This window comes from Medicago truncatula, chromosome 6, assembly GCF_003473485.1.
Source record: "Medicago truncatula cultivar Jemalong A17 chromosome 6, MtrunA17r5.0-ANR, whole genome shotgun sequence".
NCBI classification, from domain to species: domain Eukaryota; kingdom Viridiplantae; phylum Streptophyta; class Magnoliopsida; order Fabales; family Fabaceae; genus Medicago; species Medicago truncatula.
In genome coordinates, this window is record NC_053047.1 from 38,736,837 (window position 1) to 38,808,925 (window position 72,089).

The 72,089-nt window shown below is 33.0% G+C and overlaps 4 protein-coding genes and 1 long non-coding RNA gene across 7 annotated transcripts; 2 read left to right on the forward strand and 3 right to left on the reverse strand.

Annotated features, from left to right (window-relative positions):
• Positions 1 to 1,814: 1,814 nt before the first annotated feature.
• Positions 1,815 to 3,058, reverse strand: LOC11427433 (uncharacterized). Its single transcript, XM_003620393.4, has one exon. It carries the CDS (start codon positions 2,666 to 2,668, stop codon positions 1,940 to 1,942), a length of 729 nt encoding a protein of 242 aa, XP_003620441.1. The 5' UTR covers positions 2,669 to 3,058; the 3' UTR covers positions 1,815 to 1,939.
• A 3,923-nt stretch (positions 3,059 to 6,981) lies between these two features.
• Positions 6,982 to 14,104, reverse strand: LOC11423551 (AMSH-like ubiquitin thioesterase 1). Of its 2 annotated transcripts, none has more exons than XM_024786678.2 (14): positions 13,753 to 14,104; positions 11,955 to 12,019; positions 11,502 to 11,577; positions 11,237 to 11,416; positions 11,056 to 11,153; positions 10,169 to 10,274; positions 10,041 to 10,087; positions 9,611 to 9,941; positions 9,323 to 9,412; positions 9,169 to 9,231; positions 9,005 to 9,079; positions 8,707 to 8,769; positions 8,312 to 8,364; positions 6,982 to 7,364 (listed from the first exon to the last, which is right to left on the reverse strand). In XM_024786678.2, the coding sequence occupies exons 1-14, from the start codon at positions 13,873 to 13,875 to the stop codon at positions 7,190 to 7,192; spliced, it is 1,545 nt and encodes a 514-aa protein (XP_024642446.1). In that variant the 5' UTR covers positions 13,876 to 14,104; the 3' UTR covers positions 6,982 to 7,189. The 2 variants fall into 2 exon arrangements, with proteins under 2 accessions (XP_024642446.1, XP_003620442.1); XM_003620394.4 differs by having other exon boundaries at positions 11,056 to 11,150; positions 13,753 to 14,102.
• A 10,987-nt stretch (positions 14,105 to 25,091) lies between these two features.
• Positions 25,092 to 29,576, forward strand: LOC11432160 (putative receptor-like protein kinase At4g00960). The gene is made up of 5 exons (XM_003620396.4): positions 25,092 to 25,385; positions 27,525 to 27,735; positions 27,852 to 28,083; positions 28,169 to 28,319; positions 29,057 to 29,576. Exons 1-5 carry the CDS (start codon positions 25,185 to 25,187, stop codon positions 29,414 to 29,416), a joined length of 1,155 nt encoding a protein of 384 aa, XP_003620444.1. The 5' UTR covers positions 25,092 to 25,184; the 3' UTR covers positions 29,417 to 29,576.
• Positions 29,577 to 29,597: 21 nt separating this feature from the next.
• Positions 29,598 to 45,522, reverse strand: LOC120575883 (uncharacterized). 2 transcript variants are annotated; one of them, XR_005642119.1, is made up of 3 exons: positions 45,297 to 45,522; positions 42,568 to 43,870; positions 29,598 to 30,167 (listed from the first exon to the last, which is right to left on the reverse strand). XR_005642119.1 is itself a non-coding variant. In XM_039826712.1 (2 exons), the coding sequence occupies exon 2, from the start codon at positions 43,748 to 43,750 to the stop codon at positions 43,190 to 43,192; it is 561 nt and encodes a 186-aa protein (XP_039682646.1). In that variant the 5' UTR covers positions 43,751 to 43,870; positions 45,297 to 45,522; the 3' UTR covers positions 42,426 to 43,189. The 2 variants fall into 2 exon arrangements, 1 of the variants encoding a protein (XP_039682646.1); XM_039826712.1 differs by lacking the exon at positions 29,598 to 30,167 and having other exon boundaries at positions 42,426 to 43,870.
• Positions 45,523 to 45,777: 255 nt separating this feature from the next.
• On the forward strand, positions 45,778 to 46,450 carry LOC25496841 (uncharacterized). Its single transcript, XR_003012728.2, has 2 exons — positions 45,778 to 45,988; positions 46,099 to 46,450. It is a non-coding gene; the product is annotated as an uncharacterized lncRNA (long non-coding RNA).
• The last annotated feature ends 25,639 nt before the right edge of the window (positions 46,451 to 72,089 follow it).

Consider the following 72,089-nt stretch of genomic DNA (forward strand, 5'->3'; position numbering starts at 1 on the left):
ACTAAATGTATTTTTATTCCTATAAAATTGAAAGAAAAAAAAATTGATTTGTATAATACATTTATTCGTCATAAATTCTTACATTTGTCGGTCATCGTAAGCTTAACTCATTGATAGAAGCAATGCATAAAATATGCAAGGCCTGAGACCGAACCCCGGCCACCACCAAAAAAATTTCTACGTTTGTCAAAACATAGTATGTGAGTAAAACAAAAATCAAAACAAAGCATGTTTCCGTTCAATATATATATACAATGAATAAGTTTCTTATTATACATATAATCTCCTATATTTATAATTCTTGTATAATTTCCTAAATTTAAAACAATCACTTTGTATACTTTTAGATACAAAAACGAATAAAATTTTCGTGGAGATAAAAATCAAATTTATTAATTTAATAGTGATAAAAAGTGTGTTTAATCCCATTATATATAAATTATATAAATGGTCCTTCAATTTTTTTTTTTATATAAATGGAAGAGGACATAAATTTATTTTTTTGAAATTGTAAACAATGGATTTTATTGATAGCAAGTCTTTCTTATAAAAGACATATAAGGGAATATCATAGCATAGGGATGAAGTTAACTAAACAAAAATCATATTCTCATTTGAAAAGTTTCCTTGTAACCACAAAAATTCACTTGTTTCTTTGATAAAAATAATAACAGAATATTCTTGACTTAGAAGTTACAACTAACAACAATAAAAAGATAGTACATAATTTCAAACACCGTGTGGAATTACCATCACAGATAATTAAAGTGAATTAGTGGAACTTAATCATTACTTAATTTATTTGACCTTGCTCATGTGAAACATAACATGTCAAAATTCAACAACTAAAGAAACAACAAAACAATCATGAAATAACAAATCAAACATGTCATGTACAATGCATCAATTGAAATCCTATATGTACCAATTGAATAAACCAAAGTATGTTCCATGATTAGGTGAGTTAATGGTATCACAATCAAATAACAAAATTTTCCATCAAGATTTTGTTTTGTTCTATGGAACATATAGTTATCATATATTTTTACAATTAAAGACAAAACGTTAGTTAAATAGATGGGACATTTTTCATAAACAAACCAATGCTAATCTTAACAAGCACCAAAAGGCACAAGGTTCCATAATTATGAGGAATCCCAAATATAATGCAAAATAGGACAAAACATTAAACATGGATTTCCATTTTGATGTCTCCTAAGACCATGGCATTCAGAAGCTCTATAAACCATTTCTTTTTAATCATTTTATTAATATAGCTGCTTAATTAACTTCATCAACCAATAATCTATTTGAATTGACTTATTTAAGCTTATTTACTAGCCTAAACACTTGTGAAACTATTTGTGAAAGTTTATGGAAAAAGCTTATGACCAATATCCATAACTTGATTTTAGTTTGCTTTCATAAGTTCTCCAAGATAGCTTTTGGAAATAACTTATAGCTTATATGAAAACAGTTTTTACATAGTTTTTATCTTTTGGTTATTAGAAATAGTTTTTACATAAATACTTATATGGTAAGCAATTATGCTCTATGCAGGACAAACACGGACATCAGACACAATACTGACACGTCAACATCAATAAAAATTTTAAGAAAATTACATAATTTAATGCAATCACAAGTGTCGTATCGTGTCAGCGTCGGACAGTGGAACACACATTCAATCAGAAGTGTTGGTGTAACAGAGATTATGCTATTAACACTTAGTTAAATTGTTTATCCAAACTGAGCCTATTACTATGCTAACTAACCTCTATGACATAATAACAAGCCAAGATGAATACATGAAATAATCAAAACAAACCAATCTAATTAACTTCATTGTTCAGAACAAAAAAATAAATATGATAACAAGAAAGATGAAACTATTACATTATAATATGTTATGATATGATTGTGATACATATGAACAAAATCACTTCTTATTCTTCTTAACCTTTCCAATACTTAAAAACGAACCAAACCTAAAGAAATTTGCACTTCCCTTTGAAACACAAGGAGTTGGTACATTTAGAACAGGACTAATCCAATGACCATTTCCATAAGATCCTCCATAACTCTTACCTGAATTAGATTTTTGCATAGGATACAAATTTATGTTAGACCATGATGATGATTTTGTTGTTGCTGATGATGTTTGCTTGTTTGAACTCATTTTTTTCGCCGAACCAGTTGAGTTACTTCTATACAAAGGAGGTAAAGAAAAACTCAAATTCTTCTTTGTATCACAATTGAGACTTTTGCTTCTACTAAATCCCCAAAAAGACTTGGAATGATGTTTTTTCTCATTATTAGTACTCACATTTAAAAGCTCTCGAACGGTTTCTGTTCCGGACTGAGCCAAGATCCACCTTGGATTACTTTCTTTCTTCATTTTGTCAACATTTGAAGCCGATGGACGCGGAGGAAATTTTGTATGATTAGATTTCACAAAAGGGGTGTGTTTTGGAAGGATCTTACCATTAGAGAAAAGTTCATCAGCTGAAGATGATTCAAACTCAAGAATGTTACTTGTGTTGAACTCAAAATCAGAATTTGAGTCTAACAATAATGTTTCTATGCAAGTAACATCTTTTTGAAGTTGAAACTCAGATAGATTATGAGAGAAAGAGAGACGCGGCGGAGTACTTGTTTCTGAGCACATAGTTACAAACAAAGAATCAAAATTCAAACTTGATTTTCAAGATTCAAGAACATGATATGATGAAAGCAAGGAAAAAATTCTAAGGTAAAGGCTTTTGGTTGAAAATATGAAGTTATTTTGGCAAAGGAAATAGAAAGAACATGTATGAATATTTATTCAAGTTTCAAGAAGATTTAAAGTTGTTTTTTCTTTAAAAAGAAACAAGATAGTGTTTTGAGTATTATTGGTTGAGAGTAGAAACAAAAGAGGAAAACAAAAGAATGTGTGATTTTTCAAAGAGAAAATGTTATTTATGTGCAAATTTTGAATTGGTAAAAAAAAAGTGTAAATAAAGTGAGTAAAGGTGGTTCTTGATTAGAGGAAATTAGTGACTGCAACCACAATCTAATTATGCTGAATTCAAGGAATAATGTGTGGAGATTGTCTATAAAAAAAATAGGTAGCCTACAAGACTTGCTCTATAAGATATAGAATTTTAAGATTATCATATCCTAACCACTGATTAAGCCCTTTGTTCTTTTCCTCTATCATATTATAATTATATATTGATAAGGTGAGAGTACATTTGTCTTATTTAATTATCATTTAAACAATAAAAAAACTAATCAAGTGGATGGAAAAGGGCTTGCATATACTTATTTCAAGACTACCTTGATCATTCATCAAATACTAATTTCGAAACTAATTTAGTTTCATAATGAAAATTAGCTTTGATTTTTTACTATATTGTATAACAAAAATATTTTTTTTCTAACCATTTTGATTATAGTGTGAAGTATCTATCAATTTTGTCGATAACTTATTTTTGCGAGAGAACCTGACAAGTCAACAAGAATATGATCATATGGATGATTTTATTTATTTTTATCTACTTTTAAAAAATTAGTTGAAAAGTCTAATTCACCTCATTTAATAGCATATTGATTAAGAGACTCTCTGAATAAAAAATAACGGCTTAAATGCACTTTTCACCCCATATGTTTTAAAAAGTTGCGATTTTGGCCCTCTTTAAAAAAATGGATATTTTGACCCCAAACTTTTGGCCCTCTTTTGATTAGCTGATTTTATGCCAATTTCTCAGTCTCTGATGGTGTAAACTGGCATGAGAATAGAAAGATGCTGATAAGTGGAGTCCAAACTATTGATAAGTGGATCCTTCTTTAGGGGGGCCAAAAGTTACACCATGCTAGTTTGGACTCCACTTATCAGCATACTTCTATCTCTATGCCAGTTTACATCATCAAAATCAGCTAATCTCCATCAAAATCAGCTAATCAAAAGAGGACCAAAATTAGGGCGTCAAAATATCCATTTTTTTTAAAAGGGGCTAAAATCGCAACTTTTTGAAATATAAGGGTGAAAAGTGTATTTAAGTCAAAAAATAAAATAGATAAATAATTAACAAAAAAGGCAACAACTCACTGAATAGCCCTACTTAGTTAGTTTTTTTTTCCTTCTTATTTCTCATTTCATCATTTTAATTTTTAATGCAACAAGTATTTTAATTATCTTTTGAAAGTAAAGAAAAATCTGCTTGATTTCTTGAAACATGGACTCAAGAAAGAAACAAAGTTTCATCAACCTGGATCTTATAATTATTATAAGGTAAATGTTAACCAATGCCCCCGGGCACTGATTAAAGAATTATAAGAGGAAATTTTGTCTTGAAAATTGTGTATTCTACTTTTTGAAAGTTAAAAAAGTGTTCTTTTTAATATAAAACTTGACTTTTCTTTCTATTTTTAGTTCCTTAACTAGTGCCCCAGAGACACTGGTTAACAAGACCCTTATTATAATTATTATTGTGAAACTGTTGCAATGAAAATAACTTCCTACCTACCAGCCAAATGTGTCATATTCAACAAGCACTAAGTGTTGAAAAAATGTTATATTTGATTAAGCATACTAATCTTCTTTAGATACGAATTTTTTAGCTATATTAATATACTGAATACCATGTTAAAGTATGTGTGTGTGTATGATCTTCAAGTATTCTGCAAATGTTTGTCACACATTGGATTGTACTTGGATGTTAAAACAAAATGAGCTCAATGAATGCTTAAAGAATAAGTTTAATTGACACGCTGCATTAACATGAAAATATTGAAGTCTTCTTAATCAATCTGACATCGACACTCCATGTTGAAGGTATGACCGAGTGTCTGACATGTGTCGTTGTCCAACACAGTTAAGACACGATTCTAACAAGTTGACACTTGCATTTGGCCAAACATGAAAAGGGACATACACAAAATTTAAATATTGTTTACGATGACGATCATCTAAGGTTTAAAAGGCCTTAAATTGATTAGATTCTTTTTTTAGCATTTTGATAGTAGATGAATGGGGGAGGTGAAAGAGATAGTTCAATAGTTTGGCATCTTGTTTTGTTTTATTTTATTGCACAGAAACAAAGTGCTCAAATTATATAATGGCGACTCTTATACTATCTTTTAACTTGACTCATGTTAAAATTGTAATAATACTTAACAAGATTTTGATACGATGATGAATATGTAAATCTTGATTCTCAATTTATCGGTGTTTACGTGTTTGTGTCGTGTATAATATGTTTCTGTACATATGTTTCATAGTTCCTAATTAAAGTTACAATATTAACATGTGTATATGCTTCATAGTTCGTAATTGAGGTTATGATATTTTGTATAAGATAATTTAATATTTGTGAGAAGAAAACCCTAGACAATTTGGATTTAGGCCCTGATGTGTATAACTTTCAGAGCATGGGATGTAGGGGTCACATTTAAGGATGGACCCAAAATTCTCAATAGATAACTATTGTTCCTTCTTTTAGCCAATACACATAACCCATTTTTGTCAGCTTGCCATGTGAGCAATTTCCCAACATGGAAAAATGAATAAACTCAAAACCTTGATGACAAAAAAGTCCTTAACTTCATATTTGAGATGCTCAATTCTTGCCACAACATGAGACCCTACCCATCAATTTTTGAAGGATCCCACAGTGCCATCTATCTTAATCCACAATTGGCATTACCATAAAAAGTTGTTTTGTTGCAATAAAAAGTGTAACCAAAAACATAACCTATATATTTGAAATATGTCATGAACTTTTGAGTGAGACCCATTACCTATCTTTGTTACATGATTGATATATAGTATGGAGACATGGCTGTGGTTGCTTTAGTGGACCCTAAATAAATGAAAATATATCACCAAGTTTCAGATAGACACTCAGATCGAATAACTCAATTATATAGGTGGTTTTGCCCTCTAAAGATGCCTTGTTTGTGGAATTCGGATTCGCCGCCGCATCCATGCTTTTAGAATATTGGTGAATGTTCAATTAAGATTGTTTAGATTAGTTCGACTTTTAAGAGTTATAATTCACATTAAATTTTTTTGAACCGTCTGATTTTAATCGAAAGATCATTGATATCTCGAATGCGGGGAATCCTTAGTTATCAATGTGAATTGGTTTTTATCATCAATTCCATGGATAATTTTGAGTGACAGAAATTTGAAATCTCCAAAATAGATACTATTGCAGCTACCAAAGTTGATTCACTATTTACCAATTTCTATGTAATTATGATGACTAGTTAGGATTAGATTTTGTTGGTACTTGAACGAAATTTAGGTAAGTGTTTCATTTTCAATGCTTTGTCAAGGACAACAAAAGCCTAGCATGTAAGAGAAGAGATTGACAACTGCTTGATGACATTGTCTCCCACCTTTGATTTAAGTATTGCCTATCATAAGAAAAACTGTCTATATTGGGAGAGACACTTGGAGCAATAATATAACAACTTTGTTTCGAAAAGAAATATGGTTATCTTTATCATTATACATACAGTAAATGATTGGGTGTAATGTGTAGTAAAAAGTATTTCTCACATATTTTAACAATAGCAACATATATTTTATCACACTTTTCTAAACACTTTATTTAGTTAAACTTTCAATAGATATCACTAATTTGTAAATAATTGCACAAAACTATGTAGATCGCATATAAATTTAGAGGAAACTATATATTTTAACAAATAAAAGAAAATGTGTTTCTCACATTTTTAAAAAACTAATGAAAAAAATAGTGTCAGATAGTTGAAAATGTTTTGTTGAACGAGTCATAACACAAGACAATATAAAATTAGACATAACAAATCCTAGAGAGAAAATTGGAATAATCCACATTGTAAAAAAATGGTAAAGATTAATAGGTTAATAAGATAGAATAGTTGAAAGCAAAGAACAATGATGAAAAGTCAAACTATAAAAGAAATTTAAAAGTAAATGATCAAACTTTGAATCCAATTCATTCTAGATTATTTAGTCAAAATAAGTTGTGATCCAAAGAAAGAAGAGCCATTCCAACAAGCAAAGATTTATTTACATTTACAAACACAGCCAAACATGATTTATGGACACAGCTGATTTAATGGAAAAATTCAAAACTATATATAGAAGAAAATAGAAATCATGGTTTATATATATATATACACACAATGAAAGGGTATGTAAACAAAACTTTTATGATCACCGAAGATCAATGACTTCAAATTTTAAATCTGGGTTCATGTAAACATCTGTACATGTGTTGTAAATAGGACCACCATCTGGAGGTTGATTATGTGGATGGAAGCCGCGTTGATCACATTGTTTAATAACAGACATTCCACCAGGGGTTGTCAGCCGGAAAATGCCATGGTTTCTGTTCATGTAAATTCACAAATGTAATTTCAAAGTAGATAGGGAAAATTTCACAAAGATAGCAATGAACGTAAATTTAATCTCGAGAGAGACGATAAAAAATATTGAATTTATTATGAAAGAATATCCGAAAGTCAGTTACTTCTTAGTATGTAAATGAGAGACTTTTCCTATTTCTATTTTTGTGGGGCAAGCATGGACCAGGATTGCCTGCAATCAGAAATCCCAATTATCACTGTAGTAAGCAAGTCCAAGTCATACTACTCGGACGGCTCCCATCATAAGTTCAGTAATGGGTCTCAACCGTATGATCTTTATCAACAACCTAAATCTTAACTAGTGACTGCTGACTGTAGGGGGTCCATTTCCAGCTAAGGGTAGTGAATATGCTGATGTAGGTGGAGGAATAATAAGAACTAACTTAGACTTAAGAGTTATGCTAAGATTTCTATGTGTGGTAATGTTATACATCATTTCTTAAAAGGCATCTCGCTCTCTTCCAAGTTATATTATGCCTTTTGTTGAGGTTCATAAACTTATTTAGAGTTAATCCTCATTCTAATCCTTAAGAAAAAATGTGGCACCTAATTAAGTCATTTAAAAAAAAAGTACACAAATAATCTCTCAGAAATACAAAATCCAGACATATTAACCCCACTGTTAGAGACTATTCTGGGTGTTAAAATTTTAGTTAGTGAATAATGTATTTTGGGTAAGTGATTTTGAGGGACTATTTGGGGACTTCTTTTTCCTAAGAAACTAAATTGAATTACATTTTTTATATCTGGAACTAAACTGGATTTTCACTCATTCATTAAGGGATCACATGTGTATAGAGCAAACTCATGATAAATTTTAAAAGTCGATCTCCCACCAACTTATTCTTTTATGGAGATGTTTTCCTTGTTATCAATTATTACCCATGCATAAAAAAATATGATCTCTTACCTTGACCTATCCGTTGGCGCCATGACTATTGCAACAGACTCTGGCAGCATAATCTAAAAATATAAACATTTGCGTAAGAAATATGAGAGAATAGAACCATCTTTGGTAGAAACAATGGAGGAATGAATGCTACCAAAAATAGCAATATGTCAGACAGTACGAGTTTGATTACAAACCCAAGGTAGAGTAATAAAAGGATAATGTTCTATATGAATTATATATAACATATTGCAATAATTTAAATTCATAAAATAGACAAAAAAAATAAATCTTCAAGTAACACAACATTGCCATCATTGGTAGTTCTTGAGGCCTCTCTTTCAACATTCCTTAAAAAACATAAATCCATCTCCAGATACTACGCAAGAACAAAAATGTAAACTTAATGTACTAACCTGATATGAGTAATGGGTGTGCAGATCAATTGATGACATGAAACAAGATTGAGTAGGATGTGTCTGGCAATTAAGAATAATATATTTCAGTGTTAGTGTTCACAACAACGTAAGATAAGTAAAAATAAGGAATTTAGATAAGCGCTATATTTACAATAAGCAAAACTAAAGTCACAAAATGAGAAAATTTATTCGACATCAAATCATTTTTCATATAAATTTTTTCAAAGTTATGAAATAGCAAGGAACAAATTTCATAATGACTAAGTTCCTCCAAGCACAAAATTTGAAAACTCACATGGATCCACCCAAGGGGGAAAAGTGATCTTTTATCCTGCACTTCAAATATTTCCTCTTCATGTGTAGTCTGACACTGTTCAAGAAGAATGATAAAATCAGTTCTATGTTTACAGAGTAGACAATACATATTCACTAAAAGTTTTATAATGAAAGAGTTCTTACAGAATCTGATGTTGACTCCTGCTTGGGGATTATTAGAGCAGTAATATAAAATTTTCTGTTTTTCTGCAAATCAGGTGCATTGTACAAAATAACAATCAATTTTCTACCTTTGTATATTGCTTTACTTAAAGACAAAAATGTGAACAACACTTACAAGCAAACCAGCAAGGACACCACAAGTCTCCAAATTTTTCTTAGTATTTGACTTGGCAAGTTTCATAAAATTCTCCATCAAAGCTGTTGACTGCGCATAGAAAGTAGAAAAAATTATTAGAAAAAGATGGAATGATGTCAAACTTTATTCAACATTCAATATTTCTAAAAATTGCAAGTATATTTGAAAAAAGTAAACACTAAACACGAACTTCATTATGCCTTCTGAGGATTGTTAACCTTAGAATAATAAAACTTCGTAGACAGCAAGAAAATGTTATAGACTCACAATGTGCAGTTGCAGGGGAGACTCGGCACGAACACAACTATCAGATGATGGAATCTCTGTCTTGCATCCTGCCTCATTAACGTGAGGCGATACTGCAGGAACCAAATCATGCACTTCAGCAAGTACGGGTGGAGGAGAAGGTTGTCTGATAAGTTCTACTTGAGCAGAGGTGTCTGTTTCTTCAAAAGAGATGAGAGAAGGAGATTCCTGAGCACGCTGGGGCTGGCTGTCTTCACTATCAGTAGGAATTGAATTTAAATCTAATTTATGGAGTTCTTCAATGCTATTATCTTTATTACTCGAAGATGCATCTTCCAAGGGACGTTGTAGGCTGTATGTTCACAGAGAAAACCCAGTAGGATGGACTAAGTTAATACATCAAATCAATAAATAAACCAGTTCACAGATACATGAAGGACTACAAACTTACCTTGGTAGTTCAACTGGAGACAGATCTATGTTAGTTGGATACCTGATCTACAGCCATATAGAAAAGTCAGGATGATCTTTGAATAGAAAATTAGAATACAATGGAAATATACAGATGCACTAGCATACCCCTGTACCAGTAGTAGGTGGCCGCCACTGCCCATTAAGCCCATTCGGACCAAAGATAGAATGTCTAGACAGAGTTTCTTGCTTTGGAGGTGGCAGAGTTAGAGATCTACAAAAGGTAAGTAAAAATGGAAGGGGCCCATTAGTCAAGCAATATTGATCAGAAAAATGCAAGACAGTTTGTGAAATGCCCCAGAAGACCAAGGCAGACTAGTTTTTCAATTTCGACGCAGTGCTACAAATGGTAAAATTAGGCATATCCCAAGCATTTTTTTAAATCCAAACTACCACTGAACTTTGTTATTGGGTTCCAGCTAGTTGGGTTCTTTAAGATTCTTTTTTTCCCAGTTTCTCATTTTTATCACATTCTTGAATTCTTGATTTGTGGTTACTAATCTTTTTACAGAGGTTGAATTTTTTCATCTTTTATGCTTTCTATAATTTTTTTGGTTGACATGACTTTTTCATAAAGTTTACCATCAAATTCAGCAAAAGGAAATCTCATCTTTTGTAGTGTATCAGCTATTATGTTCCACTACTCTGTAGTCTATACCATTACCATTGGACATAAAGATATATTGCACTTCAACCGGCTGGTATAACCTTGGAAAAGGAATGAAATGTTTTAACAGTTGAATCCTTGTTCACATGACTAGGTCAAAGTTTGTTTCTAAAAGTAACACAGTAATGTGCACAAAAAAGACCCTCTAGCATTATCAACTTTTAAATGCAGACATTTTCTCAATCAAAATTAGAAAATAACCGAACAGATGAAACATACTTTGATTTAACTTAATACCCGTGATGAAAAAAAAAACTGCAATAATACATGAAATACCTATCACCATAAAGGGGGCCAATTATAGATGAAACATGAGTGAAAAACTTACAGTCTTCGCACTTGCTCTTCCACAGGTCTAACATAAGTGAACTGTTGGCCACTTGATCCTTGGTAAACAAACTCCTTAGCAGTTTCTCTTACTGCCTGCTAAAATATATAAGGCAAAGTTACTAGAAAGAAGATTACTGGTGAGCTACAACCTTTGAAAGAAAATTTCCTGCATAGTTTACCTTTATTTGGCCATTACCAGGCAAAGTTTGCTTTTTCGCAGAAGAAAAATCCACTGAATTATTTGAATGAAAATTTCCCCGTCCATTTTGTTGGTGAGCATTTCTGCTGTTAAGCTCGTTGATCTTTTGCTGGACTAACGGTTTCAACTTCTCCAGCTCATTCAAAGAAATCAACAATCTCTACAGCAAACGCATGAAAAATTAGGTTGAACCCAAGATTTTATACAATAAAATTTTGACTAAATGATAAGAGTTGAAAGTCAACCTTTTTCAATGATTGTTTCTTGGTTGATGGAGATGACCTATACTCCCGGTGACGCGGTATTGTCTCAGATACCAAACTAAAACAAAACACAGAACACTCAATGCAGTGTGATTACACAAAAACAAATACAACAAAGTCCATCTCTTTTAAACAATCCAACCAAAGCCAGATACGTTATAGGGTTCTGCTTGGATAAGAAGCTTAATTAAATGTTTATAGCATAAGCGCTTATTGTATAAGTACTTATGTATAAACTATTTCTATAACATGATTAAAAAAAATGTAAGCCGTTTTCCTGAGCTACTTTGGAGAGCTTATGGACATGTCATAAGTTGTTTTCATAAGCTCTCACAAAAGAGTTTTGTACGTGCTTATGCTAGTAGATAAGCTCAAATAAGTCAATCCTAAACACACCCCAAGTCAAATAGTGATATACAGGCAACATTGCATTACCTAGAAAATCTTAAAAGCATGACATATAGGTCAATAATATTCCTCTCTGCACGAAAGATATCAGCCTGCAATGGTAAAAATCAATTGATGGAAACGAGGGTCAGACATAGCAACTAAACAGTTAATTCATCTTCAGAAGAAGTAAACATGACCAGGCAAACGTCTCCAAATATAAAAAGAAAAATTTAAAGCAGGACAATAAATGAATTAAATTCAGCAGTAGAAAAACATCTTGAAATCAAGAATACATTGATTAACCTCGTAGTTTTAAATTGTGGACTGCTATGACAAACATCGATCACATTGTCCACAATCATTTGCAAAACCAAATACTAAAACATAACTGTGTCCACAACAACACTAACAATTTAAAATCTCGATCATTGGCATATGCAAAGCTGAAATTAGATAGGGACATTCATGCAAGTCATATATCGTATAACTGACATTAAATACGTTAGAACAACAAACCCAATTCTAACGTAAATAGACAAATAAAGACACCCAATAAGACAAATGATCGATCTTATAATTCAGCTAATTGTGCGTACATTTCCACTACACTCATTGCGCTTACATCTCCACTTACTGCACCAGAGATTCCCACATATCCATGAATATGAGTCATACTCAACAAAATACTATCTAGAACAAACCATCAATTCAGTCCCTAAACTATCAGTTTCTTCAACAAAATCCCTACATTATATAAATACGCAAAATGGTCCCCAAAGTATATAAAATATGTCCATTTAGTCCATGATATTATGATCACAGAAACTAAATTGACAGATTTTCGTATACTTTAGAGACTAAATTGACAAATTTTGTATACTTTAGGGACTGCATATTATATTTATAGAGTTAGGCCTATATTTTAGAGAGAGTTGATTTAGGAACTAAATTGATGGCTTATTATATCAGTATTATCTAATGGTAAAATACTAAATACTATATATAGTAAATTTTGATCAGTTATTCTCCAACTGATATTAAATGTAGTGCACTTAAATGTCTCAAATCCATCAAAATCTAAATAAAACCCTATCTCTAACAAAACCTAAGGTTCCTTCAACCCCACTCTACAATAAACACCTATAACAAAACATCGATTTTTATAGACAAATGGAACCTAAATTACAACCCCAACTACCTAAATTTCAATACAAACCTTTAAAAACCAAAAAGTACCAAATAAAGGCAACATAAAATAAACTGAGTTTAATGATGACGCACTGTCGATGTAAATTAGTTTTACACTGATGTCCAATAAAAAACTCATCAAATTGCCAACAAGCCTACTTTATAACCGCTTTTGAGAAATAACTACACATACTTGATTTTTATTGAACACCAGTGTATTAAATTTGCTGAACTTACATAAGGGTTGAATGGATATGCATTGACAGTGTAAAATAACTTTACATTGCCACCCAATAAGAATCCATAGTATTTGCCATGTAAGCATATATATTGAAACCGTTTTTTAAAAATAACCGCCAAATTCTCAATTCTTATTGTACGCCAGTTTAAAGCTAGTTTACACAGACAATTCATAACCATTTTTCTCCTTACATAAAATGTCTCAAATCAATCAAAACCTTAACTCTCACAAAACCCAATGCTCCCTCACATTCCACTCTACAATAAACTAACAAAAGCATCGATTTTTATCAACAAATGAATCCCAATTACAACCCCAAGTAACTAAATTTCAATACAAAGCTTCAAAAAACTAAAATTCCAAAAATCCCAAATTGAATAAACATATAATAAAGTATATGAATGAATTATGAACCTGTCGAAGTATGTTATCGGCGATTCGATAATAGAATCGAAGAGAAATTCGATTATCAACATCAAGTTTCTGAGCACTCATAGCTATGTTGATTTCACCCGATGTAGAAGAAGAAGACCTCATTTTTAGGTTGAAATTGAAAAATTCTCGAAACGCAGCGTTTCAGTGTTTTTTTGTTGTTGAATTGAAATTCTTGAAACGAAGCGTTTAATGATGTTGTTGTTGTGATGAATTCGTTAATGGTGGTTTAGGGTTGGGGTTTGGGGATGAAGATGAGTGTGATTCAAGGAAAGGATTGGATTGGAATTTTGGGGTTTTGGTGAGGGTAAATGTGGAAATGTAGGTTAGGGTCTGTTTGGATGTTGTCATTATGTTGTAATGGATTGTGAAATGTGCTAATCATATTGGAACCTTTTTCTTTAACAATTTTATGGATAAAAAGTTGTGAGTAGATTTTGCACAAAAATAAGAAAAGGGAAATGATTCATCATACAAAATAAAATGACTTTTTTAGTAGATTGACGAAATGACAAAGCCATTATAAACTCACATATAAGTGGAAGTACTGGAGTTTGAATTCAGGTCATAGTATCGGCCTAACAATTTCGGCATATTGTCAGTTGAGTTAGGACTTGTGAATTTTTTTTTTAAATACAAAATAAAATGTTTGTTTGGTGTCACAAATGATTTTGTCAAAATAATTTCATAAAATAACTTTTTCGATTCAACAAAATCATGATATCATTTTAATTTTATCCACTCGATTTTTGTTTGACATCTGTTTTTTAATCGGGTTTCTACAAAGGACAAGCTAGTTCAAAGGTGTGTTTTAACAGATAATGACTAAGGTTGCGTTACAAATTGTGGTGTGCCAATGAGAACATAGATCACTTGTTTATTAATTGTGCTTTTTTGGTGGTATGTGGTCGCTTATTACTGATTGGCTGGGTTATTCAACAACTTTACATGGCTTACTTGTCAATCATCTTCATCAGTTTGGCGGTTTACGAGGATTTTCGAAGAAGACTCAGCTATCTCAATATTATTTGGCTTTTTGTTGTCTGGGTAATTTGGAAATAGCGTAATAAGCGAATTCTCCAAACGAAGGAGGAAAGGTTGCAAACGTTAACTGAAAGGGTGAAGCTTCAATCTTTCCGGTGGTTGAAATCGACATATGTTACCTTCGATTTTGACTACCAATTTTGGAGGTTGAAACCTTTATTTTGTCTAGATGCAATTTTGTAGTTTTTCTTCCAAACTTTGTGCCATTTTGGCTCTTGTGGTTTTTGACGATTTCCAATTATTTTGTTATGTTTTGACATTTCTTATGCTAAAGCGTCTGTTGTGGTTATAATATATATCTTTTTCGGCCTTTTCAACAAAAAAAAAAATCTATTTTTTCCAATCCACGGTAATACCTAAATTTGCACAAAGAAAAGTGATATTTTGAAGCCAAATACATAGATAGGTTACAATAAACTTTGTTATTTCATTGTTTTTGAATTGGCTAATAGCAAATAATCTATTCCGAGTTCCTTAACTCAAATTGATTGGGAGTATTTGACTTCCATAAAAAATTTAGACTTTGATTTTTAATTGAGTCTTGTCTAGATTTTACTTATCTTTCAATTGAATTTTGAATTATTATTATTTCTTTGTCTAGTTTTTAAAGGGTTCAAATATTAAAAAATATCAATTTTTATATCTATAAATATTCTTTAACTTTCACTATGTTTGGATTGATAGAATTAGAAGGATTACAATGGAATCAAATATATACTACAAAAATCTTAAGTTTGCCAAAACTATATAAAAAAATAAAAATAATTATGGTTATACTAACAAATATTTTAAGGACACTCGATAATGATTAAAAAAAATAAAATAAGGGTTAAATTTTACGTTGAAAAAAATTGTTTTTTTAATCTTTTTATAACTTGTTACTTTAAATTTCTTATCAAATATTCTTAAAACACTTACTACATTAGCATTTCTTAAACTTTATTTAGTTGTGGCCGCTTCAAATGTTTCACTTCACTTCAAATGATCAACCTCTGGAACGAATGAAATAAAACAAAATTACAAGAATGGTCACAAATGAAATCTCTCAAAATTACAGGAATTGTTTGGTTAGTGGCAAAATTGAAAACAATGAACACCTAATTGGTTAAAGACTACAAGACCATAGTTTATTCAAACAACTCTTAAAATTAGCAAAAACTTACTATAACCAAAACAAATAAAGAATTCAAACATATTAGAAAGTTACATATATTTTTTAAAAGACGAATATTAATAGTTAGATTAATATTTACTTTTTTGTTAGAATTTGAACTCAAAATCTTAAATTTTTTATCCTTTAGCTCAAACCAATAATTTAATCCCTCCTTTAACACTTAGCTGAATTCTCTCAACGCAAGCAAGATAACTTCTGCAAATACATTCTTAGAGAAACTTGTATTATTGTATTATTGAAACAATGTCTTTTTAATCTTACATACATATAACAAAATTACTTTTGATTACAATCAAAATCCATAAAAAAATAAAAAATACTAGTCAAAGTTTGGACACATTGTGATCGTTCATTCTTGTCAAAGAAATAGGTAGCTTATTTTTTTCCTAACATGCAACCTCCCACAACAAATTTTGGTTTGCTTTTTACCTTTATTTGGTCATTACTAGTCAAAGTTTGCTTTTCCATTGGAGAAAAATCCACTGAATTGTTGGTGACCATTTCTGCTGTTAAGCTCGTTGATCTTCTGCTGGACCAACGGTTTCAACTTCTCCAGTTCATTCCAAGAAATTATTACTTTCTACAACAACAAGTGCTTGAAAATTCAGGTTGAATCCAATCTTTATAAGTCACTTCTGTTAATATTTCAAATTAGTCTCAGTCTTTATCAAAAAAATTTGAATTAGGTCTCTAATCATGCGACAAAAACATAAAGTGACAAACATAAATGTAGTAATTTAATTGAGAAATTTTCGATAAAGAATGAGACTAATTTGAAATATCAATAAAGTAAAAGACTAATTTGATAATAACTTTTGCTCATTTTTTTTTATAATAACTTATAAAGACATGGACCAATTTAATGATTTACTCGATATTTAAATAACAAAACATTCTCATTCAAAGATGAGAGTTGAAAAGCTAACCTTTTTCAATTCATGTTTCTTGGTTTGTGGATAGTATCTATACTCCCGGTGATATGGGATTGTATCACATGCCAATTAGCAATTAGCAACTAATGAACCATGGATATGAGTTACAGCACTCAACAAAATGCTATCTAGAATAAACCATTGATTTAGTCCCTAAATTATCATTTTGTCTTCAATTTAATCCTACAACTAAATAAATACAATAAATAGTTTTAGACGTAGATAAAATCCGTCAATTTAGTTCATGATATTAAGATCATGGAACTAAATTGTCAGCTTTTCATACACTTTAGAGATAAATTGACTAATTTCATATACTTTAGGTACTATTTTGTTTTGTCTGTAAACGAAGTGGAGAGCACCACCAAAAAATCTGACACAACTGCCAGTTGCATGGTTTGAATTTGGGTGATGGTATTCAACCTATCAATATTGCATTGTCGGTTGAGCTAGACCTTGTTGACTACTTTTTTTTGAAGGAAGCCTTATTGACTACTTATTAAATTTATTTATTTTAGAGACTAAATTGATGAGAGATTGATAGATTAGGTATTAAATTGATGGCTAATACCAAATAGTAGTAAATACTAAATACTATATATAGTAAATTTGGATCATAACTATTCTCCAACTGATATTAAATTTGATGAACATAAATGTATCAAACCCATTAAACCTAAAGCCCCCTCACATACCATTCTACACTAAACACCTACTAAAACAAAACACCCGTTTTTTCAACAAACGATTACCCAATTACGATGTACCCAACTCAATACAAAGCTTCAAAAACTGAAAAGCTTCAAATAAAAGCAACATAAGGTAATCTAAGTTAAATGATGATGCATCGTTGAAGTAAATTAGTTTTACACCGACGTCCAATAAAAACTTACCAAATCGCCACATAAGCCTACTTGTTCTGGACCGGTTAAAGACCTGGGCTTAATTACTTAGGCCCAATAGCAAATCAAACCCAAATACTGCATTTGACAAATTACTCGCAACACACCCCTTCACTTTGAGGGGGGTACTCGGAGCAAAGGAGAATAGTTCAAACGTCTAGCAAAGTCTCTAAACCCACGTTCCCGTGAATATCTCACCGGCGGTTACACTTCTTACGATTTCGTAACCGTCGGTCACACGTGTGCCTTACAACGGCTCTGCATTCACCCACCTCTATAAATAGGAGGCTCCTCACAACCTCCAAGATAGAATTTCTCATACTCTCAAACCCCCATTCTGAACTCTACTGACTTGAGCGTCGGAGTGTATGCATGTACACACCCGCCATTCGGTCCAACGCTCACTGGAAGTATAAACAACCACCGTGAACCATCGCATTCAACTCAGCGTCGACAACCACCTTCTGGTCAGGTACGATCACTACTTATAACTGCTTTGAGAAATAAGTACACATATTTGATTCTTATTTGCCGTCATCGTATTAAATTCGATGAATTTACATAGGGGTTCAATGGATATGCCCCAACAGTGTAAAATAAATTTACATTGTCATCCAACAAGAATCTATCGTATTTGCCACGTAAGCATATATTGCAATCCTTTTTTTATTAAGTCTCAATTCTTATTGGATGTCAGTTTAAAGCTACTTTACATTGACAATGCATGACTATTTTTCTTCTTACGGGTTTCGATGAATATGCACAAACCATGTAAAATAAATTTACTTTGTCATCCATTAGAATCCATCGTATTTGCCATGTAACTTGTAAGCATGTATTGCAACCCTTTCTTTTTAAAAAAAATAACCCCCAAATTCTCAATTCTTATTGGTTGTCGTTTAAATCTAATTTACACCGCCAATACATGACATTTTTCTCCTTATAAACATATAATCATATATTGCAACCTTTTTCTTAAAAACAATCCACAAATTCTCAATTTTTATTGGATGTCACTTTAAAGTTAGTTTACACCGATAAAGCACGACGATTTTTCTTCTTACGAAAATCTCTCAAATTAATCAAAACCTAACCTTAACTCTCACAAAACCTAATGCTCCCTTACATTCCACTTTACAATAAACTAAGGCTTTGTTTGGGAGTTTGGAAGGGAACGGAGGGGAGGGTTTTAGGGGGTTGGAAATATATAGAAAAATGGACAAAAAATTTACATTTTTTGAAAGAACCATTTTTTAGAAAATGATAAACTATATACTTATTGATTAATATACTTTTAATTTTAAGAATATTATAACAACATAGATTAAATTTGAAAAATTCATATAAACTCTCCATAATCCCCAAAACCCTCCCTCAATACAATTTTTGAGTTCCCCCACATGAAGGGGATTTTTAATTATGAGTAAAAAATTAACATCTAAAGTCCTCTCCTCCCAATGTCTTCTATTTCTTCCACTCGCACCTTCCTTTTTTTCAAAACCCTCCCCTCACCTCCCCTCCAAACTCCCAAACAAAGCCTAAAGCATATATTTTTATCAACAAATGGATCCCAATTACAACCCCAAGTAACAAGCTTCAAAAAATGAAAATTCTAAAATTCCCAAAATGAATCAACATATAATAAAGTGAACGAATAATGAACCTGTTGAAGTATTTTATCAGCAATTCAATTATTAACTTCAAGTTTCTGAGCACTCATAGCTATGTTGGATTCACCCGATGTAGAAGAAGAGCTCGTTTTTAGGTTGAATACATAATTCAGCGTTTCAGGATTTTACCCAAACTAGGTCTTACATTAATTAGGTCAAATTTTAGATCATAAGCGTCCATGAATATCAGACCTAATGAAATTAGCACGAGACAATAGGAAGGTTTGTTACAAGACAAGTCATCAACGCTTTTTCTAAAAAGATTAATCAACAATATTGTTGAATTATCATAGAAAACAACAACATAACCCTTCTTAAAAAAAAAACATAAACTAAGAGCGTTTAGATGAGATGACACGAGTCTATTCTAACTTAATCAATGTTATAGAATCAAATCCAACATCTTAAAACTAGTTTGCCGCCCATTTGGGTCCCACATGGCTTGAGGGATTATTCAATGCGAGAATTTACCGTCCATTTAGATCCTACAAGGCTCGAGGGATTAGTCTCTGCAATTACGCACGCAGAGGATACGTGATTTAAACTAACAAAAAAAAACATACTCAAAAGTATCACATTCTTACAAACTAATCAAAACTAGTAGCAAAATTATGTTACAAGTTAAATAACAATTTCTATTCTATACGATTGAAATAAGCGGTGCATAAATCAAATAATACAATCGTCGTTCAAAAAACAATGTTTTGTGATCGTGTGAGATTGGGTTGGAGAAGCAATGACATAAAATTGAGTCTGAGGAGGTGAGGAGTGGTGTCTGAAGTGAACCATATGTTGAGGTTCAAAATAGGGTTTGACATGAAAATCTTTTGTTGATAATTTAATATGTTTTTACGAAGATGTATGATAAATTGTTGTTGTTTAATATGATGCCTATATGATGTTATTTCTGTTAATGAATTGTGAGACTATGAAGTCATAATGTGAAGTTGTTGTTGTTGTTGTTGTTGTTGTCGTCGTTGTTGTTGCATTGGTAGTGTCAATGCATAATCATTTTAAGCGAAGGGGGCTGTAGCCTGACATGTCAAATTATGACATTAGCGAAGGGAGCTTTATGCTCTGTTAATTTTAAGCGAAGAGGGCTTGATGCTCTGTTAACTTTAAGCGAAGGAGGTTGTAGCCTGTCAAGTCGAATCACGACATTAGCGAAGAGAGCTTGATGCTCTGATGATACCACATGCATATTGCATTTGTTGAGTCGTTGTTGTTGCATTGTTGAGTCGATATTGTTGCATTGTCGAGTCGTTGTTGTTGCATTGTCAGGTCATTGTTGTCGTGTTGCTGAGCGAAGTTTTGTTTGATGAATTGTTGTTGAAGTTATGTGAATCATTGTTGATGATGAATTGATGTTGTTTTATGTTGTTAAATTCTCTTACTTAACTCATTGTTTATTAGTATTGTTGATGATAAATTGTTGTTGTTTTATGTTGTTAAATTCTTTTATAGAATTATTGCTTATTATTATTGAATGTAAATTTTCACCCCTTCTGTTTGAATGTTGCCTCTACGTGGGTAACGTGCAGATAACCAAGAGTAACCGCTAATGTGAGTTGATTCCTTGTGTCGTCTTACGAGTCGCTCTGATACGCAACGAGATGAAGATTAATTGTATTTTATTTTCCATTGTTACGTATTCTTTTTATGAATTTATTGTTGAACCATTTTTAGATGGAATTAATTATGTTGATGACGTTGAGGCCTTTAGTGCCAAGTATTGTTTAGACGTTGAATATTTTCCGCTGCAACATTGTTTTAATTATTGAAAGCAGATGTTTTAAATAAAGAGTGGATTTTAACTCTATTTACATTTAATGATATTTTGAAGAACGAAATGTGACATCCTGTTTGCGGTGAACTCTGATTTATTTTATATTATTTATATGTTGGGAAACGGGGTGTTACACCGTGCATGAGGCGCCAAAATATGAAGGAATGAGACGGAGGTATACAACCCGTCCAGAAAACAGCAACCTAACGAAGGATGGGAGCAATCAGCCTTAGGAATGAAAAAGCATTCTTTGCGGAAAGTTTGCTATCGGAAGAATGTAACCAAACCAGCAAATCCGAAAGATGACTATTGGGCAACACCATGGTACCAATGCGTGCTGCCACTTGGGGCACATCAAGCAACTCTTGAGGAATGTTCCATTTTCCGTGCAAAATCTGCAACTGTGCCATCAAAACTATCATGGAAATGAGGCGCTACTTGCAACAAATCAAGCAACGGTTCACCGAGCCAATTATCCGACAAAAAAAAAAGAATATTTTCTCCCGTTCCAACAACCCAAAGTGAATTGGCAGCAACCGAACCAATATGTTCCTTTATACCATACCACACCGACGATTTTACATAGTGCTGAATAGGCTTGCCATTAGATAAATATCTCTTTCGAAGCAACTGAGACCACAGAGAATTTTCCAACATGAGCTTCCAAGCTAATTATAACATGAGAGACTCATTTATAATGCGCGTAGACTTAAGATCAAGACCACCCGATGCCCAAGATCGACACATAAATTTCCAAGAGACTGTACATATTTTACGAGTAAGAATATCCCCACTCCAAATAATTTTTTTGATCCAAGAGTCTATTTTTTTGAGAAGCTTGCGAGGCCACATATAAATATGAATGGAATATACCAACATGCCGAGGATGATGGATTTAACAAGCTGGACTCTCCCCATGATAGAGAGCATCGCTCATTTCCAAGTTGTCAACTTCACTTTAATCTTATCTGTGATAGCCTGGAAATAAATACATTTCGGTTTCCCCTTAAAAACCGGGCACCCAAGGTAATTGAATGGAATATTACCTTCGCTAAATCCAAGCAAATCCACAATCATTTGAGAGTGAGTGGTTGTCATAGCTCCCGAGTAAAATCTACTTTTATTGTTATTGATCAATTACCCCGAGACCGCTGCATAATTCTCAAAAATATGAAGCAAACAATGAATGTTTTGCTTAGTATCTGCACAAAAAATCATCACATCATCCGTATACAATATGTGAGTGGGAATGGAAACACCACAGGAGTATGACATAGGCACAATTTTTCCGACATTGCGAGCCAAAGAAATCGCCCTGCTAAGAACCTCCTCTGCAATGCAAAATAGAAGTGGGGAAAGAGGATCCCCCTGCCAGACACCCCTGGAGCAAGGAAAGAACCCCACTGCGTTGCCATTGACAAGAATCGAAAGACGGGCATATTGTAAGATAGTTAGAATCCAATCCGTGAAGACAGAAGCAAAACCAAACTGTTGCAAAACCGCAATTAGAAAATTCCAATCCAAAGTATCAAAGGCCTTTTTAATATCAACCTTAAGTGCTACATTTCCACCAAAATGCCTCTTATCAATAACATTAATCTCGGACGCCAAAATTACACATTCAGATATATAGCGATCCCGAATGAAGCCCCTCTGCTCAAGAGAAATAATCCTCATAGTAATTAAGGAAAATCTGTCAGCTAAAATTTTTGTGATAATTTTAAACTGAAAATTTGTCAAAGCTATAGGTCGGAAATCACCCATAACCTGCGCCCCTGACACCTTGGGAATCAAAACAATAAGGTTAGAATTAAGATTAGGAGCTAAAACACCTGTAATGAAAAAATCTTGAACAGATTGAATAACGTCAAATGCGACAATGTCCCAAAAAGTCTGGAAAAAATGTCCTCCGAAGCCATCAAGACCCGGCGCCCCGTCACCATTAAGCTCAAAGACTGCTGCCTTAATTTCTTCTCTCAAGGGAAGGCGCAACAAGGAATTGTTATCCTCCTCCGAGACCATAGAGGGAATAGTATTTGCCACCAAATTGCTTGGAACACAGCGGTTGTCGACACTGAAATAGGCACAATTTCTTAACAAAAGGTAGCATTGCAAAAGAAGCATTAACCTACTTAATTGACTTTCTCTTATAAAAATGGTGAAGTATTGTGTTTGACACTATATCAACATCGATACGTGTTCGATACATTTCGATGCATATTAAGAAAGTATTTGACTATTATTTTTTATTTTTTTTGGAAAAAAAATGTCTAATACATTTGCGATGCGACATGCTTATACTCCCTATACTAAAGGTGATCGCGGTGTAGTTTGATTTGGTTTTGAGCATAAAAATCATCTTAACCACCCGATATAAAAGAATACGAAGTTATTCAAAGCAAACCAAACCATCGCAAACCAATGTGGCTTGGATTACTTCAATTGGTGCGGTTTTTTAATATGAAATTCTTCTCAACTCAAATGAAATATGTGCAATTTCATACACCTTGTGATTTTCCATTCTTGAAACATTTTTAATCAAAGCTTTGACTATGGGGTAGATGAGAAGAAGAAATTCAAAAAATTAGATAGCTAATTTTTTTTTTAATTAGTAGCAGTTGTTCACTTAGAATTTTCTAACATGCCAAGCCAAAATTGCATGAGTAAGTCTAACAAGGCAATGCTTTTCTCTATACAAATAACACAACTTCCACAAGAAATTTTTTTGGACAAAAACTTCCGCAAGACTTGAACACTTTATTCTTTAATACGCTTTCTACCATGGACTAAATTTCTTCTGTTTATTGATTGAATTTAAATAAGTGCATTAAATATATGGATGTTACGTAAATTTTCTGGAATTTCATATAAATTTTAAACAATAAAGCTAACAAGGTTTAAGGATTTTGGTGTTGGCTTGAGACTTTAAAGTGTGTTTTTTTTTTCTTTCAAATTTTAGAATTGATTATCTTTAGTGTTAATTTCGATGAACTAATTTATCTTCTTAAATAAAAAAGTTTTCAGGATCTTACGCAAATATTTGAGGGACCAAAGTTCACTGAATTTATTTAGAGAATAAAAGTAGAATTTGAGATATTCATATAAATTAAAAACTTATTTAACACTTAATTAAAATGGTAACAAAGTTTAAAATAATACTTCTTTAATTTCAACAAAAAATTGATGTATCTATGTAATCTACAACTATGGATACATTCCATTAATTTTTGTTGACCGATAAGTCTTGTATGTAAAAAAGTGATGATATTTGTAAATCAGAATTTCTCTAAACAATCCATTCTTGATAAAGCTCATTAATCTAGGATAGGACTTCATTTAATTACAAAACTCTTCCGTAACATTGAATTTGAGTCGATTTATATCCTCTCGGATAGGGGTGGCAAAAGAAAACAAAAAAACTGAATCGAACTGCTGATTTGAACAAAAAAAACTGAACCATTACTAACAGTTCTGAAACTGAACGGAAACAGTTCGGTTCGATTCAAAACAGTTCCGGTTCAGTTCGGAATAGTTCCATTCATTTCGGTAACAAAAATTCAAAGGTATCGATCATAACAGTTCGGTTCTGTTTAGAACAGTTTGAAATATCAACAGTTCAGTTCAATTCAGTTATTTTAAATTTATCAAATAGTTTAGTTGGATTCAATTCAATTTTCATCCCAAACCGAAAGATACCCATATCTGATTTACGAATAAATGTTTTGGTAAAACTAATAATTTGACACGTAATCAACAAGTACCTTGTGAAAGTAGTAGTAGTAGTTGAAGACAAAGTAAACTATAAGTTGAGACATCATTTCAAAGTACAAACATGGACAACAAAAATCGTATTTCTTTGTCTTTCCTCCACCAAATCCGCGTTGACTTTTTTCTGTTGACTATATCATGTTCTTCTCCAGGCTATGTTTCTGCTTGCAGAAGAAGCATGGCACAGGCTCTGAAGATGGTGGAGATGATGATGAAGACACGGTGGATCCTGGTGACTCTGGTAATTTGTTGTTTGAGTTGAATACTCTTCAGCTTGCTACTAATTTCTTCTCTGAGCTTAATCAACTTGGTCGTGGTGGCTTTGGTCCTGTTTTTAAGGTTACATTTCTAATTTTTTCTTTTATTTTTTTTTGTTCTTTTAGAATCCAATAAAATTGATATATGAAAGGAATTTATTTATTTCCTTCAATGAATGATGGTTTCAGTTAAGGACTTTAGCACCAGACATTTATAGAAGGCGTGTCAAATGTTAGACACCAATAATTACATTGAATTATTATTTTTTCCAAATTAATATCGGTCTCAACGTGTCTGGCGTTCGAATCCTGGTTGTAACAATCTTGGTCAAACATTACTTACCTCGGGCTGAAATCCGGATTACCGAGAGGGTTAAGACAATAGCGTGTAAACAAAAGATAATCATATTGCTTGGAATCATTCTGATGGAACGTTTACTATTGCTTCAGCCTATGATTATTTTGTTACCAATTAGCCTTCCCTAACCAAATTGTTTTAAGATATTTTGGCAATGGAAAGGGCCTGAGAGAATCAAACTGTTGGTTTTGAAGTTTGGAAGAGGTATTTTAATGACAAATTCCGTTAGAAAAAAGTGTGGCATGACTGATGTTGAGACATGTCCTTTATGTAAGCAAGCCCCAGAAACCGAGCTTCATGTTTTCAGGGACTACGGGCAAGTTAAACACGTATGGTTGCATTTCCAGAAATTCACTGCAGGAAATGTTTTCTATTCAAATAACAATAGTGATTGGCTGTCCAAAAACTTGGTTTACAATGATGTAGCTGCAGGTCTGGGCCCCTGGACAGTTAATTCGCAGCCACTCTGGAGTCTGGACTGTGTTTGGTGTAATTGTAACTACGTTGTTTTCGCTAGTGGGAATCACTCCATTGGGGGTATTATTCACCAATCTAAGAATATGGTTAGGGACTTTTGAATGGAAAAGAATGAACTAGTGCCTATCAATATTCACGTTTCAAGTAGCAGAGTGATGAATGAAGCCTATTGTGAGGACTCCCCCTCTGTCCAGTCTGATAAAAATCAACTGTGATGCTGCAGATTCTCGGGTGGGGTTTGAAAGCAGCAGGCAGTGGTGATGCGAGGGACTCAAATGGTTGTTTTCTTTGGGCTTTTGCTGTTAAATTGATACCTAGTTCTGTGGTTAAAGCTGAACTGTGGGCTGTTCTTTAGAGTCTGCAGTTAGCCAAAGAGAAAGGATTAAAGCATTTGTTGTTAGAATCGGATTCTTTTTAGCAGTTAATACAATCAACTCAGGTTGTGTGCTGACCCAGACTTGCCACAGTTTGGACAGGAATATTGAAGAGTTGATGTGGATCTTGATTATGTTAAAATAAGCCATGTTGTGAGAGAGGCCAACCAAGTTGCAGATAGTCTAGCTAAGTTCGGGCTATCTTTCGAAGTTCATAGTAGAATATTTATGTCCATTCCTGTTTTTATTTTTAACTCTCATTTAGTTTTTATTTTATCGAGGATGTAGGGTTCCAATCTTCCGTTAAAGTGTTGTGGTAATTTAGGGATTCAGATTCCCTGCATTCATGGCAACATACATTCATGCTGTCTGCTGAGAGTTCCACATTGGATGAGATATGGTCTGAAAAACGTGTTTATAAGTGAGAAACATTTCCCACATTACAAGTCGTTTTGTGACATTGGGTTAGGCTCGACCCAAAATTCTAAGACAGTCAATAAATTTTATCTCTTAGATTCATCAATTGGGAACTCAGGAAGAGATGATGTGGAGTTATGAATGAAACCAATGGTTCAGATTCATTGATTGTGTGAATGTATGTTGTCTTGAATGTAGTAGATCCAAATTTGTAATTTAGGTCTAAGATTTTAATTGCGGTCATGGTTGCAGTCCTTGATATTGCAGAAAATTTTGACATATGCAACTCAGGTGATTGTAGAGACCTCAAAAATCTTTGCTCGAGACTGCAATTGCAGTTGAAGTTTGCGACAAAATCACGATTAGATGGCTTGCTAGTTGCTACTATGCAGTTGATCTTTTTAAACCGTCTATAGCACATTTGAGAACTGAATAATGCACAGGAGAAAATTAAGACATCTGAAGCTCACAAATCACAAATTTTCTTTTTGAAGAACCGAAGTTTATGTACTTTATGAAACAATTCTGAAACAAGGTTACTTTAGTTTACTTAACTCAAGCAAAAGTTCACTAAACTGTGCATGTTTTGCTGCAGGGTTTGATGCCAAATGGTGAAGAAGTAGCTATCAAAAAGCTGTCAATGGAATCTAGACAAGGAATTAGAGAATTTACCAACGAAGTTAGGCTATTGCTAAGAATTCAGCACAAGAATTTAGTCACTTTACTAGGTTGTTGTGCAGAAGGACCCGAGAAAATGCTTGTCTACGAGTATCTACCAAACAAAAGCCTTGACCACTTTCTATTTGGTATGAAAAACAATTTCTAGTACACATCGAGGAACGTGTCCGCAATTCTTTTTTGCCTATGTTTTCTGATTGTTTCTGAACAATGATTGACAAAGGTTATATATAACGATTTTCAGATAAAAAAAGGTCTTTGGATTGGATGACACGGTTTCGAATAGTTACCGGTATTGCAAGAGGACTTCTCTACCTGCATGAAGAGGCCCCGGAAAGAATTATTCACAGAGACATTAAGGCTAGTAACATATTGCTTGATGAGAAATTAAATCCAAAAATTTCAGACTTTGGTTTGGCAAGGCTGTTTCCTGGAGAGGACACTCACGTGCAAACGTTTAGGATTTCCGGTACACAGTGAGTAGCTTTGCTTTGTCATTGTTGTTTTTTTACTATTCTGATGTAGAAATCCTTATGCTTTTTTATGTTTGATGAATCTCAGTGGTTACATGGCTCCTGAATATGCATTGCGTGGATATCTTTCTGTAAAGACTGATGTTTTCAGTTATGGAGTCTTGGTGTTGGAAATAGTTAGCGGGAGAAAAAACCATGATCTGAAGCTTGATGCAGAAAAGGCAGATCTTCTAAGCTATGTAAGTTGTTCTCATGGAAGGCATGAAAGAAAATTTAGTATGTGCTAATTATTCTCATCAACTGAGATTCTTGTAATAAATTAATGATAAGCTGCTGCAAAATGTATATTTTCTAAACATAGATAAATTCCACCGTACTTGAAAATAGTTCGAAACTTTAACGACAACAGTTGTCACATTAAGGAAGCAGAAGTTCTCGACCCTCTTTGTGCTCACGGCTGAAACACTAACTTAATCAGCACATGTTACACAAAAATAAACAAATATGTATGCATCAAAATTCAACTCATTAATTTTTTCGTGATTTTGTTCAGTGCACACCAATCAAGTTATTGTCTCAGTCGTAAGAAAGAAGAGAACCGTAAGTTTCTACTTCCGAGGGGGCGCCGTTGATCGTTGTTAAGTTTTAGACTGTTTTCAAGTACTGATCCTCTGTGGACCACCTAACTAGGCGATCCAGCATACCATACAACCCGCCTCTAAATATATGCTTAGGATTAATAAAACAAGTACGTTCTGTGTCCAAATCATGATGCTATTTCTTGATGAACATGGTACACGTTTTGCATTGACATGTATCGGACACCAAACAACAAAACCAGCATTATACATGTGTATGTTAGATCCCTATTTGTTGACTTATATGGTCAAAGGGAATTTACATGAAACTTCTTACCATATTATGACAATTTCTTTCACATTTTTACAATGTTTCTTTTTTCATAACTTATTTGTAGGCATGGAAACTTTATCAAGGAGGGAAGATTATGGATTTAATAGACCAAAACATTGGTAAATACAATGGCGATGAGGCTGCAATGTGCATTCAACTAGGTTTATTATGCTGTCAAGCAAGTTTAGTAGAAAGACCTGACATGAATTCAGTTAATCTTATGCTATCAAGTGATTCCTTCACTTTGCCAAGACCAAGTAGACCAGGAGTTCAAGGTCGTGTCGGAAAATGGAATACAACCACAACTTCTGCTTTGTCCAATACTAATGGTAGTACTGCAACAAGAGCTTCAGGTGGTAGTAGTTTTGTAGAAGATTATTCTAGAAATTCTATCTCTACTTCTTCTTTTGATGAAGGTAGATAAATTTATTACTACATTCAGAGTGTAATCAGCTCTTCATATTTATTTAAAGGTATATTCTTTTTGTAAAATTATATTTTCTTCTAGTACGACATAAATAAATAGTTTGATCTATAACAAGCTTGTGGATAGATAAATATATTCTTTTCATAGTTATTAAACATCTCAATTTGCACTAAAATTACTCACATCAGATCTTATAACGTTTCACTGTCCTTTCCCTTATTTTTGTCACTGTCTATTTTTTTGACCGGATCAAATCCGACCCAATGCGTTCATGACTGGTTGCAAGATCGGACTGAGTTTTGTACGGCCCTAAAAAAAAGCCACTTCCATCCACACAAATTCAACACAAGTGTTTCTTTTGAAACATAATATGGATGCCTAATTACTCATTAGCTTGAATAAATAGATATTATTTTATTTAAATTTCTGTTGATTGAATATAACACGAGAAACTTTAGGATATTATTTAGTTGTTACTATAGTTTTACCTTCATGATCTTGTATCCATCAATTCGGTATGTAGTAAGCTTGAAAGTTGGTTGGGTTAGAGAATCTTGCGACACAAGGAAAGGGCTCAGAAAGATGGTGTTTACCTTGTGAATAGGTGCTATCTCCATTCTTGTTATGGAGATAGCGAGTATATGCGTTGATTTGAGATCGAACAATGGGTAGTGTATATGAATCTCTCTATCTATGCTGTTTGTTCTTCTTTACCTCACAAACCACCAAAACCTCCTTCTCTCTTCATCTGCAACAAAAATCGATCACCATACATCTAAATAAAACCACCATTTTTATCATTTGATTCTCCTCTACAAAACCTACCTGTTTATTTTTAGATTAAGGTAAGTGTGAATTTTGTGTCCAAATCTCTCCTTATAAAAAAAACTATTTCCACCTTTAAGATAATATTATCATTTTATTCATTTGAAAAATTAGGGTTTAATTATTTTACACTTGCATGACGTACGAGTTACAATGAAGTTCATTAATTATTCCAAATTCATAAGGTCCAAAATAAATACCATATAATAAATATTACATGACACTACAAATGCAGATAACTTGAGCTCCAAGTAATAAGCTTTAGTTTAGTTTCTTGCTCAATAAGCTACAGCAGCACCATAGTATGTTATGGTGTTCTTGCAATTAGCTATATATAGCTATTGAGGCAAAATCCCTAATTAATTTTAAAGATAATAAACCAATATGATTAAAGAATTAATGGACTTTGATTAATTCCTTGGTATTTAACTTGTGCTATTGAGTGTTTTACTAAGACAGGAACAAGGTTTGAATCATACCAAGAATCAAGAAATCAAAGGGCATTTGAATTCATGATCTAACACTGAGGTCAGAAAGTTAGATCAGAATGTTGCTCGAAGATCAGAATGTTCAGAAGCAAACAAGTTCAGAAGCAACCTAGTTCAGAAGGTTGTTCAGAAGCAACCTAGTTCAGAAGGTTGTTCAGAAGCAACCTAGTTCAGAAGGTAGTTCTTATACAAGCCAAGAATCTCAAGAACTGTGATCAAGGTCATGCAAGGCACATGTGACATAAATATATGTCCAGGAAAGTACATTTGCATGGATCAATCAAGCAATAAAGGCATATACAAGAGTTATGTCAAAGAAGGCATTCAATGTTCATTTAAGACTATGAACATTGATGTACTAGGAATATTTCACAAAGGAATATCATCCTAGATGTTATTATCACTGCTCTTCATTATTGTTTCACTATTAGGATTTGATTACATCAAATGATAGTCTTACAAATCAGCCTAAGTGAAACAGATGGAACATTCTGATGATCAGAATGTTCAAGCTCAGCTCATGCTTACTTTATGAACAGTATAGTAGGTGAAAAGCAAAAAGCAAAAGCAAAGCAAATCTGTCATCTTCAACAAGAGATAGACACGTCTGAGAGTTGGTACTGAACAAGGACAACACAATCTCTCAAAGCATGGGCATGAAGATGCAGAATCCCACTAAATCCTCCTGCACCGGTTCCAAGACAAAATCTGGGAAAGGAACATTCTGATGTATGAAGAAAAGTCCATACATTGGTTATTGTCCAGAAATTCATATGAAAAGCATATGCATAGCCCAGAACTTCATGTGTTCATTCATACATGATGAACCCAGATGAAGAACATGATGAACCCAGATGAAGATCATCATGAACACAACAACATTCTGATGTTCATCAGAGATCAGAATGTTTGCCCAGAATTTCAAGTTAAAGCTTGTGGGACCCAGGACACATGGCATAACACCATTGGACACCCTACAACGGCTATATGAGCCCAAAGACTCTATAAATAGAGGGCTTGGCCTTAGCAAAACTTGCACCATTGCAAAAGCATACAAGAAAACAACTCTGATTTTGTTTGAAGCTTTTGCAAACTGAAATTGATCAATCTCTAAGTCTTTCATCAACTTAGTGCAAATCAATACTCTTGTTATCTGTAGGATAACCTCTTCTTCTTCTTTCATTGTTTGTTTTACAAACACCCAACTTCCATACAAATTGTAACAAAGTCTCATCTACCTTTTAGAGGTCCTAAAGTGTTAGGTTGAGCAAAGGTTGTAAAAGTCTAAGTGGTTAACTTAGCAAGAAGGTGCAAGCCTGCTGAGGCTTAGAGAATACAGGAGTGTAATTGTTCAGGTGAACAAGATTGTAAGGTGCAGGACTTGAGAGGTTATCTCAAGCATCTTAGTGGAAACTCTCACAGGATTGTGGGGAGTGGACTAGCCCACATTGGGTGAACCACTATAACTCTTTGTGTGTTCTTTCTTTCTTCTCTATACTCTTTTATTTACAGTATACACAACACACACTTACACTTATACTTTATTAAGCAATTTTGTTTATGAACTTCAGAACATTCTGAAGTCAGAAAGTTAACATAATTCCAAGTAAACAACTTGAGAATCATTTTTAAGTTTCAGGATAATTTTTAAAGGGTCACAATTCAAACCCCCCCTTCCTTGTGACTATTTTATCTACTTCAATTGGTATCAGAGCTAGGCTCTAAGGGTTTGAACACTTAAACAAGTGTTAGAGAAAAGATTCAGGAAGTATGTCTAAAGTCAAGTACATAGCTGAAGGAGGATCTTCAAATAGACCACCACTCTTTGATGGATCAAACTACTACTTCTGGAAAGGCAAGATGGAACTCTTTCTCAGATCTCAAGACAATGATATGTGGGCAGTCATCACAAATGAAGACTTTGTTCCAACAACCAAAGAAGGAGCTGTCAAAGCAAAAAGTGCATGGTCAACAGATGAAAAAGCTCAGGTATTACTAAACTCTAAAGCTAGACTCTTTCTATCATGTGCACTAACCATGGAAGAAAGTGAAAGAGTTGATGAATGTACAAATGCTAAAGAAGTATGGGATACTCTGAAAATACATCATGAGGGTACATCTCATGTCAAAGAAACTAGAATTGACATTGGAGTCAGAAAATTTGAAGTCTTTGAAATGAGTGAAAATGAAACCATTGATGAGATGTATGCAAGATTTACTACAATAGTAAATGAAATGAGATCTCTTGGAAAGGCATATTCCACTCATGATAGAATTAGAAAAATTCTGAGATGTCTTCCAAGTATGTGGAGACCTATGGTCACTGCAATCACTCAGGCCAAAGATTTAAAATCTATGAACCTGGAAGATCTCATTGGTTCACTAAGAGCTCATGAAGTTGTACTTCAAGGAGACAAACCAGTGAAGAAGGTAAGAACACTTGCCTTGAAAGCATCTCAGCAAACCCCATCAGTTGCTGATGAAGATGTGCAAGAACCACAAGAATTAGAAGAAGTTCATGAAGAAGAAGCTGAAGATGAACTTGCACTAATCTCTAAAAGAATTCAAAGGATGATGTTGAGAAGAAATCAGATCAGAAAGAAGTTTCCAAAGACCAACATCAGCATCAAAACTGAAGCTGACAAAAGTCAAGTCACTTGCTATGGATGCAACAAAACTGGACATTTCAAAAATGAATGTCCTGACATAAAAAAGGTTCAGAGAAAACCTCCCTTCAAGAAGAAAGCAATGATCACATGGGATGACATGGAAGAATCAGATTCTCAAGAAGATGCAGATACAGACATGGGACTGATGGCTCAGTCAGATGATGAGGAAGAGGTCTTGCCTCAGGGTGCAAGAACAAAACCATGGTACCTGGATAGTGGTTGTTCTAGGCACATGACAGGTGACAGGGATTGTTTTCTAACTTTTGAAAAGAAGGATGGAGGACTAGTGACATTTGGAAACAATGACAAAGGTAAAATCAGAGGTAAAGGTACTATAGGTAATCTTAACTCTGCTAGAATAGAAAATGTTCAGTATGTGGAAGGTTTAAAACATAATCTACTTAGCATAAGTCAATTGTGTGATAGTGGATTTGAAGTTATCTTTAAACCTAACATATGTGAAGTCAGACAAACCTCCTCTAACAAATTGTTTTTCTCTGGTTCAAGAAGAAAGAACTTATATGTTTTAGAACTAAATGATATGCCTGCTGAATCTTGTTTTATGTCTCTTGAAAAAGACAAATGGATCTGGCACAAAAGGGCTGGTCATATAAGCATGAAAACCATTGCTAAACTTTCTCAACTTGATCTAGTTAGAGGTTTGCCTAAGATTAGCTTTGAAAAGGACAGAATCTGTGAAGCATGTGTTAAAGGTAAACAAGTAAAAAGTAGTTTTAAAACTATTGAGTTTATCTCAACTCAGAAACCTTTAGAGCTTCTTCACATTGATCTGTTTGGTCCTGTTCAAACTGCAAGTCTAACTGGCAAAAGATATGGATTTGTTATTGTTGATGATTTCTCCAGATTTACATGGGTGCTATTTTTAAAACATAAAGATGAATCTTTTGAAGCATTTCAAAACTTTTGCAAAAGAGTTCAAAATGAAAAAGGTTATAATATCATCACAGTTAGGAGTGATCATGGAGGAGAATTTGAAAATGCATCCTTCAAAACATTCTTTGATGAAAATGGTATTAAACATAATTTTTCTTGTGCAAGAACTCCACAACAAAATGGAGTTGTTGAAAGAAAAAATAGAACCTTGCAAGAAATGGCAAGAACAATGTTAAATGAATCAAATGTTGAAAATTACTTTTGGGCAGAAGCCATTAACACATCTTGTTACATTTTGAATAGAGTTTCTATAAGAAAGGTTCTTAACAAAACCCCATATGAACTCTGGAAAAATATTAAACCTAGCATATCTTACTTTCACATTTTTGGCTGCTATTGTTACATACTGAACAATAAAGAAAAATTGGGTAAGTTTGATCCTAAATCAGATAAAGCTATCTTTTTAGGATACTCTACAACTTCTAAAGGTTATAGAGTGTACAATCTAAAAACCCAGACAGTTGAAATTAGTATGCATATCATATTTGATGAATATGATGAACATTCTAAACCTAAAGAGAATGAAGACACTGAAGTACCAACACTTCAGAATGTTCCAGTTCAAAATACTGAGAACACAGTAGAGAAAGAAGATGATCAGAATGTTCAGGATCAATCTTTTCAAAGTCCACCTAGAAGCTGGAGAATGGTAGGGGATCATCCTACTGATCAAATCATTGGAAGCACAACTGATGGTGTAAGAACCAGATTGTCCTTTCAAGATAACAACATGGCAATGATTTCTCAAATGGAACCCAAGTCAATCAATGAAGCCATTATTGATGACTCTTGGATTAAGGCCATGAAGGAAGAACTTTCTCAGTTTGAAAGAAACAAAGTTTGGAACTTGGTTCCAAATAATCAAGATAAAACCATCATTGGAACAAGATGGGTTTTTAGAAACAAGCTTGATGAAGAAGGTAAAGTTGTCAGAAACAAAGCAAGGTTAGTTGCTCAAGGTTACAACCAACAAGAAGGTATTGACTATGATGAGACCTTTGCACCAGTTGCAAGGTTAGAAGCCATCAGAATTCTTCTTGCTTATGCTGCACATAAAAGCATTAAACTTTTTCAAATGGATGTGAAAAGTGCATTTTTAAATGGTTTTCTAAATGAAGAAGTTTATGTAAGTCAACCACCTGGATTCATAAACAAAGAAAAACCAAATCATGTTTTCAAATTAACAAAAGCTCTTTATGGTCTTAAACAAGCTCCTAGAGCTTGGTATGACAGACTTAGTACATTTTTAATTGAAAATGGTTTTTCAAGAGGAAAAATTGATACCACACTTTTTAGAAAAACACATAATACTGACTTGCTTATTGTTCAAGTATATGTGGATGACATCATTTTTGGTGCTACTAAAATAAAAATGTGTGAAGAATTTTCCAACCTTATGCAAAGTGAATTTGAGATGAGCATGATGGGTGAACTTGGTTTTTTCCTTGGTTTATAAATCAAACAACATTCAAATGGAATTTTCATAAGTCAAGAAAAGTATGTCAAAGACATTCTTAAGAAATATAAAATGAATGAGGCAAAAATCATGAGCACCCCTATGCATCCATCTTCAAGTTTAGATAAGGATGAGAGTGGAAAATCTATTTCTGAAAAAGAATATAGAGGCATGATAGGTTCATTATTATATTTGACTGCTAGCAGACCTGATATAGTGTTTGCAGTAGGATTATGTGCTAGATTTCAAACATGTGCAAAAGAATCTCACTTAACTGCAGTTAAAAGAATCTTTAGATATCTAGTAGGTACTACTGATCTTGGCCTTTGGTATAGAAAAGGTTCTAGTTTTGATCTTGTAGCCTATTGTGATGCTGATTATGCTGGAGACAAAGTTGAGAGGAAGAGCACAAGTGGATCCTGTCAATTCTTAGGACAAGCATTGATTGGATGGTCTTGCAGAAAGCAAAACACTATTGCACTCTCCACAACTGAAGCTGAGTATGTATCTGCAGCTAGCTGCTGCTCTCAAATTTTATGGGTAAGAAATCAGCTGGAAGATTACTCTCTAAGGTACACAAGTGTTCCTATTTATTGTGACAATACAAGTGCAATTAATCTTTCTAAGAATCCTATTCAGCATTCTAGGTCTAAACATATTGAAATAAAACATCATTTCATTAGAGACCATGTTCAGAAAAAGAATATTGCATTAAGCTTTGTTGATACTGAAAATCAATTGGCTGACATTTTCACAAAACCCCTTGTTGAGGATAGATTCAATTTTCTTAAAGAAAAATTGTTAATCATGAAAAATCCCAATAAAGATTGATTACTGATCACTAAGGGCCTTAAACTAAACCCCTTGATGTCATCTGATACAAATCAGATAGATCCATCTTTATCTCACTCTCATCAGAATGTTCCTGAGTTCAGAACGTTCATCAGGTCAGAATGTTCAAATGATCAGAATGTTCATTGCAATATTCATACGATCAGAACAGTCACAAGTATGTTCATCTGAGTTTATCCATTCATGATGTTCTTGAAACTTATTTTTTGTTCAGAACCCAAATTCTGGGTCAAACAATCTCATGCGTGAGATCTTGTTTTGACTTATTCAAAAAATCCCTCCATAATCTTAAGCATTTAATGCTTGGTTATAAGAAGTCATGTTTAAGGTTTAACCACCATGTAATGGCTTAACCATCAAATCATCCAAAATCCATTCATCTTCCCAAACGGCTACTTTTTCCTTTCTCTCTCCTAGGCGTTGCTTTTTGACAGTTTTTCATCCTTCCCAATGCTAACTGTCATCATATCACTACTATTCTTTTTCTCTTGCACGTTTTGTCTATATAATCAGTTACCAACTCTGATTATTTCACTTCCATCTCATCTCTCTCCTCGCAAAAAATTCAAACTGCTCTGTTCTTCATTTTCTGAAAAAATGGCTAGAACCAAAACTACCCCAAGACTTTCTGAAGAACATTGTCAACCACCACCATCCAACACCGCTGCTGATCAAACCTCTGATCAACAACTTTTGAGTGAAACCCCTGTACGCACCATTCTTCAGGACGTAATCATTCCTGCTTCTGAAAATCCCAAATCTTCCAAAACCAGATCCTCTAAGAAACCCATCATCAAACCCAGACCAATACCTACCAGACGATCAACAAGGATGAAGAAACCTTTGAAGAAACCAAAGGTATCTCACGTGAATCTAGATTCTGACGAAGAAAAAGAAGATTCAAGTGATGATGAAGACTCTGAGGATGAAACAGAGGAAGATCCAGAAGAAGAGGATGAAGACTCTGAACAAACTCTTTCTGACGCAATGAAATCAGTAAAAGCTTCCTCAAAAAGGGATAAGGAACTTACAAAGAAAATACTTCAAAGGAGGAAGGAGATTGCTGCTGAAGCTATGCCCTTATCTGAGGAAAAGACCTCTGAAGATGAAGAAGAAAGTGAAGAGGAAGAATCTGAAGAAAAGGCTGAAAAAGAAGAAGAGAAAGGCTCTTCTAAGAAGCATGGGAAAGGTAAAGATATTACCAAACTTGCTGCTACCTTAAAAGCATCTAGGGCTGAGAAAATTGCTCTCAGACCTATGAGCAGAACCAAGTATTTCAACCTTGAAAGTCTGGAAACCAAGGCATGGAATATGAAGGAGTTCACTGAACCTCAAGGATGGACCAACTTCATAACTCTTCAAGAACACACCTATGAAGACTTGGTCAGAGAGTTCTACACCAACCTATCAGTTCAGGAAAAGAAGAATGGAAATGAGAAGTTTCTCATATCATCAGTCAAAGGTGTAAAGATCAAGATGACTCAGGAATTTGTCTCTGAAGCATTCAAAATTTCAAATGAAGGTAATCAGCTATACTCTAGCTTCTGGTTTGATGAGTCTAGAGTTAACCGTAACAAACTCATAGTTAAATACACCAAAGAAAATCACACCTTTAACTCCACAAACCTGGAAGATACTCCCAAAATTCTTCACAACATGATTAGGCATTGTCTTTTACCTAGATGTGGATCTTTTGAACTTGTCTCTGACATAGATCTTTGTTTCATCTACCATCTCATGAAAAAGATTAAGTTAAATCTGTGTTTTATCATTATTCAACACATGATTGATTCATGCCTAGCCATAAAACAAACATCTGCTGGACTACCCTATGGAATGCATCTCACTTCCATTTTTCAAAAGGCAAAAGTGCCCCTTGAAGGAGAGAAACGCAAGCTGGATTTTATGACCTTTTCTTCCAAGACCTTAGGTCAACTCCATATTACTTCATCCAACATGCCAGCCTCCAAAACTTCTGGACCCTCTGGATCTGGTAAAAGAAATTCTGATCAGAATGTTCAGAAAGCTGTGAAGAAAAGAAGGGTTGAAGAGATTACAGATACCAAAACTCCCTCTCCACCAGCAGAAAATTTGTTCTCTGAAGTCTCCAAGCTTGCAAAGGAGATTGTTGAAGAAGGAAGCTCGCAGTTCAAAACCTTGATTGGAGAAGATGATGCTCAGAAGGTTGATGATGCATCTCTTCAAAAAGAAGCTGAGAAAGTCAATCAAGCTGAGGAAAGTGAAGAAATCCCTCAAGATGCTGCTTCCAATCCATATGATCAAAGAGTTGAAGAAAATACTGAGTTTGGTACTCAGAATGTTGATGGAGAAACTCAGGAAGTGGCTGAGCTCTTAGCTTCAAATATGAACATTGAAGAAGAAGCTCAAGATGTGGAGTTCTCAACTGGATTTGATCTCAATATTGAAGATATCAACACTGACTTCAATAGTGAAGTGTTTCAAGATGGACAAGAAACAACTCAGCAAGCTCAAGAAGGTCAGAATGTTGAAATTCCTGCTGTTCAGAATGTTCAGAAGGTTGAAACTTCTGCCCGTCAGAATGTTGCAGTAACTGAAGCCCAGAATGATGAAGATATTCATGTCATGGCTGATCAAGACAATCAAGAGCTTGATGATCAGCATGCCTCAAATGAACTTCCTCCAGATGGCCAGCTGTCAGTTGATCCCATGCCTTTGGCATCAGGATCTCTGCCCTCTGAGGAGGTACAGCTCATGGCCCAAAATGGTCAGAATGTTAACCCATCATCCTCCACCATGGATTCTGTTGCAGGTGCTACCAACTTCTTGGTCTCTGACCTTCCTACTCCACCTTTCATTCCTTCATCCACTCCACCACCACCACAAATGAAGACCACCACAAGAAGCAAACTTCCAAACATGGCTGCTTTATTTGACTCTCTCAACACCTTTGTGTCTGCAAACAGAGAGCAAGCTGAAGCCTCTGGTCCTGCTGAACCTGCTAAGCCTTCAAGAGCAGAGAAGATAGCCTCAAGGGCACTTAGAGTCTCCACCAAGACCCACAAAATTGCTTGTGTGCTGGCTGACTGGACTGTCAAAGTCCATGCTCCTGGTTTGGCCATTCCACCTCCAGTATTTGATGACCCCTCCATCTTTGAAGCAGAACCCTCTTCTGATTCTGGAGACTCCACTCCATGAATCTTTTCAGAAATCCTCCCTATCCTTTTTGCAGATGACAAAAGGGGGAGAAGCTTTAGGATTCAAAGTCTTTAAGTTTTTTTTAGTTATAGGCCCTAAGTAGGTCTAGGTGATCAATTGATATTGGAATTTATAAATTCCATCTTTTGCTTTTCTTGATCACATGCACTTTGATTTTCTTTTTTGTTTTTGAACCATCTTTTCATGTAATGTACTTCATGTTATATCAAATGAATGAATATTGAATTTGGTTCAATCTTGCATTTTTTATATTATGCAATATATTATGAAATTGAGGGGGAGCTTTTTAAAGTTCTTAAAAACTCTGCATAATGGATTATAAAAATGAGGGGGAGCATTAAAATAAACTTTTAAGCTCTGTTATTTTTCATATATATAATCAAAATCCTTAATCCTAAATCATAAGTTTATCATCTTCAAAAAGGGGGAGATTGTTGAGGCAAAATCCCTAATTAATTTTAAAGATAATAAACCAATATGATTAAAGAATTAATGGACTTTGATTAATTCCTTGGTATTTAACTTGTGCTATTGAGTGTTTTACTAAGACAGGAACAAGGTTTGAATCATACCAAGAATCAAGAAATCAAAGGGCATTTGAATTCATGATCTAACACTGAGGTCAGAAAGTTAGATCAGAATGTTGCTCGAAGATCAGAATGTTCAGAAGCAAACAAGTTCAGAAGCAACCTAGTTCAGAAGGTTGTTCAGAAGCAACCAGTTCAGAAGCAACCTAGTTCAGAAGGTTGTTCAGAAGCAACCTAGTTCAGAAGGTTGTTCTTATACAAGCCAAGAATCTCAAGAACTGTGATCAAGGTCATGCAAGGCACATGTGACATAAATATATGTCCAGGAAAGTACATTTGCATGGATCAATCAAGCAATAAAGGCATATACAAGAGTTATGTCAAAGAAGGCATTCAATGTTCATTTAAGACTATGAACATTGATGTACTAGGAATATTTCACAAAGGAATATCATCCTAGATGTTATTATCACTGCTCTTCATTATTGTTTCACTATTAGGATTTGATTACATCAAATGATAGTCTTACAAATCAGCCTAAGTGAAACAGATGGAACATTCTGATGATCAGAATGTTCAAGCTCAGCTCATGCTTACTTTATGAACAGTATAGTAGGTGAAAAGCAAAAAGCAAAAGCAAAGCAAATCTGTCATCTTCAACAAGAGATAGACACGTCTGAGAGTTGGTACTGAACAAGGACAACACAATCTCTCAAAGCATGGGCATGAAGATGCAGAATCCCACTAAATCCTCCTGCACCGGTTCCAAGACAAAATCTGGGAAAGGAACATTCTGATGTATGAAGAAAAGTCCATACATTGGTTATTGTCCAGAAATTCATATGAAAAGCATATGCATAGCCCAGAACTTCATGTGTTCATTCATACATGATGAACCCAGATGAAGAATATGATGAACCCAGATGAAGATCATCATGAACACAACAACATTCTGATGTTCATCAGAGATCAGAATGTTTGCCCAGAATTTCAAGTTAAAGCTTGTGGGACCCAGGACACATGGCATAACACCATTGGACACCCTACAACGGCTATATGAGCCCAAAGACTCTATAAATAGAGGGCTTGGCCTTAGCAAAACTTGCACCATTGCAAAAGCATACAAGAAAACAACTCTGATTTTGTTTGAAGCTTTTGCAAACTGAAATTGATCAATCTCTAAGTCTTTCATCAACTTAGTGCAAATCAATACTCTTGTTATCTGTAGGATAACCTCTTCTTCTTCTTTCATTGTTTGTTTTACAAACACCCAACTTCCATACAAATTGTAACAAAGTCTCATCTACCTTTTAGAGGTCCTAAAGTGTTAGGTTGAGCAAAGGTTGTAAAAGTCTAAGTGGTTAACTTAGCAAGAAGGTGCAAGCCTGCTGAGGCTTAGAGAATACAGGAGTGTAATTGTTCAGGTGAACAAGATTGTAAGGTGCAGGACTTGAGAGGTTATCTCAAGCATCTTAGTGGAAACTCTCACAGGATTGTGGGGAGTGGACTAGCCCACATTGGGTGAACCACTATAACTCTTTGTGTGTTCTTTCTTTCTTCTCTGTACTCTTTTATTTACAGTATACACAACACACACTTACACTTATACTTTATTAAGCAATTTTGTTTATGAACTTCAGAACATTCTGAAGTCAGAAAGTTAACATAATTCCAAGTAAACAACTTGAGAATCATTTTTAAGTTTCAGGATAATTTTTAAAGGGTCACAATTCAAACCCCCCCTTCCTTGTGACTATTTTATCTACTTCAATAGCTTTGTAATTACTTGAACTCTTAAGGAAAATCATTTCATTTTTCAGTTTCATAATAATAAATACCATATTAAAAATGATATATATATATATATATATATAGCAATGATATTTGTACATCCATTTATGAATGACAACTTTGGTGACAACTTTGTTTTTTTTATTGGTAAAAAACAATAGATAGAGAAAAATGAAGAGATAGGATAATAACATCATGTGAGTATGAGATAGAAAATTGTCAAAAATTATAACAAAAATGGTTGTACAAATATCATTTCTCAAATATGTGTGCGTGTGTGTGTGCACGCTCGCGCGCGCGTGCGTGCGCGTGTCTATACCATTACCGTTTAAATATTCTTATGAAAATATTTTTATTCAAGAGAGAAACAAGCAATAATTACCATTACCTTTTCCAGCTTTTCTTCTAACTCTTCATTTTTTTCTTTGAGCTTTAACAATTCTGCTTTAAACTCTCCTACCTCTTCATTTGTAAAAGGGGTAGGTTATGGAATTTCATTCTCAATTGAGGGCGTCAGTGCTCCTCTTTCCAAGTTCTCTCCCTCTGTGACCAATATGGTTCCATGCTTTTCTGACTCTTCTATGCTCCTCTATATCCTTGTTGTCTATTCCATGTACAATAAATGAGGCTGTCAAACTCGAATCTTCTTCTGGCGAGTTCATGATGGGGTAGCACAATTGTCTTAATGCTAGAGAAGGATTGTAGTATATACAACCTTTTGTTCCCAAGAGAGGCACATTTGGAAAAGTACCACATTGATAAATTACCGTACCCACTTCTCGCCATTTTGGGTACCATCGAACTGTCTTCTCACTAAGATCACCTAAATATCTCCCCCAATCAAATTTGTTCTTAGGTTTCACAAAGCACTGCTTGAAATCAAGAATAGGACATGATGCTCTAAGCCCACTATGAAATATATGTGTGATTAGCCACACAGAGAGTGCAGACAAGCAACATAATGTTCTCTTCTTTTTCATCTCATGACAACAATTCACGGTATAATATGTCTATGCAAGCACAGTAGGAACCGGGTTCTGACGTTCGTTCCTCACTGCTAGGAAAACATTGATTGCTGCAAAGTCGATGTGGTTGTCTATATTTGGAAACAAAACAATCCCAAAAATGGCAAGGGCTAACACATCTGCAAAGGCAGCCCAATCCCCTTCTTCATGAAATGATTCTAATCGCTCATTTAGGTATGATAGCGGTATACCATAAACACCATTGGGACTCTTCATGTATTTCTCCAACTTATCTTGTTTAACTTTCAGAAGTGATGCAACCATTTTAGAAGCAGGGTAATGTCCCTTATAGTGGTAAGGCTTAATATTTTTGAAAGAATACCCTAGAATCTGTTCATACTCTTCTAAAGTAGGCACCATTTGAAAGTCGCTAAAAGTGAAACATCTGAATTGAGGATCATAAAACTGAGACAATGTTGTAATTGCCTCCACTTGGACATTTACTTCTATTAGATTTAAAACATTTCCATATTTCTTATCAAAATCTCTGCGTTTTTTCCCTTTCAATAATTTACCAAACTCTATCAAGTTGTGCACTTCTGGCATCCTTGCCTATGCATGAATGAGCTTTTTCGAATTTGTTTCATTATTGGATTACATATTCTTGTTATGATTCCCTAAATGATGTTGCAAATGATGCAATGCATATGATATTGGATGGATACTCTGGAATAAACCAAAAGTTATTTTACAAAAACATAAAACAACTAAACATTCAGCCCAAATACATATGTCCACAAAATCAGCATTTCGTTACTAGAAAATTTAAATTCTTAGATCATATGGTCACAATTTCACATATCAAACCTGGAACTCAAATCAAAAGATTTTTCAAGCTAATCAACACTAAAATATTTTTTTTGTCTCTCTTTCTCTGTTACATTCACTCAATTAATTCAACTCCTACGATCTTGGGGTGTTGCAAGACACCCAAAACTGTCCCAAAACCAGCATACATAGTAAAACAAATTATAGCACATATCATACAACATGTAACAAGCATATTCATAATGTAACAATTTCTCAATCTAACACTAACATGTTTGAATGATGATTTTGTTTCCTAATTGAAATCATAAAATCCCAATAATTAAAACCCTAACCCATGCATGAGAGATGAAGGAGGAGAACCCACCTCTAATTGATGATTAAATTTTCTCTCAAAGCTTGTTCCTTCCCCCAATTTTTCTTCTTCTTTACTTACTTGAAAGTTGAAACCCTAAACCTTTCTTGATTCCCATTAATTCATACCTCTTTTTCTCTAAAATGGTTTTCCATTTTTCACACTTTCACACTTGTGTATGGCGAGAGAGATACAACTTTTGGTTGCTTCTCTGATGCTGTGATCATTGCTATGTTATGCCCCTCTTCATTTTAGATACACTTTTTTCTTTGTCCCCATATACACACACATCCTGTTTTTCTGGTTAGGAAAAATTAACCATGACATTGGATTTGCAAAACACTTGTGAAATTCCTAACTTTATGCAAAACTTGTCCAAAAATACTCTATATTAGCTAGAAATCATATGAAAAGACCTATAAAAACACTAAATATATGTTATGACCGGGTGTCATCATCTCTCTTCCCTCTTAGGTCATTAAGTTACTCATCATCTTAAGGTCCACCATTGATTAGGGACTGAACCATCACATTTCACACACATATTACACAATGCATATTTGATACAACTACTATATTTCATAACAAATTATTGATGACATATTATTCATAACATATTACTCACATAAGTCACATAGTAAGATTTGAAATAGTTCACATATAATATTTTGGTCACGTAGGCACATCACATTGGACACAATTGACATATAGACCATTCAACACCAAATGCATAAAATTCACATCGATTTCACAACATGGACATGAAAGAAGTCGTCACATATCACATAATTTGCAGCACATAGGTTAGTGTAAAACACACAATACCTTAATAATTTTTCTAACTTTACATTTTATGTGTACCAATCAGTTAACTAAATAGGGTTCAACAATAGGCCAAACCCGGGGACAATGTCAAAAATTAGACATTATCAGTTTGTCGTAAAAACTAAATATGGTTCACACCTTTACCTTAGGTTGGAGCTTTACCACCAAGTGGGTTTTTGGATACGAAATCTAGGTCTTAACAAAACTAACAAAAAATATTCTACCAATTGATAAACAAACTTTAGGTCGCAAGCTTGGGAAGCCTCTTTTTGAAACATGTGGTGTGAATGCATAATTCCTAATCTATTTGGCTATTTATTGTGAGTCATAAACTCTCATTATCCATCATGAAATGATTTTATATAATCAAACTCCTACAATATGTTCAACTTGTGCATAACTATGGTCTCACGCCGATTGTACATTATATATTCAAGTATCTTTTGTCAAGTTTTAACTTTTTTTTTTTTTTTTTTTTAAATTTAAAATGTTCCCTTGATATCATCAAAAGTTGGAAAGTTAATTAAAAAAGAATTTATTGTAATGATTAACTAGTTTTTTAAGTTACCCTTTACTGAGTGTTTTAAAGGGTTAAATAAAACACAATAATTTAATAATTATTTTTATTTTAGGGAGTGTTTTTTTACAACTCCTTAAAAACAATCAATGAATACTAAACTGTTTTTAGCTCAACATGTGCTTTATACACTATAAATTTATCAAATAATATTTTATTTGTTACATACAAAGAGAGAAAAACATGGTTAAAACTTTCAATTTTGTGTGTACTATGGTTTTATTATTTTTTCTATTTCTTACTGCAAAGAAAGTTTATGGTAAGATATTTTTTTGTCTTTAATTTTTTTTTATTCTTTACTTTAAAGTTTGTACACAATCTTTTATCTCATCATAGTAACAATATTTTGCTATCTTTTTTTCGTTACAGCATATCATCTATGTAAAACTCGTTTTGATTGTCCAAGAACCTATTTATTGTTCTTTCCTCGTATGTGGAAGTGCATTAACCGTCGATGTAGATATGTATATTTTTTCGAATGATGATACTAGTTGTACGAGTACAAGACCCAAGAGAGTACACAAACACCATGGAGGGAAGAATGAATTCTTATATTGGTAAAAAATATATGCAATATACTTTTTGCTAGAATACTTAGTAGTTGCCAATTAGTTATTGTGATGACACTGAATAAATGTAATTTTGCTTATTTTTATTATAAATGTAATTTTGTAATCCAAAAAGTCAAAAATGAAATGAAATAAAGAACTACAGAATGTAATAATAAGATTGTCATCTTCTCTGTTAATTTAAGATGTATCGTGATTGCCTTCAGTCTAGACATATCAAGTTTTCTTTCGAACCCCACCACCTATCATATTATCTTTAACGGTTAATTGTTCAAAATGACACTATAATATATACGTTGTCTAAAAAATGACCATGTAATAAAAAAAATACAGATTCTACCTCTGTAATGTGAAATTCTTTCTATTTATGACATATGTTTACATATATACATAAAGTCCAAAAAAGTGATCTAAATGTTGATTTTCTTTTCATGAATTTTTTCGGTAAGTTTAGGACCTTAGAATACGATTTTCCACATAAAATTATAATTTTCCGACAAAGTATAAATTAATTATGAATTTTTAAAGCGTTTGACACTCTTAAAATAAAATAAGGGAAATCTTGATCTTGAAAATCAAATTTGGAGTTGGTTTTTTTGCAGACACTTCTATAAAAAATATATAGAGAGGTTCTGCAAAGTTTCGTAGCATTTTGATTTTGTCTCAATTTATTTTGATTTTTCAACCAAAATATGCAAAATCACAATTTTGTTTCGAGTAGGCATATACTAACGGATCAAATTCAGTTCCCTAATTTTGTAGGCAAGGTTAAAACATCATAAGAACCTTCACAACAAAATTTTGAAGTTTTTAAACGAGTGATGAATTAATTATGAATTGTTTAAGAAATTCATAATTTTGGGAAATTAAAATTCATATTTACGATGTTCTTATGATGTTTTTAACATACTTGCAATATTTGACCCGTGAGTATACAACTACTCGAATCAAAATTGTAATATCTCACGTTTTGGTTGAAGAATCAAAATAAACCAAGACATAGTCGTAATGCTAGAAATCATTGCATATCCTCTCTATGTATTTTTTTTAAAGGTGTCCGCAAAAAATCAACTCAAATTTTGATTTTTAGATTGAGTTTCCTGATGTTTTGTTTTTTGAGTTTTTGGCGTTTTGAAAATTCATAATTAATATGTCCCTTGTCGAAAAATTCAAATAATTTTATGTCGAAAGCCATATTTTACATCCTACATATTTATGCAAAAAATGATGAAATTTTTTAACCTCTATGTCACTTTTCTAGACTTTATGTATATAAGAATAAATAAGGAAGTCAAATATAGGAAGAATCTCAATTTACATGGGTAGAATATATGTTTCTTTTATTACACAGTCATTTTTCAATTTGAATAATTAACCATATTTTAATAGTTAAGTTGAAAAATTTATTTCAGAGACAATTAAATTAAGATCTTAACCCTATCTTTAATAGTTAAATTAAATATGATGTGTCCTTGTGAGCTTAACTCAGTTGGTATAAACAATGCAAGGTCCGAGATTCAAATACCGAGCACCACCAAAAAAAAATTAAATATGATGTCATAATGTTGTTACACATACAGACAATTTTTTTTTGACACATACAGACAATTTAATTTTAATTTCTCTTGATCGAAGAGTGTAACATTATATTCTTCCATGCCTTCATAGTTCTTGTCGTGCTTAACCATTTTCATATCGGAAAGTTTTCCAATTGAGGTTTGTAAGGGCTTCAAATGGAAGTAACTTGCTTGCATATATGAAACGTTTTCCGAGTGTTTCTGTTTCCCACTCAATTTTTCGAAAATTCACTTAGCAAATTCTGAATCCTCTATAACGATGTGCGACGTTAGGTGCTGACATAGATTGCCAACTCAGATGCTACATATTCAGGGACGAAATTGATTGAAAATTTTGATTTTTTTCCGAACTTTTATTTTTTAAATTAAAGTCATTATTAATTGTTACATTATCAAATCGATTCCTGAATTATTAATTAAAAATTAATTGTTACATTATCAAATCGATCCTGAATTATTAATTAAAAATCAAGATGATCCAATAACTATGTCACCCCGTATCAAATTGATCCCTCGATTCTTTATTTTAGGATTAGAATCAACGCACGCAACTTTGGAAACTAATCACTCGAGTTTGTAGGACCCAAATATGCAGCAAATCTCACTCATGTCATCCATCCCATCTAAGCGTTATTGGATATCTTGTTGCATAATTTTGTAAAACAATGATTATCATGTCCGAGCCAATTTTTGCTTGCGTAAAAATAAAAAATAAAAAACACCACAATGTTGGATTGGATTAATTAATTGCATTTGTATTTTCAATTTAATGAAATATAAGCTATTAATTCAATCAGCTCTCAGGTATTTACTTTGAAGTTGGCACCTTGATGATTATAAACACTGCGATACTATTTTTCTTTGTCGATGTGGGACTACTTGCAATGCTTCTTTAAGCTTTAGAAGAAGATATAGAAGAAATTAGTCAGCAGCAGCTCATGAGTTGGGAGAATTCAGGTGAGTGTGGATTACGAATAGTTTATATTCTCTCAGTAGTTGCATGTACAATTGCTACAAAGCCGTTGGATTCTCTCAGTAGTTTTGGATTCTTATTTCGCTTTTGTGAATTTTTAGGTGGTCAAGGATTGCACAAAACTTGCCAGGTAGAAGAACAGACAATGAAATCAAATGGAAGACATTTTGGTAACTCATGGAAGAATAATAAGATGTCATAAAAAATCAAAAGAAACCATTAGAGTTATCATTGATCTCTTCATTAAACTTCGCTTCCGCGACATGATATTGTATGTATGTCAACAACTAATATACCAAACAAATAAACTTTTTCTTAGTTGATTTGTCCCACATAAACTGTTATGTTGTACAACACCAACTAATAACCAAACATTACTTTTTTGCAATGTTTTTGGGGCAAAGTGGATTGTTCGTGTATAATCTCATTCCAACATACTTTCATATTGCACAGTTAGGGAAATCAACAAATAACACTTTGCAAGTGTGATTGGTTATACGGTAGCGAAATTTTATAGGAATTATTGATTCGGTAATGTTGGTTTTAGTTAAAAATGATTTAAGAGAAAATGATTTTTCTTTGGATATGCTAATTTGAATGTGAGCTTAAAAATAAGTTTCAGTATTGAAATCATGTTTGTAGAGAAAAGCTACAAATTCTCATTTTTAGAATCAATTATATAGACAAAACTAGTTTTAGTTGAAAATCCCAAAACATACCAAAATAATTTTTTATGTCTCTTCCTAAATTGCACCGGGAACCTAGCTTGGTGCTGGGCAAGTCATAACCAAAGAACTCTAAGTGTTAGATTGTTCTCTTTCTTAATAAAATATATTTTGTTAGAATTGTTATTTGAACACTAAACCAGTTAGGAGCCAGATTTGGTACCAAAGATAAGTTCAAGGAAGCAATTAACAACTATGCTATCTACAATAGGACTTGTTTGAAACGATTCAAAAACTAAAAGGACTTGTTTGAGACTTTTGAAACTTAAAGGATCACTTTGAGAAAAACGAAAAAACTTAAAAGGACTTTTAGATGCATTTGACCTATAAAAAACTAGGAATGAAGTTTATGTAGAATAACACTTCCTCTATCACAATAAGAGATTTTTGATATGAAATTTCTCTAAGATCACTAATCTTATTTGGAAGCCAATTAGGATCAAATCCAAATACAATAATGCAGATGCTGTCAAAAGTGAACCTATTCAAGATATCTTGCAAGTCCACCTCAGAACCAGCTTCAGAATTGAATAAATGGTAGTAGGAATTTCTCCAGCTTTTTTTGACTAGTTTGTTGAAACAAGTTCTTGAAGCTTTTCCTTTTGAGAATTGAATGAAACATTGTCCTCTTCTCTTTCCATACGTGGGAATCAGAATTGACAATACCACCTCCAAAAAATTCAAAAATTTCTTGGAAGTTGATAGACCCCCTCCCGTAGTTGCCAAAATTCTTGCTTGCGATGTGGTTAACGTTAATTGGATCAGCAGTGGCGATAAAGCTTGTGTTTGTGAACCAGGGTCCTTCAAATCGAAACATTCCTTCATGACCTTTCAAAACTAAGGTGACATGGTTATTGAAATTTGACAGATGACGCAACACCGACAGTAGCATACCAACTATTGGCCAATTCATCATAATCTCACCGCCATTGTGTCGCCAATAGTAGATGTAAATGACGAAGAGGATAGCTGCAAATCCTCCAATACATTGAATCATAAACATTGTAGATTTACTTTAGGTATGTTTCAAATTGCATGTGTTTTAAATTTATGCTTATGAAATGTGTAAATGCTTTACACTTTTATATTGACTTCCTTTCTTCCTTTATTCCTAAATATAATGCCTCAAAAAGGTGTGAACTCTATCTTCTTAATCCTCCTGTCACAATCACATGCCAGAGAAACCATTGACATTTGACAATTGTAGTGATCAGAAATTGATCATACTTTATATCAGAAGTTGAGTGTGGCTTAGAAATTGATCAGAAGTTGATTCTGGAGATGCATAAACCATTAATATTGTATTAAACCGGATTGAGGGAAATTTGAGTGTGGCTTAGAAATTTGTTATGAATGTCTTCCTAAAGTCGTCCATTTTATGAGCACAGTTATTTCTGTCCTCCTTAATCCTAAATCAAAAAAGATAAAGCAAATAATCGTAATATACATCTCTTTCCTTCATTGATCACTGAGTTCAAAATTGGAGGAAAAGCACCCGTTTGAAGCCAAAAACAAGCTGCTAAGAACACATTATTGCCGCAAGTATCATATCATTAGTCCCAATATTTTGAATCAATAATACTGCCAAGAACACATTGTTTCTTACAATATCATTATTATGAGCTGCTGCTGAATTACATTTCATGTATCTTTTTAAGCTTATAGAAGCAAGAAAGGGACATATAAATAGTCCCACATTGACAACAAAAGCGTGTATGGCGGTGTTTATAACTTTCACGGTGCCGTCACAGTGTACATGTTAGAGTGGGGAATTTTATGAATGTATATTATCCAAAATATAATTCGTAAGATCCCCCGCTGTACTGTTTTTTGTCTAATAATTCAAATTTATTATGTCTAACTCATGGTATTTAATTCATTTTAAAAATGGATTGACCCGATAAAGTTATTAAATTATTTGTTTACCGATTGAACCATTGAATTATTTGTCGAATCGCATAATTGAATTGGATAAAATCGGATGATTTGGTTTATTTAAAAAAATTGTATTTCTATTAAATCGGATGGTTCAGTTTTAAAAACTTCTAAAACAACTCATGACTAGTGTTATCATCAAAAAAATAAGAACTCATGACGAGTGTATAATATATATTGTGAAAAAAAACATATACTTCATCCGATTCTATTAACAAGAAACAATTTAAAAAATTGTTTGCCGTCTACGTTTTCTCGAGAACTTTCCACATCTCTCATTCAGCATTAAATTACAGTTCTATCTATCACACATGTTTCATTCTCCATTTCTCTTTCAATCACCAAATTCCTTGTATCTTTCTATTTGTGCCATTTGGACACTATCCCTCTGCCTTCCCATCTTTTCCCTACACTCTTCAATGGAGTCTCGATATTTGTTTCTCAATTTGCGTTCCCATTCTTTCATATCCTCGGTACAATTTTTCAAACGGGATAGTATTCCACCACTTGGCTGTCTCTCCCAACTTCCAACAACCACTGAAGGTCTGTCTCTCTCAGCTTCCAACAACCACTGAAGGTGAGAAAAACAGAGGGGGTTGAATTGTGTTATTTTTTCAGTAGTTAATCGCATATTACAACCATTAAACAAATTTTATCCAACTTTTTGGATCATTTTTTAATAAGAGAATACCATGCAATATCCAAATCATACTTTATCAATTTTTAAAAACATTTTATAATTCCATGAATTTAGAATTACAAAGTCCTTGACCGTGAAACTTTTCCATTCAAATCTACTTGTAGCTATCCATCACAAGGTATATGAATAAAACATTATTAAGAAAATAATAATCAATATCCTAGCTCAATAATTGATGATGTAGGAGTATGTGATGTACCTTACTCAAATATTATTAAGAAAATAATAATCAACATCCTAAATTGATTTGTAAGACATTGTTGATTAGTCATATTTATTACAAGGAATTTCACTGTTTTGACTAAGGTAGAATTGGGACTTGTATGACTGAGAGCGAAAGGTGTTTAAGAAGCAGCCTTAGCATGAAAAAGCTTTGTCAAATTGTAGAATCCATCATTTCTATAGCTTGTCAAACATGAAAAAGCTTCTCAACAAAAATAAAAGTATAAATCAATTTCAAGTTTTGGTTATCGAAATATAGGTTAGCAATTAGAAATGAAAAGGAAAAAAAAAATTGAGACCAGCATAAATTGTTACAATTAACAAAAACACACTCTGTTTCTATAGCATATGAACATCACTTCAGAAGTAGAACCGAAAGTAAACTGGATTGTTCAGTTCGGACATCAATTACTTAATTATGTCCTACTAATTATTTTGACTAATTAAATTTGTTCCATATAGTACCTGTTATGACCAATTGAATTCTACCATTCAAACCATGTCATATTTTTTTTGGAAACACAAATATCTTTTTGTAACTATAAGTAATTAACATAATTAATGATACACATTCTTTAAAATTGGCATAAACTTGAAGATTTCAATTAATAAGAGGCATCGGGTAAATGCTTGCTTAAAATATCATCATTATGAGCTGTTGCTGAATAACTTTTTGGGTCATGTTAACCGGTGCTCCTGGAGTACTGATTAAGTATGCAAAAAAAGAAAATTCTTACCATAAAAGGAAGTTATGTTGACTTATTTATGGATTAATTAAACAATTTTAAATGCAATAATTAATATATAATTTCCCTTTTTATTATCCTTAACCGGTACCCGGGACACCAGTTAGCATTTTCCTAACTTTTTTATGCATCTTCTTCTAAGCCTAAAGAAGCAAGAAAGGGGAGTTACATGAATGTGTTATTTCTTTAATAATATATAATAATTTATTTATGAAATCCACATTTGCATTGCTTTTTCAGTAACTTTACAATGGTGTATTACATAAATGCGTTATTTGTTTGGAATAAAATAAGAATTATGGATATTGTATTGTTTTTCATAATTATATATAATAAATCAAATTCTCTCCAAAAAAAAAAAAATATAATAAATCAAATGTTTGGTTATGTCAAATTTAGTGTCTTTTATTTTCGTAGTTTAAATGCAAGATTTTTGTTTACTCGTGATATTTCATTCATAGTAATTAATGTTATAAAAATTGGATTGATCATTAACCAGGTAAGGTTATTAAACCATTGGTTTATTGATCTAACCATTAAATCATTGGTCGAACCGAATGATTGAATTTGATAAAATCGGATGACTTTGTCATATCACCCGATCTCTAAAAAAAATGTATTTGTATTAAATCGGATGGCTTGGTTTCAACCACCCACTTAAATCGCATGCACCTTAGGAGAAAGCAAGTCAATTAAGTTTGCATTAGTGTTTATACTTAAATGAAAATTAAGCCTGTGAATTAAGTTTCATTATACATGTATGGGTAAAGATCTTAGTTTCATTCAAATTAAGCAAGTCAATTAAGTTTGCAAGTTCATATCTTTCAATACAGGACCCGGAAGTTGTATTGGTAAAGATCTTAGTTTCATTCAAATTAAGATGTCTGCGGCTTCTTTGTTATAACAATTTTTTAGATCAATTTTATTCCACTCACATTACTCCACGCTTCACATTTATTAGCAGTAAATGTTTATCAATCTGGGACAGTCCTTACCTTACAAGTCATTTTTCAAAAAAGAATTAGACCTCGAGCCTAAAATCTAACACTTCATGTTCGGTAACGATGTTTTGTAACTGAACCTATCCCCACACCCCTGTCCCGCTTATGAGTAACTATAAGTCATACTCAATCATAAAGTTGAACAAACATATGTATGCAGTGTGGTTTCGATTCATGTTCGCGAGGCGGATAAGATATTAACTAATCATTGTCTGCTCCTGGAGATGTTATTTTCGCCCTTGCTCAAAAGAGTGTTCATATACCATATCGAAACAGCAAGCTCACACAAATTTTGCAAACCCCTCTTGGTAAAATCATTCCTTACTATTTTTTAATATCAAACATGTATTGCTTTGCTTATGAACTCGGATTGCCTTCTGTTGATAATATCACACATTCGCACAGTCAGCACATTAGTGGTCTTTAGAATCAATAATGGGGCAATACAATTAGTCCCACATCCACATAAAAAACTTGTGTGATAGTGTTTATAAACTTCAAAGTGCTGTTAAAATATATCCTAAAAAATAGATATGTATAAATGAGTTATTTCTTTGTAAGTTGAAAGAAGAAAAGACAGAAAAAATAGAAATGAAGTTGCACAGATTTATGCATTTCCTATATATTGTTGGTTTTTTTTTTTATCATTATATCTAATTAACGTATATGCTAACTGTCCATTTTCCTTCTTTTATTGTCAATCTTAAAATTAGAAGAAAAAACAATGTTACACAAACACAATTTTTTTAAATAAAGTCAAAATAAAACTAATTTCAACACTCTTTGGACATCGATGTCATGAATGCGGGAATGTAGAGAATCTTCAATTGTAATGAATTTGAATATTGTTGTCAAATAGACATTAAAAACCTTGACGTCGTGGTCCAAATTCAGCATGCATATATTTTTAGTTCACATAATTGTGAATTGTGATGTCTTAAACAATAATGTTGTGCATTCAATTTCTTATATTAACAAGCTTTGAACAATAATGTTGCAGTGCCAATGACAAAAGATTGATAATATATATTGCAAAGACAAAAAGAAATATGAACATGTTGTAAAAAGCAAATTATATCAGGATTGTATTTTAACCCCAAAAGCATATCAGGATTGTTCAGTTCCATCCTCAATTAGATACCTCCTACGAATTAAATTTGTTACAACTAGTACCTGTTATGACTACATCTAGTAAGGTTGATCTCAAATTTGGTGTTGTTTGATTAAGGTCTTCAGAATGTAAATGCTCAAATAATAGATTAAGAGATAACTTTTAGGGATGATCAATTGAATTATACCATTCAAACCTTATCCTAAATATTCTCTGAGTCTAAGATGCGTGGAAAGATAAAAACATGTAGCTTTTCAACTTAAGAGTTCAACTTTTAAGAGCAAAAAAAAGAGGCACCAAAACTAAATAGTCCCGCATCGACTCAAATTAGTAGCATAGTAGTGTTTATAAATTTCAGACTGTCAGTTACTTTCAAAGTTGATGGGAAAATGGTTTGAATGACACTTTTCAAATCATTTTCAAATCAATTTCCTTTTAATTATTTTATTAAAACTTAATTGCATTCTTTATCTTCATAATTTCAAATCAAATTCTCACATTAATAGACTAAGAGCCAACATTTACTAAATGATTGGCTAAAAACTTCAGGCAAGTGCAGTAGGCTTTGGTGAATGAGAAGTCTTCAAGATTGGTGTTAGCGAATTAATTAATACAAGCGAATCAACACAGATTCTATCACTAAATAATACAAATTATATCACATAATAAACTGCAATATCATGTCACAGAAGCCAAGTTTATCGAAGAGATCAATGATAGTTGTCTAACTCTAATCCAAGATGTTTATTGTAATGAAGATGGCTGCAACAGCCATAAAATGGAGGTTTCGCATACATTAGGTGAAAGGTAGGTCACCTTGTAACCAAGGTTTTCTATTACTCTTGGCATGAAACATGGCTTGAAGGTGAATTTGATAGAAGCATTTGATATATGTATATTATTTCCTTTCGCCTATTTGTAATTGTGATTCCAGTGACTTGCACTCTAAGTATAGAACTTGTTATGGCTACATCAGTGAGGTTGGTTACAAAAATTAGACTGCTATAACTTCCACCTTGAGTATAGAACTAGTTGCAAATTTGCTTTTGAATTTGGTGTTGTTTAATTAAACTTCTCATATAGATCATGGTATTTGAAAATAAGAAAAATAAACTGATGTGAAGTGTTAAGAGAAAAACTTTCAGGGATGACCAATTAACATAATTAATGATACACGTTCTTTAAAATTGGCATAAACCTAAAAGTTCAGCTTCAAAAAGGCATTGAATAATATGAGTCACCCTGTTCAACTTCTTACAATACCATCATCATTTTGAGCTGCTGCTAAATTATTTGTTATGTATCTTCTTCCAAAGCTTAAAAAGCAAGAAATTGGCACTACAAACAGTCCCACATCGACAGAAAAACTAGTCTGGTAATATTTATAATAGTCAAATGTGTCATGATCATGTAAAACTGTCAATAAGATTGTGAAAATAATTCACCCCCTTATTGGTGGTTTCTTTTTGCTATACGGATCAAATTTTTTTAAATTTAGGATACGAGGATCATGATACATTAACAATTTTTCTTAAAATACTTGAAGATTATTCTTCATTATTATATTATCTGATAATTTTTTTTTAAAATTAAATAATTAATTATGACACTTCATGGGTATCTACAATGATCCGTGGAATATCGGTATCCGATACGAGTACGTCTCCGTTTCGGAGTATCAGAGCTTCATATCTTTTTACCCTTCATTTAAACTAATTTATATTTTTATAATATTATTTTAAATTATAATTATAAAAATTAAATCCTATTATAAAACCTCAAAATTAAAGGACCCTTGGTTTAATTTAGCCTATTATATATGAAGGGGATTGAGATTTTGGCTGATTTTTTTATAATTCCAATTATACACTTAAACAAATTTTCTATATTAATGTTATATTGTTGGTGGTATTAAAAAAGATAAGGATATATATTATTTTTTTTAAATTACTATTGTTATTGATAAGATAAACATAATTGTTTGGGTTTGTTACAATTTGAAAAATACAAATATTTGTACTTATAATTTTAATCAAAATCAAAATTTCATATAAAATACCGTTCATAATTTACATGTATTAGTGCAATAAAAAAAGTGATAAGACGAGCACTCTTTTCACTAGTAATTTATAATGCAAGTTTTTTTTTTCCAAGCAAAATCATGGTATTTCATTATAATAATCAACGTTTTAAAAATTAGATCAGTCATTGACTCGATAAGGTTATTAGATTATTGATTTATTGGTCTAAAATTGGATCATTGATCGAACCGCTTGATTGATCAAATGTTTTCATAGTTCATAATGCAAGATTGTTTTTTATTTTTGCACAAGTAAACTTGTGGTATTTCTTTTATAATAATCAATATTTAAATTTTTTTGGATATGTAATCGACCTGATAAGATTACTGAATCCCTGATTGAATTAATGAATCATTAGTCGAACCACATGATTGAATTGTATAAAATCGGATAACTTGGTCGCGTGAGTCGCTCTCTCTAATAAAATTGTATTTGTAACAGGGTGACTCGATTTCAAAAAATTCTAAAAATATTGAAAAAAATTGTTTTTAATTTTAGAACTATAACACAAGTCTATAGAATGTGAATTTAGGTTCGTATGACTCAATCTTACAAAATTAGCTTTTATGTTGAGGGATGCCCAAGTTTATTAACACTATACAAATCATATCTCTATACTCTAGGCAATGTGTACTAAATCATGTTGAAGAATGCCCAAGATTTATTAACACTATACAAATCATATCTCTACTCTCTAGGCTATGTGTACTAAATCCATCCTTGAAGACCCAACACAATAAAGGTGTCGGAGGCTACAATAAGACAACCAAAATAGATGCATGCCACATTAAAGGCAAAATTTCCAACGGTTTTAGTAATTTTTCTAAGAACTCATTTTCATGGAGGATTTATGTTGATTCTATTACCATCATTTTGTCCTAGGAACTTCCAAATCATTGTCCAAATTTTTTTTACCTAAGAATAAACCTAGGTAGCCGTAGGACAAATCCTTTGAGGATGTAGAGAACCAATTATAAAGGAGAACTCCTCTTCAAAACCTATGTGCTAAGTTCACCTAGCATGGTCCATACTAGACATCAATGATCAACCCCTTTAGTTCTTCCACCCTTACAGTCTATATTGTCCTAAACATATTGTGGTATATTATCCTTAAATGGCATGCACCTAAGGAGAAATCAAGCCAATTAAGTTTGCATTTGTTACGAAAGAAATATAGAAATAAGTGCGGAAGAGTGCAACATTTCAAGGTTAATGGTTAATTCTATGAAGCACGAATACGGATACGGACACCGAACATGATACGGATACTGGCATGTTGATACAACTAATAATTTGAAAAAATCACATAATTCAGTGTAATTACAAGTGTCAGTGTCGTGTAGTGTTGGACACGACACGTGTCCTACACCGGGACACGCCTAATCCAAGGAGTGTCCGTGCTTCATAATTCTCTTCATGCACTAAAGACTATAAAAGTATAAAGCATGTACATATTTTATAAGCATACATCAAACAAACATGCAATTCAAAACATACCTAAAGTAAACCTACAATATGCATGATTATTATCTTCTTCTTCATTTCCACCATTGGAGACAGACACAATAGCAATGAAATTATGCCGAATTGGCCAATAATTTATTTGCTACTATCGGTTTTGCATTATCTGCCCAATTTTCGATGATCATTTCACTTTAGTTTCGAAACGTCATGGAGGAACGTTTCAATTCGAAGTATCCTGGTTCACAAACACAAGCTTTATCGCTACTACAGACCCAATCAACGTTAACTACATCGCCAACAAGAATTAATTTCGGTAACTACTGGAGGGAGTCTAGCTTCCAAGAATTGTTTTATTTCTTTCGAGGTGGTATTGTCAATTCTGATTCCCACATATGGAAATAGAAAAGGACAATGTTTCATTCAATTCTGAAAACGAAAAGCTTCAAGAACATGTTCCATCAAACTAGTAAAAAAAAAGCTGGAGAAATTCCTACTACCATTTATTAATGATGTATCTGAATATCCAAATAAATTTTTATGTTTTTAGAATCACCTCTAGCTCATCCAAAATGCACTTAGTAGTAAGGTCTAGAGTGCAACCCAATTGTTTTATTAACCAGTCGGGCTGGTCATAACCAAAGAACTCTACGTATTAGAATTGTTATTTTCTTTTTTACTTATGTCCTACGAATTATTTAGACTAATTAAATTGGTTTCAAATTGTATCTGTTATGATTACATCAGCGAGGTTGGTTCTAAAAATTACACAGCTATACCTTTCACCTTGAGTATAGAACCGGTCACAAATTTGGTTATGAATTTGGTGTTGTTTGATTAAACTGTTGAGACTATTAATGCTCATAAGATCATGCTATCTAAAAGTAAGAAAGTAAAATAATGTAAGAAGTTAAGAGATAAACTTTCAGGGATAACCAATTGAATTCAAACATTCAAATCTTGTCCTATATGATTATTCAGTTTAAGATACTTTTGTGGAAACATTATAACTATAAAATTTGGGATACGTGTTTTATAAAATTTGCATAAACATAAGAGTTAAACTTCTAAAAGGCATTGGTTAAATGCTTGCTTACAATGTCTATAACTCAAGATTGTCTATAACATGAAATTGACATAAACTTAAGAGGCATTGGATAAATGTTTGCTTGCAATATCATTATTATGAGCTGCTGCTGAATTACATTTTATATGTTTCTTCTTCTAAGCTTAAATAAGCAAGAAAAGGGACACTATAAATAGTCCCACATGGACAGAAAAACTAGTATGCGGGTGTTTATAATTGTCAAGCCGCCTACATAGCTCATATGTTAAAGTGGGGAATTACATGAATGTGTTATTTCAAATTCATGTGCACCCAAACTTTAACATTTTTATCACTTTATTGTTTAAAAAGTAAGATTTTTTTTATAGAAACTTAAGGTATTTCATTCATAATAATCAATATTTTAAAAATAGATTGGTCATTGATTCCATAATATTATTTAATCATTAGTTGAACAGCATGATTGACTTGAATTAGATAAAATCAGATGACTTGGTCGTTTGACTCCGTCTCTTAGCTTTAAAAAAATCGTGTTTGTATTAAATTGGATGGCTCGGTTTCAAAAACTTCTAAAAATACTTATGACGAATGTATAATTATGTTGTGAGAAAAAAGCATATATATTATAGGCTTAAATAGGTGTTTCATCCCTGTAAATATAGGATATTTGAATATTCGTCCTTGAAGTTGCTAATCCTTCCATTTTGCAATTGCAAATATTAATCATTTGAAAAATGATCCTAATTACATCTGGTTAGTAACTTCAGGATGAAAATTCAAATGACCTATATTTGCAAGGACAAAAGACCTATTTAAGCCAACCACCCACTACAAGAAATTTGCTCATTACTGGCGGAAATAAGCCCTCAATAATGCACAAAATCCGTCAGTAATGGATATTACTGAGGGATTGATGTCCCTCAGTAATACTGGCGTCAGTAATGTTACTGGCGGAATAATCCCTCAGTAGTGTGGGGGATGATTTGAGGAAACAATACTGAGGGATTCTTCCCTGAGTAATTACTGGCGGAATAATCGGCCAGTAATTACTGACGAATAAATCCGCCAATAATGTAATATAGGAAAAGTAACAAAATGATACTGGCCGATTTGTTCCGCCAGTAAAGCTACGACCAATAATACTATCCAATAAAATCCGCCAGTAATTTTGCTTCCAATTATTATTAAAATTTAAAATCCGCCAGTAATACTCTTTTTTTTTATAAAAAAAAACGATTTAATTAATTAATTAAAAAGATAAATTAAATTTCCACTGTTTTTTTTTAGAGCACTTCCTAATGAAATAAAATTAATTAGACAAATAAATTAAAGAAATAATTTTTTTTGTTGGATCAACAAATCTTCATTAGGAAGGTATAAGAACTACCAACTCTATCAAAGTAAAGAAAGTTCTAACAGCAGCAGCAAGTTACATCACCAAAAAAACTAAAGCAAAATAACAAGGGAAGCACACACAAAGTCCTTGGGTGCTCCCTGTTTCTGCTGCACTGCTGAGACAAAAAACTGAATAACATAAAGTTCTAACAGCAGCAAAATAAAAACCAACCAACCAGTCTAAAAACAAGAAAAAACCAATGCCTATTTCCCAAGACCACCTATTTCCCAAGACCACCACATCACAGAGAATAGTCCAAACTAATCATCATAGTATTGGGGCAAATTTAATCCCGATCTCCCACCTGATGATCCACTTCCTCCTCTACCCATGTTTTGGAGATTTTCCTGTGAAGCATTAAAAATACTATAGTTTCTTAAAAAAGCATCACCATCTGGTATGTTGAAATCAGAGGCATTGAAACCGGATCTCGTCGAAGAAGACGTCGGGCGATCACCTACAGGAACACGAGGTCTATGATGCTCTTCATGGTCACTACGCACAGATTGGGGTTGTGCGCGAAGACGTTTGTTTGACTGCGGCGTTATGCGCCTAATGGGCGACATCTGTTGTAATAATAGGAAAAGAAAATGAGAAAATTATTATTTTTGAAATAAAAGAATTCCAATGAAATATTGAATTCATATTTATATAACCAGAACAATGCCTCATAGAAATTGAACTCATTATTTTAGAATTTGCAACACCAACATACCTGAGTCTCTATACACTAGTATTTGTGTTATACCACCACCACTCATCAATGAAGAAATAAATATATACTTAAACATGTAATGCGGCTAATCTTAAATTGTACTATAATTTTGTCAACAAAAAAATATATTGGGTCCATAGTTGCAAGCACACCTCATAGAAATCTTAGTACTAAATTGGTAATAAAACAAAACAAAAAAAAAGTAATAAACTTTAAAAAAAATGAATCAAATATAAGATCATACCCCCAAATCATCATATTGCGGTGTTATCGCGTGATCATATGGATCAGGTTGTGATGTATCCCCACGAGATCGTCGTTGTTGCTCTAGCATGGTTCTTTGCAATTGCACCAATTCAACTACCTGACTTTTCATTTCTTGTTGTGATTTTACAAGTTCTTCTTGTTGTGCCTTCAATAAAGCATTCTCAGCCCTCAATTGTTCAACCTCAGTATAAATGGGATCGTCGTGTCTATGAGTTGACCGACCTGTGCGTTCAAAAGAGTTAAGGCAAGTATCTATGAATTTGCCAGATGAATCCTTCTGATATAACTTAGAGTTACTACCAGCACCAACAATACGGCCCTTGTTCTTCCCACCCACAGTCTCTATGAATTTGTTCATTATAATTCCACTAGCAGTGATAGAATCATATCGATCAGAAGGGGGAAGACTATCCTGCTGACTTTGAAAAGCTTCAGTAAATTCTGTCATGGTCTTCTGCACATATATTCAAAATTAAATATAAGTTATCCTGTCTAAAACAAACCAAACATCTGAACTGCTCTAAAACATAAGCCATAAAAACGCAACAATAAAAACACCAACAGCCCAGATAGAATTATTAAGTGAAAGTCAACAGTGAAGCCATAAAAACACCAACAATGAAGCAATTAATTGATATATTTAATAAAAATATTAATATTATACTTACATGTATGCTTTTCGATATATCATCACGAGGCAATCCATCTTTAAAATGAAAATAATCAAAAGTCTCCAATAAGGTTGGAAGTCGTCCATGTTGTGATTCGTATCTGAATGTAGATGTGCCAGCATTTACAGACCCCCCTGAGTGTGTGTTGGTAGCTGCCCTCTCTGACTTTCTGTTAGCTGCATTCTTTGCACACTTCTTTTGGTATTCCGGTGTATTCCACTTCTTACACAACTCAAGCCATGTGCCGACGCCAATCCATTTTGGACGATTTTCATCTTTCGGTCCACGGTTCTTGCGCGCAACAGAAAGCATGCTTGAGAGGCGCGCGGAGCATGCAGTGTCAAAAGCTTTACTAATTTCACCATCCTCATCTTTCTTCCAAGTGCATTTCTCCTGCAATAATGTATAAAAAATTTAGTAATTATATTAATTATAAAATATATTTAGTTAAGGGAGCCCCTATTATGGTCCCTAATTTAAAAGGTTCACCCATGGTCCCTTGCAAATTACCTCCTATAGGTAGTACCCGTTTTTATTTTTATTTCCAGTTTTTTTCATCCATTTTTTAGCAAATACAAATGGTTAATGGGTTTTTGTATTAATAATTGAGATTAAGGAAGAACAGAACTAAGGCGAAAATGATTTTGACCTACAAATTTACTAAATCAACATAGGGCCATAAAGTTAAACTAAAAAATAAACAAAAATGGATTAACAAAAACTGAAAATAAAAATAAAATGGGTACTGCCTATAGGAGGTAATTTACATAGGACCATAGGTGGACCTTTAAAACTAAGGACCATTTTAGGGGGTTCCTTTAGTTAAATATATAAAAATTTTAACTTACTTTGAACGTATTCCAAAATTCATCCCTTGGCTTGTTGTTATCCATTTTCTTGCCTTCACTAATGATCTCACCCCATGATAGCCATGGTTTCTGATATCTAGCTTCAATCACTGCTGTTATTGACTCCGTAGCCAACCTATTAGGCATAAACCTAAATGGAAAGAAAAAAAACGCAATTGTTGATCAACGTTAGAACACATTAGGAACAACCAAAATCTTACGGATCAGCATTACAACACATTAGAATCAACATATTAGGACCAACATAATAAACACTTACGCGCCAGAAAAGGTGCTAATGACATATCGGTCATGTCGATCAACTAAAATCTTCACATTAGGATCAAAGATGTCTCGAAGTGTATAATCGAAGTCCGGAAGATTAGGATCAGCAGGCGGATCTAACTGCGGTTGTCCATCGGGCCGCTGAGTCTGTGGCATCGGAACGAAGGAAGAGTGGTGTATTCTTATTTTAGGTCCTCTTCTATTTGACCGTGGTGGACCCCGTGGCTGTGGTGGTGATGGTGACTGTGGTGGCTCTTCTTCCTCCGTCTATTTATAGCAAACGAAAGAAGAAAAGAAAATGAATTATAATTTTCAATAACATAAGAACAGAGTTGAAATTGCAAATCTAAATGAATAGGCAGATTCAACAACTAAATTCACAAGCAAAATGAGTTCAACGAAATTCATTAATTATATTGAAGAAACATTATAGAAAAAATAAAATCATTAATTATATTGAGAATGAAGTAAATAAAGCCATCCAACGAAATTCAACTTTTCTTTTTTCCTTTGCTTCCGTTTTTTTTTTTGATTGTTAATCTTTAACTAGTAGCACTTTGAGCAAAAAAACAGAGAAACACAAATCAATTGGGTGATCATAAATGCATTTTTATTCCTTCTAAATGGGTGATCATCAGGAAGCCACCGACGAGTACAACCAAACCATGTTGTCTTCCCTCCATGCTCTAATCTGAAAGCGTCAGTATCATCCATGCATATTGGACATCCTTAAATCATCAATCAAAGGTTGCAAATATATATCAATGCCTACTTTTGGATTATTTGGACCTGGTATTACGGCAGCTAAAAACATGTATGGTTTCGACATGCACATATCAGGTGGAAGATTATATGGAGTGACAATTACAGGCCAACGTGAATAAGGTTTACCCGAACCTTGGATGTGTGGTGTAAATCCATCAGAGCATAGACCCAGTCTTACATTGCGTGGCTCCATGGCAAAATTGGGATGTTTCTGATCAAAATGCTTCCATGCCAGACCATCAGACGGATGTCGTAGCTCACCTGAATTATTTCTTCTATCGTAGTTTTGAGAATGCCAAGTCATTTTCTCTGCAGTTTGCATTGATGCATACATCCTCTGTAGTCTTGGTATAATAGGTAAGTAAAACAATGCCTTTCTTGGAACGGGTTTTCCCCTGCTTGATCTAGAGTGTTTGCTTCCTTTATACCTCGGTTCTTGACAAAATTTACATTCGACTAGATGTCTATCTTTTACCCCAAATTCGTTGTCGTAGAACAACATGCAACCTTTAACACAACAATCAATTCTCTTCACACCAAGTCCTAACTTCGACACTAGCTGCTTCGCTTCATAAAAACTTTTTGGCAAGCCATCAGTTATGGGTGTTGAATCCAACATCATTTTGGTCGTCAAATCTAAAGCTTGTTCAGGAACATGAAATTGAGACTTTTGAGCTATAAGTCTTGCACACATTGATAACTTTGAATGAGGAGACCCTGGGAACAATGGTTTATTTGTTTCTTTCAAAATATTATAAAATTTCTGGGCCTCTTCATTTGGGGGTTCATCTACCTCGACATCATCCTGCACCTCATCATATTCAGCATCTAATCCAGCATTAACTCCAAGAGCATCCACTATCATATTATCCATCATTTCAAATTGAACATGTCGGGTACTACTTGATGAACCTACTGCATGACTCTCTTGGACACCTACATTAACTATCGGAGGTGCCACAAATGACGATTCACCATGACTTGTCCAAATCCAATAGTTAGGTTTGAAACCTTTACTATATAAATGCAACCTAATTTCGTCTTCAGTGCGAATGCACCTACAATCACAAACTACACACGGGCATCTAATTCCCCCTTCATTTATGACAACAGGCTTAAATTTTACGGTACAGATAAAAAGTTCAACACCTAACTTAAAAAGCTCCTTAACTTGCCCTTTTTTTTCATGATGACTTCTATCATACATCCAACTACGATCACCCATACCTGTAATGCATATAACATGGTCAATATAAAATAAAGAACACAAAAAAGTTTTAATTTCTACTTTTTTTTAATTTATTTTACAAAATGTCATTTTTAGAGTCAAGTTACAGTGATAACACTTCTTAAAAAAATCACAATATTAACAGTAAAATATTTTTTCCTAAATCAAATATATAAACTAAAAAATTACAATTATTAAACAAAATAAATTGTACAATTTTAATTTGACTACTAACCTTGTGTCAATTACAGTCTCACTTTAAGAATTGCTCCCATCAACACCACCAATAAACAGCTAAATGTATAGAATATCAACTATATAAAAATTTAAAATCTATCAATATTAAAATAATTAAGAAAATAAATTCAATACATCTAACATTTAAAAAATATAAGTCTTTACCTTGATGAGAAAAAAATTTGTGTGGAAAAATGTTGAAGAAATTTAATAACATGGTAGAGAATTGTTTGAGAGATGAATGATGTTTGCTGTGAATGAGAGGCTACTGAGAAAGAGTATCGGTGAAAAAATCAAATTGCATTACATTACTGGCGGATTTGGTTTAAATACTGACGGATTTTATTATTAATGGCAACCGACCATTACTGGCGGATAAGGCGCATTACTGACGGATTGTTTGCTTTAATTACTAGCGGATTATATGGATTACTGACGGATTCTCAAGGAACAGTTATTACTGGCGGATACGTAGCATTACTGGCGGATTGTTGAATCCGTTATAATATTACTGACGGATTTATATCCCTCAGTAATACAAAGCCTTGTACTTTTACGTTATTGGCGGATCATTTCCGCCAGTAATAATTCGTAGGTTCTTTTTTGATATTACTGACGGATTTATCCGTCAGTAATGTAACTCTCTGAATTATTGAGGGATTGTTCCGTCAGTAACGTTATTGAGGGTTTTTTGAATGTTATTGAAGGTTTATTCCGCCAGTAATTACTGAGGGTCTAAATCCCTCAGTAATGCAATATTGGATTGGTTAGTATATTGGGGAATTCTTGTAGTGACCTCGCCCAATCATCACTTGCCACATGAGCGCCATGTCGCTAATGACAGCCCACCTCAGCAAAAAAAAAAAAATTAGGACCAAAAGTCAAATGATTAAATTTTGCGGTGGCATATTGGAAGAATTAGTAACTTCATGAATGAAAATTGAAATAAGCTATGTTTGCAGGGACGAAAGACCTATTCAAACCTATATTATTCCTACATAATACATATCTTAACGGAATATAAAAATTTCAAAAATTGTTTGCCCCCTACTTTTTCTCGAGAACTTTCCACATCTCTCATTCAGCTTCCAATTGCACTTCTATCTTTCACCCAGTGTTTCATTCTTCCTTTTTCTTTCAATCACCAAATTTCTTCCATATGTTATGCACTCTGAGTTCAATTACACATGTAAGCAATGCTATCTCATATTACAAATTTTTTGGGTTGAAATTTGAGATTTGAGTTAATGCTCTAAGAAAGGAGAGGTTTACCCATCCCTTGGTAGTTGCTAATTGAGACTCTTCGAGGTAAATAAACAATTTATATGTCAAACAATGTATCTTTCAACAAATATAGACTGATTTAAATTTTAGAGATAAGAGTATATATTAGAGGATTTTACGGTTACCTATAGTTAGAAAAGTTATAGATTACTTCCCAACCTTAAGACCCTAGTCAAAGAGCTCATTGTTCAAGTTGTACTCATGGTCGACTTAAAGGAAATGATTGAGTACGTGGCCTTCATCTCGACAAACGTGGCTTGGTTGCGGGAGTAACTAATAATGAGGTGCCTAGGGCAAGACAAATATTATTAATTTCTATAAGACAATTTCTATGGTACATTTAATAAAATTGAGTGTATCGGTACATCCATATGTTAAATAAATAGTTTAATGAGTTATTTATTTCAGAAAAAATATATTTTTTATTGGTTACAATTATAATAATTATATTTTATTTCTCAAAAGTGTCGACAAATCAAAATTCAAAATTTTTTAATTTTTAATATTCATAATAGTGAATATTGATTATTTTATTTTGGATAAAATCTTAAAAAATTAGTATGATTCTTATAAAGGATGAAATGACGTTTTTTCTTATAAAATAATATTTTTTAAAATATAAAAGTTGATAAATATCTCTTTATTACATTAAAATGATCGATAACTTATTGATTTATGAAATAGGTGGTACACTTTAATTTAAGGGTTTACCATATAAACTCCCTTTCTATAATACATTTATAGAAATTACCAAACGTTGTGAAATTTGCATTTTGACAATGAATTATTGACGATGACAGTGTAGAGATTATGCATGGCTCACATCATTGTCATAAAAAATTTGTGTGTTTGCTTAGAGACACTTACTAACCAGGTCGACTATGAGGATTCCCTATGACTAACCAGTTCCCCGCACTGTCGCAGTGGTGGTAAACGTCACAACACCTGACCTTCAGCTTCAATATACATGGTTTTTGCATCATCATCTTTAATCCATGCGGTTATGAACGCAGATTTCGTTATTGGGCGGCAATTTCTGATCATTTCTGTCACAGTTTTTCTCCTCTATTGCTGGCATTGGATAGAGCAAAACTTGGGGTTTGAATCTTCTTGTCTCTGGCTTTGAGTGACATCCATATCACTCTTTCTCTTCTATGAAACCATTGGACACAAATATCTTTTTGTAACTATAATCAATTAACATAATTAATGATACGTATTCTATAATATTGACATAAATTAAAGAGTTCAATTTCTAAGAGGCATTGGGTAAATGCTTGCATAAAATATTGTTATGTGCTGCTGCTGAATTACCTTTTACGTATCTTCTTCCAAGCTTAAAGAAGCAAGAAAGGGGCATTATAAATAATCCCACATCGACAAACAAAACTAGTATGGCAGTGTTTATAATTGTGAAGGTGCCGCCACAGTGTAGACTTTTCAGCAGGGATTTACTTGAATATCTTATTTGTGTGAAACAAGTGAATCCCGTTGATTATTTTATTTTATTTTATTTTTTCAAGCAAAGTATTTCATTCATAATAGTTCTAAAACGATTTTTACATATTTTCAATCATAATAGAAAGATTAGTTTTGAGCAAGTGCAGATTCAGTTAATAATTTTGGCGTTGTCAACGTTGCAGATTCGGAGAAATGAGTTTTCTGAAGAATTGAATATAGTCATATGTGTTAGCATAGATTCTCTAGCGTTTTATGTTTTTAACATGGATGATGTGAGATTTTTTCAAATTCATCCTTTTTGTTTTTAACAACTTTGAATTTGGATTGTATCGATGTACTCTATCAAAATGAATAAAAAAGTTTGGCTCAGTCTTTAAACCATTGATGGAATCGAATGATTGAATCACATAAAGCGGATAACTTTTTCATATGACTCAGTCTCTCTAAAAAGTTGTATTTATAATAAATCGGATGGCCCTGTTTCAAAAACATCTAAAACAAATAGTATATAAGATATATTGTAAAAAAAAAACATATATTATATACCTACAAAATACATATCTTATCTAAATAAAGAAATTGAACAATTGTTTTTAAATTAACAATTATAATACACATTTAAAAGAAACAAAAAAAAAATAACATACATTTAAAAACAATAGTACTAAAAGTATATTTTATATTTCACATAAAAAAAAAATTATAATTTGGTATAGTAAAAATTGTATCATCGCCAAACAAATATAAAAATAATAATAATTTTTTTATTTGTATTGCTCTTCTCTTTTAAAATTACTCATTCCCTTAATTCAAAGTAGGTATTCTCAATTCTTTTATTGTGATAGAGGAAGTGATATTCTATAGGAACTTCATTCCTAGTTGTTTATGGAAGCTGCAGAAATAATTTCTTCTTGGTCAAGAAAAGAGGTACGAGGTAGCCCAAGAAAATCTTAACCGATTCTTGTATGACAGTATAACATTTTTCGGAACGCAAAGAGCAAAGTAAGTGCAGGAGCAGCGAAGAAATCGATGAATGTTATACTTTGTAACAGTACTGCGAAGGAAGGATCTGGAAATAATGGAGTGATTGACAAGTATCTTAGAGACAATGTGCTCTCTCTTTTGTTAGCAGGAAATGGCACAATTAGTTCAAGTCTCGGTTGGTTTTTCTGGCTTGTTTTCAACTCATCCTAATGTGGAAGCCAAAATTATTCAAGAGATTCAAGATAACTGTCAAACCCAACATGAGAATTGGATAACATCAACGCTGGAAGACCTTGATAAGCAATTGTACCTTATGGAGCTATACGTGAAACCGTAATTTAAAAGAAGCAACTTATATCAGGATTTTTTACTTCGATCCTCAATTAGTTTAGTTACCTCCTACGAATTAAAGTAGTTCCAACTAGTACCTGTTCTGGCTACATCAGTAAGTTTGGCATCAAATTTGGAATTGTTTGATTAAGCTCTTCAGAATGTAAATGCTCGAATAGATTAAGAGATAAACTTTTTGGAATTGAGTTATACCATTCAAAGCTTGTCCTAAATAATCATTGAATCATGTAGCTTTTCAACTTAAGAGTTTAACTTTTAAGAGCAAGAAAAGAGGCACCAAAACTAAATAGTCCCGCATCGACTCAAATTAGTAGTATAGTAGTGTTTATAAACTTGAGACTGTTAATAGTATTTAGAGTGGATGGGAAAATAGTTTGAATGATACTCTTCAAGCTAATTTCTTTCCCAATCTTTTTTGAAATTGAATTTTTTGACCCATAAATTTTCAAATTTGTTGCAATTTTAATTTCAGCTGAAATTTTCTGCTCTAAAATGGATGATTTTTTGTGGTGGTTTATTGCCCTATATGTTGAATCTCAAGAAAATATAGCTTTTGAGATAAAAGTCACATTTTCTGGCACTAAAAATCAACATTTTGGGGTAAAAAATGTGGAATAGGACTAGAATTGCAACAAATATAAAAATTGAGGGATAAAAGAGTTCAACTATTTTTTGAAAAGGACTATTTTCGTGAATTTTATTAAATAGAAGGATCTATTAATGCATTTAAGTTTTTTTTTTTCCTTTGAACTTTTAGTCTTTTCTTTTTTTAGCTTTTGATAGATAGATAAAATGACAAATAATCATTGAAACACACAAACACAAGTAAGGGATTTGGGTTAGAACCTCAGTCACAAAATCTTTTATTTAATAGATCAAATTATTTTTTGTCGACATTGGTGTCTTTTATTTTTCTTTCCATCTTTTACGGTACAAGATTGCACAAATTAATCTTCAAGTTTGGAATTTGATTGAGACACATGTGTCTTAGAAATATAGTTGAAATCAATAGTTAAAAGAAGCAAATTCTAGTTGGACTAGATTTGTATTTTAATCGAAAAGCAAATTCTAGTTGAATTCAATACTTATATCTATGATTCCTCAAAAAAAAATTACTTATATCTTGAATTATTTAGTTATGACTACATCAGTCAGGTTGGTTCCAAAAATTAGACTGCTCTACCTGCCACCCTGAGTACAGAACCAGTTGTAAATGCTCATATATATCATGTTATTTGAAAATAAGTAAAATAAACTAATGTAAGGTAGGTGGGTTCTGACTACGACCACCGTTGTTAGAGAAAAACCGACATCTGCCGCTGCAATAATTACCACTACCATTCCGGCAACCTCTGCCAGAGTTCTAGCCAGCAAATATTTTCTGATTTTTCTTACCACAGTTGTTGTGTGGGTTCTTATTGTTGCATTGAGGTTGATTTTTGTTATCTAGGGAGGAGGGTTGGGTAATCACTTCATCAAATGAGGTTGGGCATTTGGCAACAAAAGCTTCTGCACGGACTTTTTTAAAAACAAAATGTTTTGCAGGACTAAAAACTACACCCTCCGGTCACTAATATAAGCAAAAAACTACATTTTAGGTTCATTCATTTAATGATGTATGTGGTCTATAATAAAGACCATGTGCATCATTAAATGAATGAATCTAAAATGTAAACTTTTGCTTATAATAGTGACCGGAGG

Excerpts from the sequence above, each read along its gene's own strand:
- LOC11427433 (XM_003620393.4), bottom strand. The coding sequence starts at position 2,668 with ATGTGCTCAGAAACAAGTACTCCGCCGCGTCTCTCTTTCTCTCATAAT.
- LOC11423551 (XM_024786678.2), bottom strand. The coding sequence starts at position 13,875 with ATGAGGTCTTCTTCTTCTACATCGGGTGAAATCAACATAGCTATGAGT. Across the intron at positions 12,020-13,752 it reads CCGATAACATACTTCGACAG|GCTGATATCTTTCGTGCAGA; the intron begins GTTCATAATTCA and ends TTACCATTGCAG. Across the intron at positions 8,365-8,706 it reads ACACCCATTACTCATATCAG|ATTATGCTGCCAGAGTCTGT; the intron begins GTTAGTACATTA and ends TTATATTTTTAG.
- LOC11432160 (XM_003620396.4), top strand. The coding sequence starts at position 25,185 with ATGTTCTTCTCCAGGCTATGTTTCTGCTTGCAGAAGAAGCATGGCACA. Across the intron at positions 25,386-27,524 it reads GCTTTGGTCCTGTTTTTAAG|GGTTTGATGCCAAATGGTGA; the intron begins GTTACATTTCTA and ends GTTTTGCTGCAG. Across the intron at positions 28,084-28,168 it reads TTTAGGATTTCCGGTACACA|TGGTTACATGGCTCCTGAAT; the intron begins GTGAGTAGCTTT and ends GATGAATCTCAG.
- LOC120575883 (XM_039826712.1), bottom strand. The coding sequence starts at position 43,750 with ATGCCAGAAGTGCACAACTTGATAGAGTTTGGTAAATTATTGAAAGGG.